This window comes from Erigeron canadensis, chromosome 3 (genome assembly GCF_010389155.1).
Source record: "Erigeron canadensis isolate Cc75 chromosome 3, C_canadensis_v1, whole genome shotgun sequence".
NCBI lineage: Eukaryota > Viridiplantae > Streptophyta > Magnoliopsida > Asterales > Asteraceae > Erigeron > Erigeron canadensis.
The window spans coordinates 22,427,383-22,498,794 of NC_057763.1; the positions used below are offsets into that span (position 1 = coordinate 22,427,383).

Consider the following 71,412-nt stretch of genomic DNA (forward strand, 5'->3'; position numbering starts at 1 on the left):
TATCCATCCAATGACTTTTTCCTGTTAGCTAATCGACATCAATTTTGTGCTTAAGGCCATGTACTGTACTGCAATATCTCCCTTATAATGTGATGTATCTATTCCAGAACTGAAACTGCTATGTATCAAAACAAAACCTTTTTAGGATGCCAACCAGTGACAATCGCTAAATGGTGGTTGCACATTTGAGCCATGAAAGTCTAAAAAATTTAGATGACTCATCCTGTTTACTTCAATGGATTGATTATTTAGCCAAGTTAAACAACCTTTTCCCCCAAATATATTTTTTTTTTTTTAAAAAGACGGCTACCAGTTAATTTTATTCACATCCTTACAATTTTGCAAGTCAATTGTTATATTTCATAAAACTTCAAAAACAATTAAGTATTACTGTATAAACTGTAATATAGGAGTACCACCAGAAACACATACAATGGTGATGTGAAATCTTACAAGCACAGACATGGTGATAAAATGTATCAACCTTTCTTGGGCATCGCTGCAAGCTTGGTATACATCTTAGCCATAGACTGAAATCCTCGAACATCACCGGATCGAAGAAGATTCCCTGCAACCAATTTTAACCAGAAGAGCGTAAGACACAAGCCAGGAGATGCATAAAAAAAGACAACCTCGAAGCAGGTACTTGGAATTGGTTATTATGATTTGTAGTCGCGACAATCAATTTTGTGTTACTCTCATTTCATGATTATTTTAGGGTCAAAATAACCAGATTTGGATGCATGGGCAGAAAGATCAAAGACAACAAAGTATTTAGATGTAAAAACTATCCCTAGCTTTTCGCGAACCATCTCTTTACTTGTTTCCGGATCTCATTCTTCAGTTGTATATTTAAAAAGTCTTTCAAAACTTGCACCGTTTCCGAACTATTTAAAATGTGTGAGTCTGCCTATATGAACTAAAGAGAATATGATATCCTATAAAACAAACTGAAAGACATAAAAAGATTCGATATTGAAGAGCATAATTGGGAGTATAAAATAAAATGAATTATACCTGAATCGCAATTTAACGGACTGTCTGGTTCTGGATGTGCCATTAAGGCAATTATAGCCCTACAAACAGACTGCAATGTCCAAGCCGGACTCCAAGCATTCTTCAGGATATCTAGGCAAATTTCTCCCGTCTGTCCAAACAGAAAATAACTCAGGATAAAGTAACTCATGGTGAAGGTTCAAATATGTCCTTACTATGTTATGCAAGTATACTGACAGTTATAAAAAGCATCCTACCAAAGTTTTTCCCAATAAATTATAATGAAGCCGTAAAATTCATAAAAATGAGTTTTGATAAAAGAAACATCGTGATATTCACATAGCATGTCAAATGAAAGGTAGAATACATCAAACACTATGAAGTAAACATCATAATCATAGTTTGGGTTTTTACGTTTATCATTCTTACTTTTAGTAGTAATAATCAGTTTTAAACACTTGGGGCAAACTAATAATGCTTCTAACTACATGTTAATAAATCCTAACTTAGTGGTCAAATGATTTTATCTTTAATGGCAACTGCAACAAACTGATCATCAACAGGTAAAACAAGATTACCTAACTTGGGAAACTCCCATCTCCCTAGATGTATATCCTTGTTTCACACTAGTCTTCTTTTTCATCATTTACTTACTAATTTCTTAGAATATCATAATTAGCCAAAGAAAATTTTAACTAATTATCTAGTTAGTACAGCTTAAAGCACATTCAAACACTATCTCAAATGATACAGCTGATACCAGATTCTAGTTGCTCAATATCATCTAACTACTTTCTAAACGCACATCCAAACACCCCTTACAAATGTATGTAGAAACTAATCGAATTTCAGCTACTAAAAGGAGCACCCCAATTCACTTTCCCTCAAAAAAGAGAAGAAATGAAAAAGATGCATCCTGATGAAAAAACAATGATCAGAAGTAATCTTCATGCACTGATGACCACATGCTTCATGATATGTGAACAATATTAGAAGCCAAAAAGAGTACCTTGAAACTAAGAAATATAACCTAACTAACTAAGTACTTGGCTAGCAAAGGCACTTGATCAGAGTTCAAAAATGCAGGATATTATTAACTCCTTAATCTTCCTGGAGCACACCCATGGGTCCAAAGGCCTAAGGTTGACTGTTTAATGGTGTCAAAGACCACCAAAAAAGGCAGAAGTTATAAGATCTAATAAGGCAAGATCTACGTATGCAAGGTAGCGGTATCAGTGTATCATCAGATAAGAAGTCCATCTTTATTAACTTCTTGGTAAATATAGATCTTTTAGAAGAGAATGTTGCAAGAGAAAAGTTTCAATCAACTTCTTCCATGCCAGTTACATATGTTCATCATTATCAACGCATTTATATACCGAAAAATGAGATGTTCGAGGCTAAACTTTGTCTAACAGGTCAAATGGGTTTAAGCTAAACTAGAACAGGTTCTGAAGTCATGGTCACATGGATTTAAAACCACCCACAATTTTCGTTATGCAAATGGCCGTACAGGATCGTAGCATGATTGTGATCTGACAGGTACGCGACTTGGTACAGAAAAAAACAGCATTCTCAATCAAGTTTATGAATCGTTCCAAGCGTCTCAGGTAAGCGATTTGGTTCCATATAATCAAGTTTCGAAGATGTTTGGTTAAACGTAATGATGTGGAAAATCAGTGTTAATTGGGTTATAGTCACCAAAAGCTCCAGAAACTTCGAAGATAATATATATCTACCAGATTATTTGTATAAAGATTTGCAATTCTTGCACCCTAAAACATTTGATGTAATGATTAATTAGATTCTTTGAATAAACATAAGACTGTGAATTAATTAAATTGTTTAGTTTGAAAAAAAATTTAGGAAACTAATTCATTATTTTTGGGTACAATAGTACATTGTACCAAATAATATGGTGCATCGTCCGAAGCGATCCAGATTCCAAAATGAGCCTACCCCCGGCCATACTAGGACATAGCGATCCGCATACCTGTACCGGAGTGATCCCAGTTCAACATGAACAAAATTGCATAAAACATCCAAGATTCGATTCATTTTTGGAAAGGTTTATTTACTTACTAAAAAGTAAAAACCATCTAGTCTCTGTGATCATATTTACGCAGCAATTTACTATAAGAGCTACATAGAAGTTAGTGAAGAAAGTGCTTGTCAGTGGATCCAACCCGCCTGACCCATCCAAGTTGCCACCTCTAATACCAACCACTAAGTTCACTAACTATAGGTAAATAACGGCAACAAGGAGGCAAATAAGAAAATCCGTACCTTAAAATGTACATTTGGATGAAATATTTTGGTTAAAAATCGCACTTGAGGAGGCTGCAAAGGATATTGATCTGGAACAGAAAACGCAAGCTGAAAGACTCCACCTTCGTAAGGAGTTTCTGATGGTCCCTGTAAAAACTAATCTGTCAAGCAAACAACATAAACATGTGCATGTGTGTGTGTATCTAAGTCGATCACACCTTGATAAGTGCGGTCCATTTAAAGATATTGGAATCATCACAAACAAGCTGTATATCTGGATCCGCTACTTTCTCCCTTTGCACCTCCTTGTATTCCTTAAATAGTCTTGCCCGTGATGCCTACAGTCCAAGCTCATTAATAACCAAATTATAGAACTAAAATCTTCCAAAGATAAATAATTCAAGAGGTGTTCTAAATATGCGTTTTGAAAATAATTAATTAAAGATTGTGCAGTATTCAATAATCACAATGATAACACAGCACAACACTAATTCGTAGCATACGAAATAGTTTTGAATACGTTGGTTGAATTTGCAATAATCTAACGATCACCTTACTATCCAAACAATGTTTAGACTTAAAAATAAGAATTTTTTGTTTGGGCTCTCATGATACGTAATCTATGTTGTCATTGACGTTAGCACCGATCAGACGACTAAAAATATAATGGGCTAATAAGAACACAATAAAAAATACCAAACATACAATAAGAACATACAAATGCACAAAAATGTATTAAACTCATCACGTTTTGCAATTTTATGCAGTCAATTCTCAGAACCTTTAGCATACGTATCAAACTTTCAGTTTTTTCTTAACACGACTCAGACGACACATCAGTGCCACATCATTTTTTTTCATTCCACGGCAGACACACTGATTTTACCCCGACTCGTCTCGATCCTATACACGCTTAAGCACGCGTCTAATCGGTATCGGTATCGCTAACCGTAAACAACTGTACTGAATAAAAGTCTGTCTAGCAATAATAAGTGTAGAAACTTGCAGATCTTATTAGGGCTTTTGATTAACGATATAAATTTGGGGAATAAAATACACACTAATCATTACAGTTTATCAATAAAACATAAATCAGAAGAAAAAAAATACATAGAGATTAAAAAAAATTAATATTAATAAATAAATTACCTGCATTTTCTAAAACTTTATAATGATGATAATATTTCTTCAAAGCTGTACTGCAAATACAGTAACTTTATATCAATTGTAAGAAATATTAAAACAAAATCATACCCTATAATAATAATGATGATGATAATAATAATAATAATAATAATAATCATACGGAGTAATAAATAAGAATAAAACCCTTTTTTTTGGGTGTGTGTATTTACCTGATAAAAGAAATGGAGTCAAAAGAAGCCAATTGCTTCGATCTTTTATTTGTATTATAAATAAAATTTAACTTACTTTTGATCTGGACCATTGAAATTAATTTTATAAATTAATCTGAGCTCTTGAAATTAAAAATCTAGATATGGTGAAATTAAAAATCTATATATGGTAACTAATTAATTATATTAAATGTGTAGTTTATATATATATGGTAACATGTTTAAAATTTATTTCGTCTTTTTCCTATCTCTCATTTGCCAACGTTTTAGTGATTTTTTTTTTTCATTTTTAACCCATTTTCAAACATGTCGTTTTTTATAATAATAAAAAATTAGCTTAATATTCGATCAATGACCCGGTTAAACGAATAATTATGTAACTTACAATTCACGAAACTTGCATTAGGGTTAGTTTATTATTATGAATTAGAAAACAAAATTTTAAAAATTAAATTCAACAAAAAAATAAAAATATTTTTAAAATGGTTGGAATAAAAATATCGTTATTTCCAACCATTTTTTAAAACGGGTTGTCAATGTTATTACACAATCATTCATTTCTATTCAATTTTCACCTACTCTTTATTTTCATTCATTCACTCTCAACCACATGATGGTTGTTCTCGACGGGAAGATCTAGCCGGAGATGGTGGCTGACGGGATGTAAAGGTCGATGTAGATCTTGATAATTAGACAAAGATGAGAATACCACATCTCAGCTATAAAATACCATCACAGGCATAATGACATCAAAAGTGTATATGTTTGTTTGTTTAGGTGAAAAGGAAGAAGAGGGTGAATCTAGCTATGATTAGTGGTAATATCTTGTTATTCAAATGGAAGAGGTGAAATATATATATGTAATACAAATTATTTAAGAGTTTATATTTGAACAACAAGAAAAACTAAAAAATGATTTTTAAATTAATTAAAAATCATAAACTGATTTATTTTAGGGGGAAAAAGGAAAAATATATTATTACTTTAATTTTTAATTAATGTATTTAATACGTTTTTTTTAAGAAAATTGAACAAGATAGTCGTGATACCTAAATTTTAAAAGATTTTTAAAGGTTTTCATGATAACTCACCCTACGAGTCTAATCCAAAATTTTACATCCATTACTTTTGTTAGATTTATATTATTCTGAATATTCATATATTATTTTATTAATTCAATCATATTTACCGTCATATAGTTTTACAACATATAGTTATTAAGATATTTGATTTTAAATTTTATAGATATATAATAATGTTTTAAATTATGTGGCCTATATATATATTTTTTATATAGATAAAGTACAATATAATGTTTAAAAATATGCTTAACATGATGTTTTAGTTATCTAAAATGTACTTTAAAAGTTTATAGCAAGTTATCATATAATTTAAAATTTTTTATGAAAGAATAAATAACTTTATATAGAACAACAATTAAAATAAATATAAGTATAATTATCTCAGGTTCGAGTTAATGATTTCGAAATGCCGGTATATAATTATAATTTAAATTTAAATTTCTCAACCAAAACCTGTCACTCTGTCAGTTCGTCAACACAAACCCAAGCACCAACCAACAAAACTAAAGTTTACGAGTTAAATGGTTTGGTGGGTTAATTTCAGGTGATACGGTTGGTGGTTGGCGGATTGATTTCAAGTAAATGGGTTGTGAGTTGTCTGATCAAATGAGTTGATGGTTCGATTTATTATAGTTTTTTATATAAATTTAAAATATTTTTGGGTTGACGGTTTGATCTATTAATCCAAAAGATCAACCCGACCATGACCCAAAAAATCAAGTTGGGGTCGAGATTTCATAACCCTAACCTAATTTTTCCAGGTTAGTTTCAAGTCGAATTTCATGTAAGGTCGAGTATATATAAAACCGACTTCATATATGTTATACCAAAAAAAGTACAAGATTTGTTATCTTAACATATGTCCGATTTCATAATAAACTTTATTATAATATACTATAAGACGTAAATTTTTCGCAATGTGTGATACATTGCTGTATAAGTTTAGTTGATAACCTGGTCACCGACCGGGTATTAATCTAGTTTTTATTGTTATTTAAACTCTTTTTTTGTCTGCTAGTATGTATTAGTGACTTTTGAAAATAAGGTCCCTTTGTTTTGCCATTGGATGCATGGAATTATGGAAACCCTGCTCTTTCCAAAAAAAATTTTCTAAAATGCGTGAATTATTTGCTCTCCACGATAGATTTAGCTTATGTTGTTTTAATAAAAACTGCGTTAAAGAGTCTCATCACCGTCAATTCTTGTAGGAAGGAATAACATTTAACTAAATCATCTGAATGCACGACATTTAATTTGAATATAACCTATGTCCCTCTGCAAGACTCAACCATGCTTTACTGAAATATTTTATTTATGAAATTCCTTTAAAATGTATTTAACATGTCTCAAACTCGACATCTCCAGCATGTAAAGCTAGTGCTCAGCCACTAATGTTGTTTCCAAAATATAAATTTAGTTCTTTTTATGTTTAAACACATTATTATCTTGAATAATATACAAGAAAATCTATAAATTTATATTATATTAGAGTTTTACAAATATAGATAAATAATGTTGAAAAATAATGATGTGTCATTTCTACAATCTTTTATTTTAATTATTTAGGCACCATATACATATCTATAATATCTTTTATTTAAATATCAGAAGATAATAATGTAAAACTAATTACTTATAATCAATAGATATAAAAAGCCTATATAAAATCATAATTTGATAACAATGTATATTATAAAAGAAAAAAGTTATAAAAAAATTCAAAAAAACAATCTTAACAAATAGAATAAAATCTGATTTAGTTCACAATAGTTTAAATCAAAGGGCTAACATGCCTAGTTGGATTGGTTACGATTTGACTATTAGGTATGTAATTCGTTTGTATCCGGTGTCAGAACTATATAGTGGTCAAAGGTGTTCATAACAATCCCACAACTTTTATAAAATTTAATAATTTATAGTATTTTTATGGATTTATTAAGTTTTGTTATAACTTTTGTAACATTTTTACCATCAACTTATATTATATTATAGAAATGCTACATGTTTTGAATTTTTTTAGAATAGACTGTTTGTTATTTTTTAACATTTTAGTCTTTTTATTAACCTGTGTACCATTTTTATTTTTCTGTTATAGATATATCGTTTTGAAAACTTTTGATACTTTTCCTTCAACTTTTTCTTTTGTTTTATAACATAAATGTTTTTCTTACATTACTTACAAATCTTCCGGTTTCACATATATTATTTTTGTTTTATATTTTTTCTTGTGATATCTTACCTTTAATATATGTTAACTGTAACATTTTTTTTTAACTTTTTAACATATATATTTTTGGACATTTATTTTTGTAACATTTTATTTTCTTTTAATACATTTTTCTATTTTTTTGGTTACTTGTTTTCGTTTTTTTACACTTCGATATATATTTTTAATTTTTTCGTAAAGTTTTATTTTACATTTATCTTATGCGTTTTGTTTTATTTAGTTTTGTCGCATTTCTTATGTCCCTTTGACTTATGGGTTTTCATGATGTAGTGGTTGTGATATTGCCTTTAAATAAAAAACGAATAACAGCGACAACGCGCACAAAAAAGAATAGTATATGAGACGTGATAACTTTATTAGTTGTTTTATTTTGAACTTAATAAATACAAATATTATTTTGAAAAAGTTTGTAGTTCTTTTTTTCCCCGTTGACAAACATGGATACCTTCAAAAAACCAATGTTGTCAATCGGGATGACTTGAATCACCTAGTTAACCTATAAAGCTTTTGAACATTCTCTTCTAAAACTAGTACCATATCTCAAGTATTTTTTAATGATTTATTATTCTTCCTATAGAAATCCTCTAAAGATGTTTTCAACTTTATTGGAAAGTTAAAGTCATTTTAATTATTGGATTAAAATCAAATATTAAGAATAAAAAATTATATTTAAATTTTAGCCTTTCATTTTAATTTCAAAGGTCAAAATCATCAACTTAACAACTTATGGGATCTCAATCGTATTATATTATATTAGATTATTAACCCGCATAATACGCGGGGTGAACATATATTACTAATGACATTTTGATGTTTGACAATACTATACATGCATAAATATAAATAAAAGATAATAATAAATCAATCTAAAAACTTTTTTTAAAATCAACGCAACAATAAGATGATTACAATTTGAAGAGTACACAATATTGGTTTTTTTTGTAAAAGGGAATTTAAACCCCAGTAAGCTTTTATACTTCACCCAAAAAACAGTTAATATAAGTAGTATGACAGAGTATCACGCTAAATCATACATACGACAACCTTGTACGTAAAGAATCATCCAAAAATAAGGTTGTAGTAACAATATCAAATGATTAATACTTTAGAATGTAAACAATTTTAACAAAAATTATTTGATTTCCATTTTTTTGTACACCCTTAATGAAATTCACGTATCAAAAGTTTTAGATTTCAGATTGATTTTTAGGTTAATGAATTAGAATTGATTTATTATTTTTCATAGATAAATGATAATAATAAATCAACCTAAAAAGTAATCAAAAAAACAACTTAATCATAAAATAATTACATTTAAAAGAATTAAGGGATATAAATAAGGAAAAAAAACTAAATAGAATCCACATATCAAGTATTTATATGATTATTAATGAGTTAATAACTCTTTACATAAAATACTAAAAGTTTAAGTGTATTAAATTTAATGAAGAATATTGTAAAAAATAGATAATCATATATTACTCATTCTTGTATTGAAAGCGATTGTGGAATGTATAAACTAAGTGAAATAAAAACCATTATGAAAAATACATTCGGTGAACACACTATAGTTAAAAAGATAATAATATATGCAAGAAGTTTTAATACATCTCCTAGAAAAGAAAGGGGTAGATCAATCCGAAAATTTGTTAAATATCTAATGAAATGCAAGAGATAGTATCGAAATACATGGTCTATAAAAATATATTTGAATTCATAAATTTATATTAAAAAAAGATTGTTTTAACAATTTATTAACCAATTAAAAACTTAATTCATCCAATTCAAACATTGTTTATGTCAAATATAAGTATTTAAAATTTAAATTTAAGAATACTTGTGTTTAATATACGGCATCTTTAACTATATATAAAGGAGCTACCTCCTCTCAATCTATTCAAATTACATGTCTAATATAACTAAAATGTGTCTCATCATTCAACACCTACCACTTAACATATATGGTTTATCAAAAAAAATTTAAATAAAATAATTTACAACATCAACTCTTAAAATAAGTACATTGCCTTTTTTTTACACCAATTACCTTTGCATCAATAACTTACATCATTCTTTGACGTCACCAATTGTCACCGTTGCCACTATCATCGTCGCATTGCGTGTTCTTAAACATTCAGTTCTCGTGAATTGCACGGGCACACTTCTAATAACTTTCTTAAAGTTTAAAATATAGGAAATTATTAAAATAAACATAGTGATCTATTTATGTGTATATATCAAATTCTAAGATTAGATAAATATATAAAAAAGGCATAAGCTAAAATCGTATAAAAATCATACAAATTAAACAGTATTTAAAAAATAAAATTTTTAAAGGTATTCAAATTGTTTAAAAGTATATCTCGACGTAAAACTTGAGCTAATCTAATTCATAATTGTTAAAAGTTCTTAACTTTATATGATCGGTAACGATTAGGTGTGTTTTTTTTTAACATGAATTACTTAAATATTTAATATTTAGTAATAGTTTAGTATTTAGTAATTTAGTTTTTTGTAATTTAGGGAACAAATTTAAATAAGGTAAATGATGCAAGCAAAGTGATCCAAAGGCTAAAAATCAACCTTACTTTTTATCCAAGGGCTATCATTTTTTTAAAAATGAATTTAGGAGGTTGTTTTATTATTAGAAGATATACACTAAAATCTTATGTAAATGTACAAGTTTTTATTGCGTACAATGTACAAACTTTTATAACACATAATAAATTATTTCAATTTTTATTTTAACCCCTTAAAGTATCTATTTTTTAACTTTTATTCCGTATCAAAGTTTTATTTATCATTTTTTATTCTAAACTTCGAGTTTTCATTTTTCAATATATATACTAAAACTATGTAAATGTAAAAGTTTTTTATGCGTATAATATACAAGCTCTTATAACACATAATAAATTATTTCAATTTTTATTTTAACCCCTTAAGGTATCTATTTTTTAACTTTTATTCCGTATCAAAGTTTTATTTATCATTTTTTATTCTAAACTTCGAGTTTTCATTTTTCAATATATATACTAAAACTATGTAAATGTAAAAGTTTTTTATGCGTATAATATACAAGCTCTTATAACACATAATAAATTTTCAATTTTTATTTTAACCCCCTAAAGTTTTTATTTTTTAATTTTTGTCCGGTATCAAAGTTTTATTTTTCATTTTTTTACTCTAAACTTATGAGTTCTCATTTTTTTCATCAAACAATTTTCACACGGTTACAGTTTACTTTTAAACATTTGGTTTTGATTATTCTCATCCGTCTTTTGATATAGAACGTTTTTAATATATAATAATTTTTATTATTATTACGTCTTACGCTCATGTAATATTTAAGGCATATACTAAAAACCTATACAAATTTATAAGGTCTTTATGCATGAAATGTACAAGTTCTTATAGAACATAATAACTGTTACCAACTTTTATCTTAACCCCATAAAATTTCTTAACTTTTGCCCCACATTTAAATTTCCGTTTTATTTTTATGGTACTCAAATTTGGGCTCTTATGTTTCATCAAACAACTTTTACACATTTACTTTTTAATGCATTAATATAGTTGTTGTTTATGGTTTTACATCTTATTATTCTTTTGCATTTTATTTACATTGCTACACTTTTAGTTGTTTATTTAAAAAAATTGGGTTTTGAATATTTGACATAAATTTAGGTATAAAAATTTGTCGTCTAAAAAGTGTGAACGCACGGGTCCAATATCTAATTCAATTCTATATATCAAAACTATTCTCAAGACATTCTAGGGAGTTCAAAAACTATAGAATATCTGGGAATTAATTTTTTCATAAATACTTATAATATACATCTATTTTCTAAGGTGGTGTTTGTTATTGTCTTAATAGAATAAGTTGTGACTTAATTGAAAATATATAATTCATTAAGTAATCAAAAATGTTTGTTTTTATGACTTAATAAAAAAAAAAACTATATTGACTTAATCCGTAAAAAAATTTTTTATTCATGCAATCACTTAATTGATTCAGTTATTTAATTGTTAAAGATATAGACAACCCCTAAGGCTACAAATTAAAATTTGTAAGCATAACATACAACCTTTAAAACATGTATTTTTCCTAGACTTTCCAGTTTCGCGCTTACTTTGACAGTCATGCTTTGAACACCCACCTAATTAATAGAGTACTTCCTTTCAAAAAATAAAAACAAAAATAAATAAGGTACTGCAGCCTTTTTTTCCTTTCTTCTTTTTTAATATCTAATTATTATTTTTAATCAAAATAATTTGAGGGTTTTTATTGTAATTGAGATTGTGGTAAATGGGTGTTGATCAAATTTTACAAAAATTTGAACGGATATGTAAGTTTCTTGCATGGAATTTTACTTAAAATGGTAAAAAGATGTTACCTTTGTTTTGCATTTCTTAGATTAGCATGTTTTTTTGGAAGTTTGGATCATATACTGAACAATGCTATAATCTTTGATTGTTTATTTTGGTTGGATTTTATGTTTTGTTTTGTGGGTTTGTCTTCTGATCATGTAATAATTAAGTTTTGTTAGTTTGTATATAATATGTGAATTTAAATTATGCTGTTAATATTTTATATATAAATTTTTTTGAATGGCAAAATTATGCTGTTAATACTTAGGGTTTCATTCTTGTTATGTACAAGTAATATTGTTTGAGGTTAAGTTAAGTGCATTATAACAAGAAAGATGTTCTTTAGAGTATTGGTAAATATATAACTAGTATTAAATAAACTGGTGCATTTCCGCCCTAAAAACTCTCGGTTGACTTGGTCAAGGAGAACATTTGTGAAAATAGGTCAGGGGTTCGATCCTTAGCTAGACTCCTTGATTCATGGTGCTGAGACAGGGCGAACATTGTCTGGGGCTGATTTTGGCGGAGGGTCATTTGGGTTCAAAGGACAACGGGGCAGGGTTTCCCAAATGTGATAACTTTTTTGTGGAAATTAGCATATGGTGTTCATATTTGTGATGTTTAGCGTCTTTTCTTTTTTGTTTTTGTAATTTGCGTGTTTCTTTATTGGGTTTATATTGTAAAAAGTGTGTTTCTTATTGTTTTCTTTTATGTATATCGGGAATGTATTCATAGATTCGTGATGGGTTCTGATCATGGTCCATCAAGCATTCGAGGTTTAGGGAAGAGTCAACTGGGTGGTGTGATTTTCGGTACCAATAAGATGACTATCAATGAATGTCTTCACAAGCAACTCTTTGGTCAGTTCTACAATTTGACTTAAAATCAGCTTTCCAACGTTATCTGATTCTTACCGGTAATATACATCACAAATCGTTGCAGGTTTACCAAAGCCGCATATGGTATATGTGAAAAGAATCGAACCTGGTCTGCCTTTATTTCTGTTCAATTATACTGATAGAACACTACTTGGCATTTTCGAGGCTGCAAGCTCTGGTCAAGAGAATCTAGACCCGTATGCGTGGACTTGTGCGGGTTCACAAAAAACACCATTTCCTGCTCAGGTACACCACAAGTCTCTTGTGACATGTTATACCTTTGCATTGTGTTTGACTTGTATGGTGTAGCCAGGGTTAATATTTAGGTTTTTGTCTTTACAATGCATAACCTGGTTGAAATCTTGAAACCGCCGACCGCCGTCACTTTGACTTTAGGGGTTGTTTCGAGCTATATTTACTACTTTATAGTTGTTACTCTGCTTCTGGATATCGCATTGCTGTAGTCTAATGTCATTTGGAACAAAATTGATTATCTTGTATAATTATATTATAAAAGTACTTTGTTTAACATAGCTTGAGAGGCTTGATTTGCCGTTTCAAAAAATGTCATTTTGATCATGTTTTATACTTCTATATATAATAAACATTCAGAATTGATTAAATTATGCAAACAAGTAACCAAACACTGTTATGGCCCGTTTACTAGAATGAGTATCTTATTTAATTGTACTTCATCATATGATCACTTAGAGAACACAAATCCAAACACACTCATACATCTATAATGGTGCTTATATTTGTGAAACTTATTTTGTGAATTAGGTTCAAATCTGCGAAAAGCTGAAATGCAAAGCATTAACTGAGAATCAGTTTAAGCCCATAATTGCCGATAATTACCATACCCTAAGTCATTTCTGGTTTGAGTTGGACCATGCTCAAACAAACAGGCTGTTATCTCTATTGTCGTCTCAAGTGCTTTCTGGTCCACGTGCAACGGTTGCTCCACATAGTACAATCAAGAAGACGACCTTATTGCCTTTGGCGAAGGAACGCATGTACCAAAACCCTACGGAAGTTGTTGGCAATCATTTAAGTGGTGCCAAGAGTTTGCCTAGCAACATCAGAGATGTCAAGACTTCTAATGCACTGAACGAGAAGGATATTGTGAAAATGCAGCTAATGGAACTTGCTCTAAAGCGTAAATTAGTGTCCCCAAGCACACCTTCTGATAAACTCGTGGGTCCACATTGTGCTGACCATAAAGTTGAGTCTGCTATTGTGAACAACAAGACTGTTGAGAACAACAAAGACGATCCTGCTAATCCAACCAAAGATCATTTTGTCATAGCTCAGGTTCTATAAATATGAGTGTTTATACTATGTAATATGCACTGTTGTTGGCAAATAAATGGCTTGATGTGTTTTTTCTGTGCACTTAGTTAATTGAAAAAGTTGAAGATTTGACGGCAGCTACAGTCAAGCAGAATGACAAGATTAAGCATTTGGAACAGCTTGTTGCTTCTTTGGAGAAGAATCTGGTATTGTTTTCTATTTCTAATGAACTTTGAAGTCAAGTTTTTTTTTTCTTTATGATTTTTGTCAACCCTAATCTCCTTGACTCATATTTATATAAAGCAAAGATGCTTGAATTTGTGTAACATTATTAACTTTTTGTAGTATGTCGGCCTTATGACGTCTTGTTTTCTACAATCATTATCACGTGTTATGTTGTTGAATTTCTAGAATTTCTCTATATTTGGATAGCTCTTGATCAATAGATTGACCTAATTAAGAGGGTCAGTGATTGGTTCGTTCAATCTTAATCCGTGTAGAGCAATTTATATAGTAATATATATAACAGTTTATTTTCATTAATTCTTAACCAGTCCTTCCATTTATGAAGGCATTAAATTAACTACCATCGACGGACATTTTAGAAGTGACCTTGTTCAATATCTGTAAGTAAAAGTATAAATGGTTTGATCAGCTCTGATGAATCTACTAAAATTAGTTGATTCTTGGGTCAGACCCAAATCCAAACCATTGACTAACCTATAAACACGCTGATTTGTGCTCGATTCTTAGAAGCAATCTTTTTGCTTCATACATTAAAGTTCTTTATGTGAGTATATCATTTTCTAAGTGATTTCTGATAGTTTTCCTGACTTTTCAGGCTGAAGCAAAAAACGAAATTAAGAACTTAAAGGGCGTCTGCAATGCTCCGGAATTACAAACTTCTGTGGGCACTCAGAAAGTTGATGACATAGAGGAAAAAGATATATTTCCAGATGGTTTACCTGATGACGCGATACTTTTAGTAGGCGGATATGATGGTGCATCTTGGTTGTCGACATTGGATTGCTACTCACCATTACAGAATCTTAATAAATCTCTTAATCCCATGAATAATGAAAGGTCGCATGCAGCAGTTTCTAAATTAGATGGTGAACTTTACGTGTTTGGTGGTGGAACCCGTGGTCAGTGGTTTGACACAGGTATTTACTTGTGTGGCTCATGTTTATAGGTGGCAATTTTAACCCGTTTACTTCTAAAGTAGGTCAGGTCTGGCTATTTGTCTTTAATGAGTCAAAGTACCAAACATTTTAGCTAAAACAGAAACTATTCAAATAGGTCAAAGTGTAAAACAGGTTGAAAGTTGCCACAAGTGGTCTTTTTAATCCTTAAAAGCCTCTTAATCACTTTATTAAAAATAAGATTTACTATTTAAATAAAATATGTGTGTATTCATATCGAAAAAAAGAAAAAGTTGAACAAAAGCGTTTATTGTACCTGAATCGTTTTCACTAAACAAGAAATCGCCAGTTGTGACTTGACCCAGTTTTTGCCACTTCTATTCGTTCTCTGACACTCTTTTAGCATTGTGCATTGTCATGTGGGTATCGCTTTGTATTCATTTATTTTTTGTTTATGTGAAGTTGAATCATATAATCCAGTAGCGAATCAGTGGACAACTTGTCCTCCTCTTAATCAGAAAAAAGGAAGTCTTGCTGGTGCCACTGTGAATGATAAAATATATGCATTCGGTGGAGGGATTGATACAGACTGTTATGCAACAGTAGAGATGTTGGATTTTGATATTGGAGCCTGGATTCCAGCACGTTCAATGCTTGAAAAGGTTACATTTATGTTATTAATTAATTTTTAATTAACTTTAATTTCTAAGAAGATTCCTAGTTTATATTTTGTCTCAAGTAACTAGGACCTGTAGTCTTCACATGAGAAAGTGGGGCTGCAAAACGACAATGTTAATAACTGTTTAAAGATGTCTTGAACAGTTGAACTCCTTAGTTTATGCTCTTTTTCCCATAAATGCTATGCAATTGCCTTTACACATTGTAACATCAGTGCTTTACTAAATTGTCAAAATACCATTTAGTATCTACTAAGTAATAAATAGTTAAAACTTAAAGGCTATCTACATTCAGATTTTGTCATAAATGGTCATGTTTTAAACATCTTAAAACAGAATTTTTGTTTCAACCATTCTCAGATGGAGGAAGGAGTATGGCTGTATGATAAAGAAAATATTCAGAGAAACCTGTTTTTCTTTCTTGCAGAGGTTTTCCTTAGCTGCAGCTGAGCTTAACGGGGCAATTTATGCAGTTGGTGGCTATGACGGGAAAAACTACCTGAGGTACTTAAACTTAGTCTGCATTAAATTTATAATTAACACTGATCATAATATAAAACTGCTTTGTGATATGGACCTCCCTTATCATCACAGGACTGCAGAAAGATTTGATCCCAGAGAGCATTCTTGGAAAAAAATCGAGAGCATGAATACATTGAGGGGATGCCCATCTATGGCCGTTTTAGACGAAAAACTGTACGATTAATCTTTGAACTGATAACAAACCGGCAAATTGGAAAAGTTGGAATACCCACCAACTGAACCTATTTAGTCTGGACTGAACCTATTCAGTCAACCAGTCATAGCTCCACTTTACCGGTTATTCAATTTGACTTGTGCACGTCCCCAACGAAAACTAAGGTTATCCAATGGTAGATTAAAGTTAAATTCTTGTTGACTGGTTGATCTTCAGGTTCATTTTAGGAGGTTATGATGGTAGCGAATTGGTTTCAACTGTGGAAATCTATGATCCTAGACGTGGATCATGGATGATTGGAGAGCCAATGAACATACCTCGGGGATTTTCGGCTGCAGCTGTCACTAAAGATTGTATCTATGTTTTTGGTGGGCTCAAAAATGGTGAAGAAATTAATGATACTGTAAGTGCTTCAAGTTTATTCTTTTATTCTCGCTCTGTACTCTAAAAAGATCGTTTTAACCCCATTTTCATCGCTAGGAGCTAAGTGTCTCGGTATTGAGAGGTGCGGTATTACTCATTTACTTGTGAATAATTCTTATTGGATTATGTTATATCTCAAATGGGTAAACTAAAAAATAGCTAGGAAGGGAATGTATTAAATCATTTGGGCAGGTTGAAAATTGCTCAAAGCTCATTCATATTGCATACATGATACTACCTTTGAGATAGTTTGAATTTTGAATTTCAGAATTTTATTGTGCTTATATAGTTTTAGCAATCATATTAATTCATTTATCGTTGCAACATATATATTATTTAGATAGGTATACCCAAAGTGACTGTGGGTCAACCGAACACGACCCCTCTACTTAATTACCCATTTCTATCCAAACCAGTTTGTCTTCTTACCCTACTGACTTGGCCCACCCATTTTGCCACTTCTAATATGATCTTTAGTTCTAATGCTAAGCTTTCAATTTGATATGTTATACCTTTTACCTTCACTTTGCACAAGTGAACGGTTTTTTTTGAAGTTAGACTTACAGTTGTGAATTTCCAACACTTTTTTTTTCTCTTAATGGCAGGTTGAATTTTACAAGGAAGGTCAAGGTTGGAAAATGGTCCAAACCAATAATGCTTGTCGAAGGTGCTTTTTCTCAGCTGTTGCTCTATGAATATTGTAACTAAAGACGGTTTGTTAATGTTATGAAATGTTGTTAGTACAAGACTTAATGACCAAATCTTGGGGATCTATAATTAAGCTATGCTCCAGTATGGCTAACTACTTTTTAAAATACTACTCGGGAACTTGATGGTTTTGGGTTAAAGAGTATTTTAGTATATTTCTTTCCGTGAAATAACTGATTAACAATGACTTTATTTAATATATAGATTGTCAAAATCCAATACTTATCGTTTACATGTGCACGCGCGCGCGCGTGTTCATCTGGTTTAGATCTCCACAACATATGTAGTTGTGTACTGTCTCCTTTGTTGAAACTTCCATCTAAGATCAAACGAATATAAAAAATATCATTCACTCTTCTTTGTTTTGTCTTTGAGGCAAACCACTCTTGCGTTACTTTCATCTTTGTGAATGTGGTAATTTTTCATGTGGAAATCTCCGAGAGCCTTGGACATTGCAAGTCCTGCGCAATCTTGATCGGGAATCTATACCTTGAAGATTCTTGGTTCTTGTTCCATTGCTTGTACTCTCACACCACGCCTCTTTGGTCTTTCGTATTCACATATGTATATATAATTATACGTTGCACGCGGTTATAATATTATGTTGCACGCGGTTATTACAATCAAGGACAAAGGGACTTTGGATGCTCGGTTTCAAGTCAGCTGGGAGTTTGGATTGGAACACCCATTGCCGTCCATGAGAATTTATGGAGCTCGGCCGAGGAAAAAACAAGGGTCTGGATGATAGGTGTAACAATTATAATTGTATAAAATAAGATATAAAAACGATGATAAATGTTATAACAAATTGGTACGTGAGTTTTTTTTTGTTTGTTAAGTACTATTATTTAATTTTTGGATTGTTAAAATTTGTAACGGGCTTAGTTAATAACATATAATATTTTATATATATTAAAAAAAATATAAAAAATCGGGCCTAATAAAAAATCGGACCTTAGCCGGTCGTGCATTTCGTTCTATGCCTAAGCCCCCTCTGGGAGCACCAGTTCTTGTGCATACGGATACCTGTCTAAAAAAACCCTACAAAATTTGCGCACCTTTTTATTAGAACCGTGATTATGATTTTAAGTAGTTTTGCCACCAATTATGATTTCTAAAAACCATTTGAGTACGGTGATGGTGACAACAGATGGTGATGCTTGTGGTCGCAACGGTTGGTAGCAACATCAAATGATGTTTGTAATTAATGTAAAGAAATAGTGTAAGTTTTTGTTAAAAAAATTGATTATAGATATATATGATGTCAAAATGTAAGAGACTTAGTATGGGTATTTCACATGTTTGGTTTTTCTAACTTTATCTTATGTAATGAGAATTTATTTAGTAAAAAAATTTTAGACCGCCTGGTGTATCCTGATTCAAATTTTTGGTATCTCGACCATATCGCTCCAAAATAGTGTGGGTCTCCCTGTTTGTAATGACAAATCTGGTAGAGTAAAAGCGTGCCCCCTGTTATTAATAGTCTGGTCGGGTTATCAAAAATATGGTCAAGATACCAGACGCTTTTAAACGCGACAAATTAGATATGTGGACCCATTAAAACAAATTTGGATCATTATGGGTTAATAATGGGCATAAGAAAAACAAAGAGATAAGATTACGGCCTTACGGGTGATATCGGGCGGAAAAGAAATATTGGTCGGAAAAATAGATTCAAAAACTGGTTGCTCTCATATCCTAACTTGATTCACTGATCCTCCATGTAGCCACGCCTTCAAATCATCTCTTCCTAGTTCTCTGAAGTCTAGAATTTGCCAGCTCCACACAATATATATATATATATATATATATAACGTGTATACATATATCAGCAACTCTAAGGGGGATTGAGCGATCAGGTAAATTTTCGCAAATTTTTAATTCATTCAATCGCTAGCTCCTAGAAACCTAATTTGGTTATCCAATCACAATATTTATAAGTTGGTGCAAACAATATAAACCGCCTGGTAACTACTTTATTTCACTTTTACCTCAATTCATTTTTATTATTATTAAACCAGTGATTGAATGATATATATATATATACACACACACGTAACAGGATATATGGATATTGAGTAGTGACTGGTTTTAGGTAATTTATTGTTTTTAATCATATATGGAAAACTGTTGGTTTTGACCCGAAATTATATGAGCCGATACTTGCCATGCCCATGGAAGAGAGTGGCCCTTCGTATTGATTCATTATTCGATGAAACTGTAGTTGGATTTATATGGACAAGTAGAAAAGAAATATTAAAGTTGACATTTTAATTTAAACTTGTGAATTTTATTAACAGTGTAATTGTGTAAAATAGGTATTTGAGTAAGAAAGAAGGTATTAAAGCTTCTATTAAGGAAAGTAGGTATTAAAGCTTCTATTAGTGAAAGTAGGTATTAAAGCTTCTATTAGGGAAAGTAGGTATTAAAGCTTCTATTAGGGAAAGTAGGTATTGGAGCTTCTATTAGGAAAGTAGGTATTGGAGAGAATGTAGGTATTAGAACAATGAATAATTAATTGGTCAAAAGGTTTTTATTTTTTTTCATTACATGTGGGGGGTTTATATAGTCATATAAATTGCACTTAAACCCCCTTCATAATTACAAGCAAGTACATAGTGAATTACATGATAAACCCTTCATCTAAACAAGCTAAATAACAAGGACATTACTAATCTATATTTACAAAACACGTACTAACAAATATAAAAGCTAACAATCTCCCCCTTTAGTACTGTTTTGTAAATGATCATTGTTGAGCTCTTTTATTCTTTCTTTGTCGTCTGTTTCGCTTCTTTGTTGATGATTCGGGTTTGTCATGAAGAAATGTTTGGTCTTTAAAGGCTCTCTTTTTGTACTGGCTCTTCTTTCCCTTCCAATACTTCTTTGGGACAAAATGGTACTTTGGATCTGCTGGTCGGTCTGGTGGTTCAATTATGTTGAGAATCTTTGATGTGGAAAAGACTTTGAAGATTTCTCTTTATTTTCATTGTCTTCATGCAACTTTGACTGTTGGATTCTTAAACATTTTGTGAAGGCGGAGACTTAGGCTTCTTGCGAAATGCGGAAGCTTGGTATAAAGTGCGGAAGCTTGGCTTGGTGTAAATTTGGTGTGAAAAATGATTTGTCATTTTAGCTCCCCCTCAAATTGAGCAAATTCTTCGGAGCAATAAATCATCTTCAAAGCTTTCATTGTGCTCCCCCTTAAATGGGCAATCTATTGTGCTCCTCCTCACAAAGACAATCAATATCAACCTTTAACACATTTCTCCCCCTCATGATGAACATGTTTAATATGTTCATCATGTAATAGTGATTGATTGCCCAAAAGGTGAATGAAAAGGTACAATTATGAAGTAGCGTCTCAATTAAACATGTTCTGAACGGGTTGTACACTGAAATGTGTACAAGCCAAATCACAACCACCTACTTGAATCCAGAAGTTGGGACCCATGTGAGGGTGGGTCCAACTGGATATTTGAAGAGAGAAGTAGGAGGTTGTGCATAGTCAAGCACTTTTTGCACACGAGGGTGAATGATTCATGGTGCAAACTTAAATAACTGAGAGAGAGAGTACTTGATGGGAGTGCTTTTAGGTTTTGGGTTGGGTTTACTATGAGAAAACCAGCCATATCGATCTTTATAGCGAATGATTCCAGTGGTGGAATCCTTGTATCTCTGGCAATGGCTATTTATATGCTTGAGGGGAGATCCGGTCTTGCGAGGTGTGTAATATGGGTTCATTTGTTTGAAAGTAGAATGGGGTTTAGTTGGAATGGTTTTTGTTTTGATGAGATGAGGTTCTTTTGAGTAGTTGGGAGTTGTATGAGCTGGTTTGGAAGATGGTTGTGGGTGTTTAGTGTTTTGGTGAGATGTTTTGGTATTATAAGAATTTGTTTTGGTTTTGGAGGAAGGGTTTTTCTTGGTATTGTTTGATAATTTTGGGTGTGTGTGGTTTGATTGGGTATTTGAAGGAGTGGATTTTATTTTAGTTGGAGATGAAGTGGTTTGGTTTAGAAGATGTGATTCTGGAGCACAGGTTGAAGTATGATTCATTGGATATGACTTTGTTGCAAGTTGAGTTTCCAATGATAAGGAATGAGCTTGAAGTTGTTGGATTAACTTCAAACTTGTTTGCTCGTTATTCCTCGAAGAAATGGATTTGTTTTGCAATTCACGATTGAGCTTCGAAAATTGTTGTTGCAAAACAAGTTCTTTAACTTGGGTTTCGAGTTTAGTTTCAATGAGCTCTTTGTGAGAAATATCCAACTCATTGGTTAAATTGAGAATCTTTGACTGCAAATGATCATTGTCTTTTCGAAGACTTTCCATGTTTGACAAAATGAGATCATTAGCAGATTTGAGCTCTTTGTTCTTAGATTTGATTCGGTCAACTTCAGATTGAAGACTTTTCATTGCAGACAAATGGAGATTATTAACAGATTTGAGCTCTTTGTTCTCAGATTTGAGTTGGTCACGTGTAGATTTACGACTTTTATCATATGTGTGAAGAAGGTTTCTCATTTTCTTGGTCATCTCTAAGAGTTGTTCTCCCTGTTGAGAGTTTACAAGATCACAAATTGAACTGTCTTTTTGAAAACATGAACAGCTTTGATTTTTATGTAGTGAATATGACTCTATGTTTGGTTTAAACTCGAACTCTTCGGTTGACATTTTGAAAATGAAACTTGATGACAACTTAGTGAAAGAACAACCACACAGCAATACTCAACAGAAACTGGTTTTGAGGAATGGATTCACTGATACTGGTATTTGAATGGAAGTACAAATATTGGTTTTCGCAAACACAATCGGACAGAGTTTTTGTTAACAAAATGATTAATGTAAGAACAAATACCGGTTTTGGAGTATACCAGGTATTAACACATTCAAAACAACCTCACACAACAATGCTTTAGTAATACCGGTATTCAGTGATTAATGCACTAATACCGGTTTTCGGGGAAAAACTTGAAGATTATAACGGTTTGGAAATTGGAGAATAGAAGAACAAATACCGGTTTTGGAGTAACCTAGCTATTAAAACATTCAAAACAAAATCCCACACAGCAATCCTTTATTAATACCGGTAATCAATGATAAGAGCACTAATACCGGTTTTTGCAGATCAAATTGGACAGAGTTTTGGTCTTCAAAAAGATTTGGTTTTCGTTTAAATACTTTAAGATTATAACGAGTTGGAAATAAGTGATTAGAAGAACAAATACCGGTTTTGGGGTAAACCAGGTATTTATACTTTCAAACACAATCACACACAACAATCCTTGAGTAATACCGGTATTCGGTGAATACCCTACTAATACCGGTTTTCAAGAAAACAAACGGGCAGAGTTTCAACTTGTAAAATGAGAAATAAAAGAACAAATACCGGTTTTGGTGTAAACCAGATATTTTTTTTTATTTCTTTTTTATTTTATTTAAAAGGTCCGGATTCTGCGCCTTGGGCTCTGGTACCAATTGTAAAATAGGTATTTGAGTAAGAAAGAAGGTATTAAAGCTTCTATTAAGGAAAGTAGGTATTAAAGCTTCTGTTAGGGAAAGTAGTTATTAGAGCTTCTATTAGGGAAAGTAGGTATTAAAGCTTCTATTAGTGAAAGTAGGTATTAAAGCTTCTATTAGGAAAAGTAGGTATTAAAGCTTCTATTAGGGAAAATAGGTATTGGAGCTTCTATTAGGGAAAGTAGGTATTAGAACAATGAATAATTAATTGGTCAAAAGGTTTTTATTTTTTTTCATTACATGTGGGGGGTTTATATAGTCATATAAATTGCACTTAAACCCCCTTCATAATTACAAGCAAGTTTATAGTGAATTACATGATAAACCCTTCATCTAAACAAGCTAAATAACAAGGACATTACTAATCTATATTTACAAAACACGTACTAACAAATATAAAAGCTAACAAACAGATCAGAATATGTACATAACATCAAAGAAACTTGGATAGCCCCAAGTCTCATACAGACCAACAAACAATACAAACAACCTGACCAACCTAAAAAACATACCCACTTTAAACATACCAATGAATACACTCAGGAGACACAAACTCACAAGGAACAAACTTAAAGTATGCTAGAAAAAGACCAAGTAGTTTCATCTTTCACAGCTCACTATTCTAATTCGCACGCATACTTCAAGTTTGTTAGACCAAACAGATTCAAACCATTAACTAGCCACCAGACTGAAATTCTCCCACTTCAACTTCCATTGATCACTTATTTTGATCACATTTTTAGTCTTCCTTACTCTAATGGAAATGAGTTAATTTCTAACACTCTCCTTAATGATATTACTTATAGCCTCCTTATTCCTTTCTTTATCTTGAAAAATTCTATGATTTCTTTCCTGCCAAATATAATAAATAGCAACAGCAAGAATAAGCTTGTTCACTACAACTCCAAGGTTATTCTGACCTCTAGACACTTTGATTTCCTGTACAATATCCTGCAGATCAGTATGATCCTTCATATTCCATCTCAGGCTCCTCAACCTATTCCAAATCTCCTCAGTGAATTTGCATTTGAAAAATAAATGCTTATGACTCTCAATACCATTTCTACATAAGCTACATTGCATAGAAATTTGTTTCCATCTTGCAATTCTGTCTTGAGTCATTAATTTCTCCTGTAAAGCAAGCCACAACATAAATGCATACCTGGGAACAAGTTGCTTAAACCACACTACATCCTTCCATTCAACTGTAGGCCAATTACATCTCAAATCTTGCCATGCCTGAGCAGTAGAAAACTCCACCTGCTGCATATTTCTATTTACCCAAACAACTTTATCCTTTTTATCCAATTGCAGAACAGGAACACTAATTTCCTTTAAAATATCAAAATTATCCTCCCAACCTTCTGGCCACATCCATTTATCATCATTTATCATTGAGACAACTTTGGTACCAACATCTAATCTTGCATCATAAAGCACCCTCTTAGTAATGAAATTACCCAGTGGTCCTTGAGGACACCAATTGTCATACCACATAGAGATAAAGTTGCCATTTCCTATCTTATATCTAACATTCTGCTTCACCATATCCCTTATGTATAGCATGGTTTTCCAGCCCCAACTATCATTACTATCTTCTTCCACCTCCCAAATACTTACATTCTTTAACTTTACAATATTAACCCAATTGGCCCACAGTGAGTTTGTATTCTCCAAAATTTTCCAAAATTGTCTCACAAGCAAGACCTCATTCCATTTTTTCAAATCTTTGATACCTAAGCCACCCTGCTCCTTGGGTCTACAAACAATTTTCCAAGCTACTCTAGCTTTCCCCACACTAGAACCACCAGAATTCCATAAGAAACCTTTCAACAACTTCTCAATCTCCTTAATAACACTAGTAGGCAACATGTATACAAAAGCCCAGTAGAGTTGCATGGAAGATAGCACAGAAGCGATCAATTGGATTCTCCCAACATAAGAAAGCATCTTGTGTTTCCAACAATCAATTTTGGATTTAATTTTATCAATAAGCACCTTACAATCTGCAATCCCCAGCTTCTTAGTAAGCAAAGGAACTCCTAAATACCTAACAGGCAGTTTGCCACATTTAAAAGGCAAAACCTGCAGTAAATCACTTTTATCTTGTTCCTTAACACTGCCAAAAAATATAACACTCTTCCCTAGATTAGGAGAGAGGCCAGAAATCTTAGCAAACTCTTCCAATGTATTCTTAACCACTTTAAGAGACCCCACATTTCCTTTGCAAAAGACCAGCAAATCTTCAGCAAAGCATATATGAGAAAGCTTAAGTTCTTTGCAACCAAAATGATATCCATACTCTCTTGACTCTTGAATATTCTTACACATAATAAGGTTAAAAACCTCCATTACTAAAGTAAAAAGGTAAGGTGAAATGGGATCTCCTTGTCTAATCCCCCTCCCTCTTTTAAAATACCCATGTAATTCACCATTTAAGCATAAAGTTGACATTTTGATATGAGTTAAACGCGTAGTTATGGATTGAAACGTAATGGGTTGAGCTAGTAAGTTTGGTATGAGTCGTACTAGAAGATCTCATCGAATCTAAATGTGTTGATAGGTGATCTCGGAAAAGAAGTTGATATAGAGTTTATAGTCCAAATTGTCAACAAGCCAAGGTGAGTACTATACTAAGTGTTTATTGTCATTTGTGCTATAATATGTGATTTGATGTTGAATTGCTATATGAGCTATTGTGTTTGCATTTTATTAATATGTTGATATGTGAAATTGCCACTTGGGGCTATTGCCATGAGGGCTATGTTTTGCCAAATGGGTCATTTTTGTACGGGCTATTCCCATACGGGCTATGTTGTGCCGAAAGAAGGAAGTCATGATCATTCTTATTGTTATCATTATTAGTGAAGTTTGCTGAAAAGATTAGAGATGGGAAATATATCTGATCTTAATCAAGGAAATATATATATATATAATAAATAAGAGTGGAGTATGCGTACTTAGTCATGTATTGTCTGGCATAATCCCTTTTAAGCCACATATGGAGATTTTATAGTATTTTTAGTCCCCTAATTGCTATGGTATCAACTGTCCACTATCCCCAAAATTCTATTTCTATCTTATATAAACTATAATACAATCCAATTAAGAATTTTATGGAACTATATAAACTGCCACCCACCCTGACCCGGACCATGCATTTTGCCACCTATATTAATATTTTTTTTTTTAACAGCATCCTTGATTCCTATATCAATATTATTATCAATTGAAAATACTTCTACTCCTATGTATTATGTAATAATAATCAAATAATAATAGGATGCGAGGTTCATCATCATCATCATCATCATATTGGTCTGAGTTTTGTTCATCAGCACTGAGAGCCAAACCCATTGGAAAACCATCTGACGTTATCTCCAGCCACGGTCTCGTTCGCCGTCTTGGACCGTTTGACTTGATTCTCTTGGGCATTGGCGCTTCTATTGGTGCTGGTATCTTTGTCGTTACGGGCACCGTTGCACGCGATGCTGGTCCAGGTATGTATACATATTACAAATCTTTTTCTATTTTTATTTATTTATCATTGATAATATTTAAATTCAAGTCCAAAGTCTACCTCTGTATATCTGATTTTCAAATATTGCTATTTATGTATTTTTTTTTCCACATTATATGTGATTCATATAAGATGGTGAAACTCGCAAGGTTGGATGAAGTGGTTAACACCAATGCCTCTAGAGACAGAGGTCAAGGGTTCTATTCTCATCCTTGGAAGGCCGGAGGTCCTTTTCTAAAATAACAATATTCAAAAGTATCCCTTAGTTTTAATACAATTTAGTTAGTCTCATCACTAAAATGACATGTCATTAGAGTCGATCTTGTCTGTCTATTTAACTGCCAAATTGGTTCCATGGGTTTTAAGTATTTTAAGGGCCTTAGATGAACTATTCCATTTTTTTAAATAATGCTTTTGTGATTTTGAGTTCATTGAGAATGATAGGGATTAGAATATAATTATTTCCTCTGTTTGGAGGAAAGTGGTACACATGACTAATAGTAATATGTAAGTCAGATTGTGTCCATAAAGTGTAATTCTTTTGTTTTTGTTTAATTCCGTGTTTAAATGGATGTATTAGCGCCAACGGGCTATTGTCAGGTGACCGTTAATCAATTATCAATATGTAGTGGACTCTAGTCCAATGCTGGACAAGTTGTAAATATGTGTGGATGTGTGTGAGATATATTTGCTTTCTAAAAAAATAAATCTAGTGTTTGCAGTCCAAAGTTCAAAAGAACCTGGTCTCATTGAGCTCATGTCTTCTATGTTATTGATTTAATCCTTTTTATTTATTGTAATCGCACTTTTCTTGCAGGAGTTACAATTAGCTTCCTACTCGCGGGAGCATCATGTGTCCTGAATGCTCTATGTTACGCTGAGCTGGCATCTCGTTTTCCTGCCGTCGTTGGGGGAGCATACTTGTATACATATACAGCTTTTAATGAGCTCACTGCTTTTCTTGTGTTTACGCAAATGATGCTTGACTATCATATTGGTGCAGCTAGCATAGCCCGAAGCTTGGCCAGCTACATTATTAATATATTAGAGCTTATACCCTCTGTCAAAGATAATATTCCAAATTGGGTAGGACATGGCGGCGATGATATTTTTGGGTTTATATCTCTCAACGTATTGGCTCCTATTGTTCTAGTATTTCTGACCATAATTCTATGTCGTGGTGTTGGAGAATCCTCGCTAGTAAATACCATCATGACAATTACCAAGGTGATCCATTTACAATGTTTTTTTGAAATCGAATTAAGTGCATTTTTATAATATCTTTTTGTGCATATATATGAATATTCTTCTTTCCGAGGGGTCTCATGACAGGTAATTATTGTACTTGTGGTCATAGTTATTGGTGCTTTTGAGGTTGATGATTCAAACTGGTCACCTTTTGCTCCAAACGGTTTCAAATCCATACTAACAGGAGCCACTGTAGCTTTCTTTGCATATGTTGGATTTGATGCAGTGGCTAATTCAGCCGAAGAATCTAAAAGACCACAGGTAGCACAAAAGTGAATTCTTTTTTGTGTTTTTATCCCATTGGATAATTTCAATATGTTATAATACTTATATGTACGCAATGTTCTTAGCGGGATCTACCAATAGGCATCATTGGGAGCCTTCTTGTTTGTATTGTATTATACATTGGTGTTTGCTTAGTGATTACGGGGATGGTGCCTTACAAGTTACTTGGTGAAGATGCTCCATTAGCCGAGGCATTCAAATCCAAAGGGTTAAACTCTGTATCATTTTTGATTAGCGTTGGTGCAATTGCAGGGCTTACAACAACTCTACTGGTTGGCCTTTATGTTCAGGTGAGCATTTCTGACCTTTTCATTTGTTTTATACTTATGTTATTAATAGCTCATTAACTTGAAAGTTTCATGGTAAGCAGTCTCGCTTGTATCTTGGGCTTGGAAGGGATGGTTTGCTACCTGCCATATTTGCTAAGGTTCATCCAATACGACATACTCCTATCCACTCTCAGATCTGGGTTGGAATTGTTGCTTGTGTTTTGGCTGGGCTGTTAAATGTGACTCTGCTATCACATATTCTCTCAGTTGGATCTCTGGTATCCGTTTTTGTTTATCTATCTATTTTATACATAAAAGCTTGTTGATCAGCTTTGCAGTACATATTTAATTGACATTAATTTCAGATAATGACACCATACTAGTTTTGGATGTAGGCTGGCTATTCGGTTGTTGCAGCATGTGTGATGACTCTTCGATGGGATGATAATGTTGATACTCAAGTCTCAACCATCTCAATGTCAAAGAGGACGGAAGGCATCACTTGCATCACTGTGATTGCTTGTTGTGGTTTTGCTGCTGGAATCCTCTACCGTTATGGTGTTTCCACTTTTGCTTATGTATTTCTTATTGTACCGGTACTTATTGCAATACTTGCTGCTGCAAATCTTCAATTTAGGCTGGTAAGTGGAGTCAATTTTATTAGATATGTATTTGACAAATTGGCAAAATACATGAGTTTGATCATTTAATTGGTGTCTTCACTAAGTTTTGATTGTATTTTTTGTTCTTTGTACTCTGTAATCAAGCTTTTTCTTATTTCATGCAGGTCTATAAAGATCCACCTGGTTTTTCTTGCCCAGGTGTTCCAATAGTGCCTGCTGTTTGCATCTTCTTTAACATATTTCTTTTCGCTCAGGTATACTTTCTTTAACATATATCTTTTCGCTCGGGTATACTTTTGTTAGTCTTTCAGTTAATTTATTCATCAAAAGTATCCCACGTTAATGTGAGGTAGCAATAATCTGTAACAAACGTTTTTTTAATAGAAAGTAGATACCAATTGCTTAACAAACTGTTTATTGCATGTTATAACAAATTGCCCCTTTCGTACATCATTTGTCATATTCGGGACATTTTATACAATTCATTATTTACAGCACATTTAATAGACCATGCTTAAACTGATTTTAATTTCCATATGCAGCTTCACTACGAAGCATGGGTCAGATTTGTTGTCCTCAGTATCGTAGCTGTGTTTGTATACGCATTTTATGGGCAGTATAATGCAAATTATGCAAGCAATGATAACATTTATCTCCAGATAGCACCAGAAGCCGATGAAGCTCAATAACTGGTTTGTACATAGCAAAAATGAGCATTTGATGATACAAATTGTTGTAGTCGTATTTGATCCCCACAAGCGGGTGGTGTTGTATTAAGAGAATGTCCATGTGGACCACATCTATGTATTAGTTTTTTAAACAGTTAAATTATGTAATGTAAATTTGTAGCATTTCTTGTTGTAACATTCATCTACATTCATCTACATGGGATTATTTCAATTTTCAAATACTATTTTCCTGGTTGTCATCAAATGGTTATGTGTAATAGCAAATGTTTCAATAATGCAACTTATATATCTCACCAAGTTTTAATGAAAATGGACGAGGTTTGTATTTTGTTTCCGAGAAGCTTACCCGTTTCTATATAATACACCTTTACCTCAAAAGAATGCTATGGATGGTCACTCTTGTTAGAACATGGATTGACAGTATCTTAAGTTGAAACAAATGAGGAAACGAAACACAAAAGAGTGCATATGTGTTGTTGCAATTAGGTTTCGCCATTACTTGTGGCTTCATTGTAATCTTTGTAAAAATTTGATACCTTTAGCTCATTTAAATCTATTAAACCTTTTGTTTTTGTAGACACTGAATCAAACATCTAAATATTTTTACATATTTCAATCCATGTTGCCTAATATGTACAAGTGCAATGTTAATCTAACGTAAATATGTCAAAACTTTAAAAAACCAACTAATAATCTCTTTTATATACAATTAATTTTGAAAATGTCTTTTTGTTAGGAAAGAGGGGAGGGCACACTTGTTGACATGCGTGGGCTTCAAGTTTAATATAATCTTATAATCTTATATATACTAACATTATTTTTATACGCATGCATACGGATATATCAATCAATCTATACATCTATCGACTTGAATAATAAAAAAGGCATTGGAGTTAGTTCGTGAGGGAAATTGGCAGAGAGTTATTTCCGTGGGTGAGAGCAGGGACGGAGCTAGATATTTTTTTATGAGGGAGCAAATTAATTTTTTTTCTTTCATATTTATAAAAGTCATATCTGAGAATGTTAAAAAAAATGAGTCCCTAAAAGAATTTTGGGTCCTGGCTCGAGAATAGAAAATGGTCCCTAAAAGAATTTTGTTTCATAACACCGGGTGTAAATCCTAAATTTTTAATACTAGATTTTTTTTCTTCTTTTTTTTAATAAATAAAGACAACACGTGATAGACAACATCTTATTAAATGAAAAAAATACTTAATCATAACCTGAGTTGACTAATAAATGTTTCAAATGATATTACCAGCTAATCTCACAAACATTAATGCAAGAAATCCAAAATAAATATCTTTTTTTGTAAGAGTTGTTTGTATAAATTTTTACTACATGAATATTATAATTATTATTTTTACATGTTTTTGACACATATAATAATGATTTGAAAACAAAATAACATTTTACATTATTAATGTATATCAATGCAGTGATGCACTACACATTTACACACTTAACTATACAAAGAAAATAGTTATCTTTAACATTTCTTCCTTTTTTCGGTTACTCAAGCTTTTTAGTCTCTTGATGGGGAGATCCATCTCAAAACTAATGTTTTGAATACTAATGACTTCTAAAGAATAAGTTTATGACAACGAAGGTAACATTTGTATGTATTTTCTATAAATACATATTACAAATATACCATTTAAATTGGAAAAAAATTATAAATATACTATTTAAATTGAAAAAAAATTACATTGTACCAAAATTAGAGTGGGGGCAACTGCCCCCATTTTCCCCATTGTGGCGCCGTCTCTGGGTGAGAGGAGCCGCAAGAGGCAAAACAATTAAAGCTGCTGCTTGTTATTTCCGTGCTTGTTCGTCGACTACGAGCAACCGCAAAAGCCAACCATCTCATTTTGTTCGATCTTTTAATCCTATTTATTATTAATACTACTTTTTTATTATTAGTAGTATATACTATGCAATTATCATTATATTTATTTGATTACTGTTAGTTTTATTTATATTGTTAGGAGAATCATAGATTACTTAATTTTGTACTTAATATAAAAATTTCATCATTGAATTCTTTTGTTGTACTATTATATAAGATTTGATATAATGATCTTATTTTGTTTTACAATATACATTCTTACATAATAATCAATGTTGAGTTCTTTATTATTATAATAGTTTTATTCAATGCTATATCTAAAAAATTAACCATATTTAATAACAATTTTTACGACAATAGTAGTATCGTAGCAGTAGTACCACTATTTCTATCTATATTTATATCTATATTATCATATAAAGCATTTTGTTTTTTTTTTAAATCTCAAAATATGATTTGAACTACCTAAATTACCCTTCTTCTTTATTCGTTAATTTAAATATCTTTACCTAATATACCTATAATACCCTTAAATCTCAACCACTTATTTTTTTCTCTCTCCTCAAATCTCAACCACTCATTTTTTTTTCTCTTCTTCATAAATCATTTTATTCCTCTAATTTATTCAAAATATTTTATCTCAAAAACCGTATATCGATAAATTATAAAAGTTGTATGGGTGTTCTTAAAATTTCATGCTCTTTCATTAGAGATGTCATTCGATATACTTTAGATGAATTTTTAAATCCGAGTACGGAGCCCGTACGACTAAGTTATTTGGCTATCGTACTTTATGACTTATCACCTCTATGACCTATCACCCTCACCATCTTACCGCCGCATTGGTAGCGGATGTACCAATCTCATTTGATATGTCACGACCCGCCGAAACAAACTTTAAGGGGCATTATTGTATAAACTGAAAATAATAAGGGGATGTTGTGTAACTTAGTAAATAGAGAATATTTTAGGGTTCGTGGATACATATGAGTAACTCCTCTCCATAATATTTGACAGCTTTCGATTCCGGCGGTTGACCAACGAGAATTCCGGCGGCCGTGAGTCTCACTGAAATCCGCTCAATTCTACTTTTCTGCTGACTTCAGTTCAGGTATGTTATTACATAAATATATATTAGTTGTGTGTATATACATACATACATATTATTCTATTTATTGCTGAATTATAATGTATATTATATGAAATTTTTTTTATAAAATGAATTGCAGATAAGTGAGAGATGGCTACGAAAGCTAACAAATCAAATGCTGTTGCTAAATCCAGTAGTAAGTTAAATTTGTTAATATTTGTACTAATTTTTATATTTATTTTTTATTTTATATAATATATATATGTATATATATATATATATATATCAGTTACATGTGGTAAAATATGTATCTATCATTTATTTTCTCTAGATTCATATGTTTTTATGTTTGAATTGTGAATGTGAATATGATAGTGATTAAGCCGAACATTATTTCGTTTAGTGCGTTCGATTATTTTGTATGCGTAATAGAAATTTGAGGTTGTTTTGTAGTTACGGTTAGCGTTATAACTTTAAATTAGGAGCATAAGTTATATATAATGGCAACCTAAGTAGTTTCGAATAGGTCACAATATAGGCAACATGACTATAAGTGCTCGTCTAGTCGTTGAAGTTGTTTATATGTAATTCTCTACTTAAACTATTTTATCACCGAAAATAATTTAGCAATGTATATGTGGAGGTGAGTTGGCATATTTTACTAGCGACTATTTCGGAAATAATTCGAAAGTATAACGAGTATTTTCAATAAAAACGTCTTTGTGTAATAGCTATTTTAGGAACAAATTGTGAGTTAGAAATGCCGCAGCATCCAGTTCTGCCGCTCAACTGGTAAACGGTTACAAAGTCGCGCCATAGGGACTCTTTTGGAACAAAATTTAATAGTTTAATGAGCAGGTTAGTATTTTGTTGTGAACGTTTTCTGTATCAGGACACATTTTCACCACAAGCCTTCTAATGCATGTGTTGTCTGATGTATATACTAAAATCTGTTAGTATGTGTGTGAAATTATATGGTACAGATTGATGACTGTCATTTCATTCTTACACATTATTCATTTACACAAAGTGTGTGTCCGGTTCTTAGTATAATTTCAGCATTATTAGATGCATACAATAAGTCAGTTGGCCTTGTTTGAGTATATGTATAAATCTATTAATTGAAGATTAATGCAAACTGGATGCTGTCTCTTAGTTTAATATATCTTCGAAAGTTGAAGCTAAGTCATCAATATGTTGTCAAGAGACAGCTGATAGATACACATCAGTACATTACTACTATAGACACTGTTGTAAAACTCGGTCTACTAGGCTGAGTACCTGGGATTACTTGCCACTCGGTTAGTGGGTGAGGCAAGTTGAGCATACTTGTCCTAAATAATTGGTTTTGTCCAAAATTTGGTCGACACTTGGATTGCTTGGCTGATGACTCTGTTAAAACTCAGTCAAACATGGTCAAAAATTGGTTTTGAGTATTTGAACAATTGTGTTAAATGTTTCTAAACATATTTCTAGGGTCCTTTGATCAGTTATGCTTATGCATAAACATATAATCTAAAACCACTTGTCTTTCATTCTTTCTAAACATATACTAAGGACGCTTATTATTTGTATATAATTTTACAATCCGAGTATGCGCTTCAAGGTCCTCGACTGGTCGATTACTGATTAGTGATCATTACAGCCTTGAGTATAGTATATCTCACTATTCGTTTGTACGAGTAATAGTATCTAGATCTGTTATTTATTTATGATGGAGTGTAATTGATCTAAAACTCACTTTTAGCTGTGTTTCTCTAGTAAGGATGTAACCATGCTGAAACAATACCAAGCCTGAGATTGACCTTCAAGCTGCAGCTCAATATAACTTTCATTGTCAAGCTCACTGCCCTATAGGGCTTGCATGATTCTTGATATCTGTATACACACTACAAAGAATAATAACGTGAAATGAGAGGCTAGTTATGGCTTTGAGCTTTACTTGAATAGAGTTATTGTTGAATAGTTTTTGAGTTGGGCCATAGGAGTTCGTAATGTGGTTTGACATGATTGCAGCCTACACACAATGATGTTTGAATGTTATATATAAGCGTATATGCGTATATTTGATTTCTATAAAAGATCTGTAAATAAAACTGTGACTGCAGAGGGAAGGAAGAAGGAGACTGGTCTGGGTCTTACTAATACTAAAGACGGAAATTTTGGGGAGTGGTATTCTGAGGTAATGGCGTGTCTATTTCTTCTTTCCACCTTTACCATTATTTCATATGCTGAGTTTTGTACTATGTTACATTGTTATTATAAAAAATTTGGAGGGTTGTATGTTTCAAGGTTGCATGCTAAAGATTTTGTTAATGTATCAACAATTTATGTACCAAACAAGTTTATTTATAAATTTAAGAGCTTAAGATGATTAATTTTTTTTGCTTTGTTGATGTAAAGAAATTACAGTTGGCCGACCTTTTCAATGATTACACACTTTCTAAACTTTCTAGAAATGAAGTCAGCTCTTGTCATATCATTCTCTAAATTATTATGTTTCTCTTCTATAGGTTGTTATAAATGGTGAAATGATTGAATACTATGAAATATCTGGCTGTTACATCCTTCGACCATGGACAATGGCCATTTGGGAGATAATGCAGGTAAGCTTGTCATTCTTACCTTAATCAAATGTTTGTTTTGATGCTTTTCTTGCCCTTTTTTTCCTCATTGTGTCACCTGGGTAAATATATTTCATTTTTTTTGCAGAACTACTTCGATCCGGAAATAAAGAAAATGAAGATTAAACCTTGCTACTTCCCCCTTTTTGTATCCAATAATGTTCTACAAAAGGAGAAGGATCATGTGGAGGGTTTTGCTCCTGAGGTATTAATTACATGTGGTTGTCATAGCTTTTGTCTGTCTGATATGTGCTGCTCTTTGTTATGTCGTATACTTATTAAACTTTTTGGAAAGTTCAGGTAGCTTGGGTCACAAGATCCGGTGACTCTGATTTGGAAGTTCCTATTGCCATCCGCCCAACTAGCGAAACTGTCATGTATCCATATTTTTCTAAGTGGATCAGGGGACATCGTGACTTGCCCTTAAAACTTAATCAATGGTGCAATGTTGTTCGATGGGAGTTCAGTAACCCTACTCCATTTATCAGGTGCTTTTTGGTGCATGGTCATCTATCTAGTTATTTTGCATGCCTAGTTGTAGCATCATATGATGTTTATTTCGTCAAATTGCTCATGCATTATGATCTAAATTTGAATTCGGTGCCATCAATGCTCTGTTTTCCACTATTTTAGGAGTCGCGAGTTTCTTTGGCAAGAAGGGCACACTGCTCATGCAACAAAGGAGGAGGCAGACATTGAGGTTGTAAACACTACTAATTTATTAATACATGTGAAAAGGTTGAACTAATGAACTATTAGTCTGATTGTGGCTAATGATGTGTTTTAGGTTCTTGAAATTCTAGAACTTTATAGGCGACTGTATGAGGAGTACCTGGCTGTACCTGTTGTGAAAGGAAAGAAGAGTGAACTTGAGAAATTTGCTGGTGGTCTGTATACAACCAGTGTTGAGGTACTTAATAAATACTACGAGTATCAGTTATGACTTATGAAATGTAATTTTTTTAGTAGAGACTCATTTCTTGACGAATGGGGTGATTTGGATTTTGTATATGTCATCCCTATAAAGTTAGAAAACAAGAAAATTGGGCCAAAATGGCTGAAAGTCTGCCCAAAGAGTTTAGGTTTAGTGCATGCAAGTTCTTAAAGTAGTTAATTTAAAAGATTTTGACTGTACTCCGTTATTGGCCACTGCAATCTGTTATGATTCGTTTTAACTCGTACTAGAAAAGGCTAGTATTGTTTATACTAGTAACTGTCATTTTGCCCCGACGTTAGTTAATGCTACAACATTTGTCACTATGAGTGCTTCCATGCTTGCAGGCCTTCATTCCAAATACAGGTCGTGGTGTACAGGGTGCAACATCCCATTGCTTAGGCCAGAATTTTGCTAAGATGTTTGAGATAAATTTCGAGGATGAAAAGGGAGAGAAGGCTATGGTCTGGCAGAATTCTTGGGCATACAGTACTAGAACGGTAACTGATTGGTTTTCATTAACCTTTGCTAATGCTGTTTAATTATATCTAAGTAGCTCTTATTAGAAACTGTATTTGTCTGCAGCTTGGGGTGATGGTAATGGTGCACGGTGATGATAAAGGCTTGGTCCTGCCTCCAAAAGTTTCAGCAGTACAAGTTATTGTGATTCACGTGCCTTTCAAAGATGCAGACGTCAAAGAAATAATGAACGCCTGTTCAGAGACTGTAAAAACTCTATGTGACATGGGTATACGTGCGGAAGCAGATCTCAGAGAGAATTATTCTCCTGGGTGGAAGTATTCTCACTGGGAAATGAAAGGTGTCCCCTTGAGGATTGAAATAGGACCTAAAGATCTTGCTAATAAACAGGTAAACAATGTGCATTCTTTAGAACTGCAAGTGTTTTATATAACACCTGACGTGTGTTTCTTTTTAGGTGCGCACTGTTCGTCGGGACAATGGAGCAAAGGTTGATGTTCCTATGGCGGAATTGGCTGATAAAGTGAAGGTTCTTTTGGAAGATATTCAGCAAAACATGTTCACCGTTGCTAAGCAAAAACGGGATGCATGTATTCAAGTTACAAAAACCTGGGACGAATTTATTGTAGCTTTGGGCCAAAAGAAGTTGATCTTGGCTCCATGGTGTGATGAAGAGGTAATACTTTGTACTATGTAATGGGTGATTTGGGTATTGTGTTGGAATGGGTTGTGGTCAAACCAGTGTTTTTAGTTTGGATTGGGCTAGAAACACTTTTTTATCCAAATAATGTATTTTCTGCCTCTTCACAATTAACCAGCATGTTTAATAAATTGACAACAGATGTATTATTTAATGTTGATCTTAATTAAATGGGATATTTAGTAGGTTTTATGAATCTAAAACACCAGAGTGAGTCTGTGATATGACTTGGATTCTTTGGGATCAAGGTTAATTTGGGGGGGGGGGGGGGGGGGGGGGGGGGGGGGGGGGGAGGGGAAGGTATGTTATATGATGAATACACACAGGGCGTCAGGGATGCAATCATGCTATGTTTGACTTGATTTGTGTGTTCCTGAAAATTTTCATCTCTGTGATATTCAATCTTCTTTTTTCATATGTTTTTTTATCGGTTTGTTTTATTCTACTGCCGATTCAGGTCGTACTAGCGAGTGAATTTCAACCTACTTTCTTTGAAGCTATGTTTTTCTGTTTCACCAACTAGAGCTACAACATAATCCTATTGACCCATTCATTAGTAAATGGGTCAAATTTTTTTCTCTATAAGTCTGCGTTCGTTATATACCCTACTATAGTTCGTTCATTTGTGCTTTTGGTTAAGATATGATTATTAATTTCTATGGGAATTTAATGATACTTCAGGAAGTTGAGAAGCAAGTGAAAGCCAAGACAAAAGAAGAGTCGGGAGCTTGTAAGACGCTTTGCTCTCCGTTTGATCAGCCTGAAATGCCTGAAGGTATTCTTAGAGGCTAACTATAGAAAAGACATACCATACTAGTTATTCCTTTAGGCATATGTTCATTTTGTAACTGATTTGAAATCAATCTGTTTCTCTTTGTGACAGGCACATTATGCTTTGCGTCAGGAAAACCTGCTAAGAAATGGACTTACTGGGGACGAAGTTATTAAGATCATCGATCATGTTATATTCATGTCTTTTATAACCATATCTAACATTTGAGAGATTTTATTTTCTGGCTCAACCCTTCACATTACAGTTGGTGTTATGTGTTTGAAAAATTGAAACATTAGCTGCTCATACTCTTTGGGGTTTTGAACCTCTTAAATGGAAAATACTTGTTTGGTACTGTTACACTTATCATCTCCGCCTTTCAAATTGTTGTTTATGTTGGGGTTAAAAGTGTACATCTTTTGGCTAGAAAATTAGAGTGGTAGCGCAGTGATGATGAAACATGATGATTGTGAAAATGGTCGTATTTCTTTTACTTTCATATATTGTTTTGTGCCATTCTTTTTCATTGTTAAGCATCTAATGTTTTACATGAATTAACATCACAAGGTCATTTTCAAATTTCAGGCCTCATAAATCATAATGAAACGGTAAGGAGAATTCATCATTCCTCTTTAATTAATTGGCAACTGGCATGTTTAAAAAAAGGTTACATCATCATCCTTAAAAACGTACATACTTTCTTAGAATCGAAAAGTATATATAATATTAACCAAAGAAACAACAAAGCATATGATAAACAGAAACAAAACACTAGAACCGTATTTAAAGTGATGCGTTTAATTTAATTTTAATATTATTGTCATTCTATTGGTTACCTAACAATGTAATAGACTAATAGTTACCCGAATTAGTTTATATACTCGTATTGAATACTATCGAGGAAAAAACAAAGGAATCCAAAAAATCCAAATTGAGTAGTATATACCTTTAAATGAGTATTTGTCAACTACCATAAGAAAAGATAAAATCAAACTATATAAAGACATAAAATATTACAACCATCTTTTAAATGAGTTGTCAAAAGGAACAATTTTCCCTTCTGTCCCATTGGATCCATCTCCAAAATTCCATTGATTTCTTCACATTTTATGTCCATCCATTCATTCAAACATCAAACCCACAAAATTCGTACTACTAAAAAACACACACTTTCTTAATTACATCCAGAATAATTCCTAACTACATTCCATGTCATCTTTTTCTTCATCACCACCACCAGCCAAATTACCAACACCAACAGCCCCATCAGGCACGTCCGATATCGAAAATGACAATACTAATAATCCGCCACAAACGCCTTTGCCCCCACCTCCAGGATTCGGGGTCACCGGTATCCTTAGAAGATGGAGACATGAAGACATGTTTATTAGAGTCTCTCTTGGTTTGAGAACTTTTGGTTTTGTTTTTTCGTTACTTGCCTTTATTATTATGGCAAGTAATAAACATGGTCGTGGTAGAAATTTTGACGAATACGAAGAATACAGGTGTGTTTTTTTTATTCATAGTATTTTATTATACGACAAATATTCATTCAGACTTACTTGTTGTCACGCTGAGACCTGAACTCACAACATTTTAATTAGTTATCGATGGGACATTTGGTAGTCCTATTTATCAAGGTACTTACATCCGTTTAATTTTTGTATTTTTGATACATGAATAGATATGTATTAGCGATAGCGATTTTGGCAACATTATATACCGGATTGCAGTCGTGGAGGCAGATACATGAGATGTCTACCGGAAAACAAGTAATGTCTCGCAAGAATATGGCGTTAATTGATTTCTTCGGCGATCAGGTTTGTTTTGATTTTGCTAATCATATATAGTCTTTAAATTTATAGATAACACTTTATAAATATTGTTTAGATGTATAGTTAACACGTTATAAGTATTGCAAATGACGGTTGATCAAAATCAATTAGGAACGTCAAGTCAACAGAGAGACTCTTTTTCCGATTAGTACATCTGTTACTTCCAATTCATTCCGAGTTACGTATAAATTATTTTTAGTGGAAAAGTTATTTTTAAAGTCGTAATGGAATTCTTTTTTGTGGTCCATTTTGTTATCGACAAATGTGACGTATGATGATATAACATAAACTACGAATATCCAACTAGATTAATTTGTTTCAGTCGTTAGATGTTAGGAACTTAAGGGACAAGGTGTAGTCAGCAAGTTTTATCAGCAAAAAACATCAGCAAATATCAGCTATTTGACGAGTCTATAGTATGTGAATCGGCTAGTATCGGTCAGTCGGCAAGTGCCACATGCACCCTAAAAATTAATTATTAATTAGTATTGAACCGATATGCCGAATTTTCTATTGCACCCTACCAATTTATTAAATTTTAGCAAGTTTTGACAAATTTTTGGAATGCCACATGACGTGCTCTTATTGGTTAAAAATTAAACCAAAAAATGTCAATTGGTCAAAATCGGTAATATTGGGTTGTTACTGAAAACTGTTTTCCGGATAAGGCCGGCTTTGTGATTCAAATGTTATTATATTATACCATTAACGACAATATATCATTTTCCTATATTATTATTATATTGTATTATTAATTATATTTATATGGAAAATGTTATATTAGTATTCAAAGTTCAAACATGTATAAACACACGATCATTGTATGATATCAGTTTATTTAGAGTTATTGAGTGGTTAATTGGTATTATTCAACTTAATTTTTACGTGAAAAACACTCTGTGATACTAATACATATCAATATGAGATTTCGTGAGGATGAGATTTTTATATCCTGATTTAATACATTTTTATGATTAATTGGGTTAGTTTTATATACATGTTAATAATACCATATAATGATTATTTACAAAATTATTTTGATGTTTTTATAGAATAACATAAGACAGTTGGGTCTCCTAGTCTTTATTGCTGTCAAAGTTTACTTTGAAGCTTCCACTGATTGTGACATATGAACGAACGACGTTACAAATAAATTGTTTTTATAAAAGACACCAGTTTAACTCAGTTGGTTTAACATATTGTTATTTTTAGTACTTGTATTCCGAGTCGATTCTGAAACTTGATACATATTTATGCAAGAAGATGTAAGATTTTATTTTCTTTATTTTTGTCAAAATAAACATATACCAATTTATTCCTACTATTAGATCGACTCCCCAAAACATTTTTATATGACCTGTATCACGGATTGAAATTGAGTCTGTCTCAAGCAGGATAACCTGACATTGACAAAATATTAAGGTTTAATCAATAAATAATATATTTAACTTATAACGTGTTAGATTTTAAGAATGATTATTCCACCATAAATGCATAGGCAGAATTATATTGTAGATAGGGGTAGCCCAGACGGCCGCTAAATCGAAGGAGTGTAATTATTTTTAAAAAATGATTTATTCTTTATTAGTGTTACGAGTTAAAATAACATGTGATACTGGTCAATTAATTTAACTAACTCTAATTTTTTAAAATGGTTTTATGATAATAAAACTTACACATAACTACTTATGCAGCTAAATGAGAAATTGAAACGACCAAAATGTAAAAAAATAATAAAAATTTACATACTGCTCAACCTAGTAAAAAAATCTTTAAAATGTTAAAACTGTAATAATTTAGTTGTTATCATCACTTTACGTGCGAAAAAAAAAGCATTTTTCGCCCCCGCTTAAATACCTAGATTACATGAATATTAGTTTGATATACTTCAATTTCAAGGTGGAATGTTTTAGATTTAGCAACTTGCCCACTTATCAAAGAATTATTAATATATTGTATCTATATATCTCTTATTTCATGTATTTATAAGTATTTTTTATTATACTAAATTACAGTTGCTCTAATAACTTATCGACCAATCATAGCTCTCGATTTTTTAATGTTGACTTTTGTTTTCAATTTTGACTTTAATTTACACTTTTTTGTTTTTTCCATAACAAATTTACACTTTTTACCCAATAATTTGAATATAATAAATAAATAATAATAATAGCTAATATATATCTGATAGAATAATAGCTAATACTTATCCAATAAAAAATAATAACTAATATATACCAATAATACGTTATATCATATATATATATATATTAACAATAAATTAAATTTAATGTAAATATATCAAGATTTTAATAGTAATTGTACTATTAAAATATTAATAAAGAAAGTTGAACTTATGACTTATTAACTAATTATATCGATCGATTTTATCAAATTGATTCTCGATGATGTCACCATTTAATTTTTACATAATTTTATATAATTAATAAAAAACAAATAACTAAAATAATTATTTTTACAATGTTATTAAAATTGGTTTCTATCTACAAAGTCCGGCTTTCACACAAGAACAATTGTACATCGCACTATCTCGAGTTAAGTCGAGAAGGGGCTTTAAAGTGTTAATATGTGACAAAGATGGGAAGACAAAAGATATTACAACAAATTTCGTCTGTATAAAAAGTCTTTCAATTGATGAAACAGGGTATATGCTTCCAATGTTTTTTTTATTACATTAGTTTCTTTCTATTAACTTAACATTCTTGGCATTTGAATTAAACACATAATATCTACATATATTTTCAATTTTGAACTTATAAGCTTTTATGAGTTACATCTATTAATATCTAATATTAATAATGTCGTAAGTCTCGTGTCCAGTGTTAGACACGGGTCTAAAATCTAGTATTGTATCTATTTATACGGTACTTATTGGAAGTGAACTACTCGTTAAAGATGTTCGTCAGTGTTAAAGGTATATTGCTTAATTAGACAATATGGTTATATGGGACATTAAATCCAAGTTCAAAAGCGCATAATATTGGATAGGCAGTACATTACAATTTAGATATATCAAAAATTTTCATATTAATGGCATATGTGATCATTTTACAATTAAAGTAATTTCGTATTGGGATAATACGTATTCTTGGTTTATTCCAAACTGTCCCAACGACAGTTTATAACGTTATCACAAATTAATTTGATAAATATTTATGGTTAATTACATATTTCAATCTCATATATGTTGTAGATTATAGCCTACTTGTTAATATCATCAGCATCCGCAGCCGTGCCAATGACAAACCGAATGAGAGAAGGAGCCGATAACAGCTTTACAGACGCTACAGCCGCATGCATTAGCATGGAGTTTCTAGCGTTCTTCATTCTCGGCTTGTCATCCATGTTCTCCGGGTACAAACTAGTAAAACAGTCATATATCTAATCGATTCGAAGCTCATTTTACTTTTTTGTCTTTGTGCTTTTGTGTTTTCTTTCTTGTAAATTAGTACACATTCTTTTTAAATCTTTGTATCATTCATTTCTAATGTAGCATAGACCCTCACATCACATGTATAGTATACAAATTGAAAATAGAACCATTTTTTGGTTTTAACAGGTATAAGTTGTAATAACATTACTTCTTTGCATTTTATAACGTGATTGTAACAAATCATATCATACTTTTATCACGAATGTCAACAATGTCAAGATAGAAACATATCTATAGATAAATACAATCATTCATATCTAAAGAAAAAAGGGATCAAGAAAAATTCATAATCTTATAATTTATAGAAGTGTAAAACCAAAAACTTGAATTCATACTAGTCAAAAGCTTTAGTAGCACTTAACTATATAAGAATAAAAATGGATTGCTTGCCAAACAAAAAAAGAAAGAAAGAAAAGAGAACCACTGAAGAGTGGGAAAAAAAAAAAAAAAAAGAAAAAAAAGAAGAAGAAGAGTTGTATACTTTTTATTTGATTTTTAAAAAAGAATATTTTCAAGGAAAGTTATGTTTTATTATGTATATGATACAACAAATACAAATTACCCTCACTTGGCAAACACCTAAAAATTTCCTACCAAATTAGTGCCAAAAACTAATTGATCTTTGATCACCTTTGTTAATCTTCTCTTGATTTATCCTAAAAAGGAGTTGTAAAACAAATCATCTTCGGGTTCTGCCTTGGCACTCGATAATGACATGTCTTTCGCCCGACTTTGATTCATGTACGAGTTCTCCTGGAGCCCGTAATTTCCAGAGCTCTGCAACATTTGCAGAGTGTATGGGGGTTGACCCCCATTATTGTTGACCATCCCTGTTGTGTTTGGAATGTTACTTGAGTAGTTTGCTGATGGCCTAGTAGCCATGTGGGCATAATTGTTGTTGGGATTACCATTGTTGGTTGTTGGTGGTCTATTAATGGTGTAACTCCCACTACCGCGGGGTGCAGGCACATCATGGTTGTGTTTCCCTTCATAAGTTGTGATCACGGCTCGTAAGTCATGTGAAGCTCGTTCTACGTGTTTCCTTACAGGACACCCGACGAATGTGCACTTGTAGTAACTCCTGTAATAGTAACAAAGAGTCCATGTTAAGCAAAAAAAGATCCAAGTCATGAAGCATGTAAAATGACTGATTAATACAAGATTTGAGTGATTGTTGCTGAAAATTGTAAATTGTCATTATGCAAAGATAACCAAAAACCATTTTAAAGTTTCATCAGCATTAAAAAAATTTTAAGTGACTTTTATTAACTCAAAAGTACAAATGTACCTTGGATTTGGATTCCCTTTAACTACTTTTTGTCCATATTTCCTCCATCTATAACCATCATCAAGAATGTCAATATCACTCGTCGTCTGAACCACGATTCTTGGTTCTCTGACCGCTCGACTACCAGGCCCCGATATGGCTTCACTCTCAGTCTCACCCTTCCTACAAAAAAAAAAAATTCAATAGTTCATTAAAAAAATGCTATTAGCATTTAGCCACTTTTAGTCACACTTGAACAGAAACTCCACTTACCATCTCTTAGCTTCAGGCTCATTGTCATGATCATCTCCCGATTTACTCATGGATGAGACTTGGTCAAACTCGTCCTCCCCAAACGACACAGAGGAATCAACATGATTGCTGTCAGTTGGGGCTTCAAAAAAATTGTTTGAAGACGATTTCTTGGCATTTTGAGGCTTTGAGTGACTATGACTTCCTTTGTAAACGATTTCGGTGACATGTCCTTCTAAGTTTCTCTCAACTTTCCTTTTTGTAGGACAATTAGGATATGTACATTTGTAATAACTTCGAGGATTTTCGCTACCTTTTACTTGTTTTTGCCCATACTTTCTCCAATTGTAACCATCTTCTAACTTTGTTTGGTCTCTAGTGGCTTGAGATTGATCAGAAACATAGTGGGTAGTTGCTTGTGTTGATTCTGATTTGGGTTTGTTTATTTCTGTCACAAAATCAGTTTGTTTGGTCAAATTCCAATCTTGTGGTTGTGTTTTCACTTGTTCTTCCTGTTTCATACATAAAAGTTCAATGAATCACATTACAACTAGAACTATTTATTTAATAATGCAACTTACATTTTAGTAAAATGAAAGTCTTCACATTTTATCATTTATTCAATGTTTCTTGATCTCTATCATACTACTGTAAATACTATGGGAAAGTAATCATTTATATCAAACAATTATTTAGTTTCATAACTTGACAATAATATAGTTTCATATATCGGAAGGTAGTCATTATTCATATTAATTTTTGAAAGGTATATTATTTATCTTTGTACAAACTAAAATGGTAGGACAGACAAACAATAAGTTTGAGACAGAGGAAATAGTATCTTAGTTACAAAGCAAAACGTAAAAATTGTTTGTTTTTTTATTGTCCAATAATTTTCAAAGGCACCCCATATGTCCGCGAACAACAGACAACTTTGGGCAGTCAAAGCCCAAACTAGCCACCAATTCTGATCAATTGTCTGCTAACCAATTGATGCATTTGGATATCGTTACAAGAAACCAATTTTGACATATGAATATCTGAAAATCATGATAAAATGTTGTAAAGTCTAAGAAAGAACAAAAAACCAAAGATTATCTTGATAAAAAAGATGAATATTTTCTTGATTAAATAAAGTAAATAGAAAACCATTAGTTGGGAAAGAAAAACACACTAGAAAACAGAGGAGACTGCATACCATCTTATTAGTAGAAACAGAAGAAATAGGCCTAATTGGTTGTTGTTGTTGTTGTTGTTGAAATGAGAAATTTGAATACTTTCTATCTTCATCCTTAAAATCCAAACTTGGAAAACTTCCAGTAGTTGGAGATGGAACAATCTGCACAAAACAAAAAACACCCATTAATCTAAATTCAAAACCCATCAATAAAAATAAAAACTTTATCTATAAAAAACACTTACTAACCCAAAACAAAAAACACCCATTAGCTCAAATTCAAAACCCATGTATAAAAACCAAAACTTTATATATTTATTGGTTGAGAACCATAACTTTGTATATGTTGTATATAATCTATAACTGTGATGTATAATGTTTTACTGCTAAAAAAAAAAACGTAACCATTAGCTAAAATTCAAAACCCTTGAATAAAAATCAAAACTTTATAAGAAAAAGCTTACACTTGAACCAAAAGGAAAGAAAGGTGAGTCCAAGAACTGATTTTGGTTCAAACCAGTTGGTGTAGAAAGAAAAGAAGATGGTGAAAAAGGTGTTGCAGGTGGTTTTGGACTATCAACAATTCCATTATTCATGTTTCCATTAAAGAAACCCCAGTTTGTATCTTCATTATTGTTAGTACCATTATTAGATGAAATAAGATCACTAAAAGATGATGAAAAAGAAAATGATGGATATTGTGAAGTTGTAGTGGAAGTATTCAAGCTGCCACCAGAAGAAGCCATGATGAGAATATACTATGTTTGTAATTTTTATATGTATATGTGTATGTATAGGCTTGTAACAAATTCTAGTTTGAATCAATAATAGTTGATGTGGGTATTTATTTTTTTTATGGAATGAAATGGGATATACTTATGGAGTTATGGAGATGAATTGGTGTCATGTTCTAGGAAACTAGTAATATAGGAGAAGAAGTAGAAGAAAGAAAATTTTGAAGTTTGACCGTGGAATATATTTTGTGGTCAAAGCTTGTGGGTTTGACTTGGACATGGCGGCTCAAGTGGAATGAGTAAAATAGAAGAAATTAACCCCTCATGTTTTGGATTGTCTCTGATTTTGGGGTTTGTTCTTTTTAAGGATGAGCCAATTGAAGTCTATGAGTTTTGTTGCATGCATTTTGGTAGTATGATTGATTGTGGAAGAGCAAAATAAGTAATTTTGGATATGCTTATAAAAATACTGTATCGGTTTATAGTTTTGATTTGTCGTGTATCATCACCAGATTTTTAGATATGTTTGTAACTTTAATGAATTAATTATAATTTATACTTTTCTAGCAAAATAGATGGATAATTCTTAAAGTGTAATGGGTGAAAACTATTTCATCTCATATACCGTTTTAGTACTCAGAATGCATACCGCATAAAATTTATGTGTGATAACTTGTCATCTTCTCACATATATCACATTATAGTTTCTCGACTTGTTTTTCACAAACTTTAAACCTGTGACCTCTAGCCTGTAAGCATGTGTGGTCACATGATGACGATACAATTGGGGTTTACCCATTGGTACAATGTTATTTTTGTCGTATATGATTTTGGTTTTAATAATTATTTGATTACTGGATAAAAGATTTTAGACTCTTGGAAGGGCAAAAATCAGCAAGTGTTTATTCACGAAGGTCTTTTTTAAACATGCGATGTTTTTACAATTGCTAGTACACTCGTATAAATTTTTGCCATCAAATGCTCCTACACCAAACATCGTCACGTGGTACCATTGTGTAGCGGAATTGAGGTTTCGACGACTTTTGTCCCCACTTTAAAGATTATAATCGACTCTTAAGTCTTAACTCCTGTATGTGCTTTCTATAGTATGGCCTTAATTAGTGCTTATGCGTTTGGCAAGGACAAATGTAAGGGAGTTCACCTTTGGATCATAGAATCATGCATTATTTTCAATTGTTTAGAGTTTACCCAACGCCCTCGTCCTGGGTTCGTCCGCCTTCGAGGGACGAGTCCGGGTCCACACCATTGGGTGGGACTCGTCCCTGGTTCATCCGTGAGTCTTGTCCGAGTGATTCGTTCCTTGAGGGACGAGTAGCGCACATCCTTATATTTTTTTTAAATTGCAACGGCTACATTTGAGGTAGAAGACAAACAATTGCAAGTTTAAAAAGTTGGCAAAACAGGCCCTTTAACATCCATTTTGACCAAAACAGGTTCCAAAACGTGTCCCTTTTAATCCTTAATGGCTATTTTTTTTAGCAATCAAACAAATTTTATTATAAAAGCACATTACAATAAAAAAGAAAACACATAATTAAAAAAGATATTAACATAATTAAAACACGAAATACATAATAACGATTCAATTACTCGTCATCATCTTTTATTGACATTTTCTCTAAGCCACGGTAAGCGCTTTCGTCCAGCCACCACTTATGTTGTTGCGGGCATTTGACTTCCCAAATGATTTTGTCTTCTCCGCAATTGTCGTGGTACGATTCGACCCAAGTGAATTGGTCACCCAACGTTTGGTCGGCCTTAAAAACATCATCGACCACCTTCTTGATCTCATCCTGCAGAAACAAAGAATATGTCTCTTCGTGCTTCGAGACCTTGCGGCCTGATACTTATATTGCCTCAACCTTTTGCTCGCATTGTCGTCTTTTCTCCCATAGGTAACCCATGACTCAGAGATGTCAGTTTGAAGGAGGGTATCTTCTTTGATATCAGCCATGATTTGTGTTTTCATCTCATCTTCGGTCAGACGAGGTCGATGAACATTCTTGTTTGATGATGAGGACCTCATTTGCCATTTGGTTACAAATAGTGGGTGAGTTTGTAGAATAATGAAAATAGGAATGGTGATGAAACTGAATTGTGCTTTGGGTTGGTATTTATAAAGTGGCAATCCGACTAGCCGTTTAGGGACTGAAAGCGTAAATGTTTTTGAATTTTGGCCGTTGAGGGACTAAAAGTGTAAATATTTTGAATTTAAACGTTGGAGGGACTTAATTGTGTAAATATTTTGAATTTTGAACGTTGGAGGAGCGTCTTTTTTGTTCACCTATAAATACTGACTCCTTTTACCAGATATTTCTTTTTAAAACTCAAACAATAATGGCTTCTTCATCAAATGTCTCTAACCAAAAACCACCAATGACTGTCGATCAAGTAGATGACAGTATCATGGCTGATATCCTTGACCACCAATTGTTCAAAGAGTAACATGTTGCAGTTATGCGTAAACTAAGTGCGAAGAAGCAATGGTGTCGAGAACAAATCAGTTATATACAAACCGGGTATTATACTGAACTAGAGTGTCAATACTTTACTTATTTGCAGGGGAAGATCGACAAGGTCCAAGTTGCTCTGAAGCAACTTGAATGTGCGGTTACCACCTTGGAGCATTTCATTATAACTGCTAAAGCATTTTATGAGATGAAAAAATAAGTTTATAATATGTTGTAAGAACTATTATGTTGTAATGTTACTACCTTGTAATGGTTTTTTTTTTTTGTGTGCGCGCTTTTTTCTTAAATAAATTGTGTAATGTTTTATTTTTAATGAAATGTTTTTTATTTGTGTATATTTTAGTTTGTTATAATTTTGAAGGGTTAAAAGTGTAAAGTTTAGATAAAATGGTAGAATTAAATAATTGGTGGATCCAAGACTAGTCTTTGAGGGATAAGTGTATTGGGTGTGTTTTGTGGGGATTAGTCGTTGGAGTGTTTTTTGCTGATGTAGCGCTGACAAGGACTAGTCCTTGAGGGGTAAGTCTCTGGCATTGAGTAGCCTCTTAGGGTCGTAGTCTTGAAAGTTTTAAAATTGTGAACGTACTTGCTTGCGTTGCAACTCGCAAGTGTAAAGTTAGTTTGGTGGAAGTTTCATACTCACATATTGAGTATGTTTGGCAAAACTAGTTGGTAGCTGCAAGCTGTAATGGGTAGTTGTAGCTGGTAACTGTAGCTGAAAACTGGTGACTAAAATTTTTTAAATATATTTAAATGTTTGGCAAAGTAGCTGTAATTTTTTAAAAATTATATAAAATTACATAAATAGAAATAAATAAAAAAAATATGTAATACTAAACATAGTGATATATTATTAATATAAATAAATTTTTTATATATAAATACTAAGTTGAGTCATAATAGAAATCTCACATATGTGAAATTACTTGAAACTTCATCAATGTTAAATAGATTAAAGAATAAATAAAAACTTATTCTTAAAATTTTAAAATTTGCTAGCACATCAAAGCATGAAAAGAAAACCAAAAGTTGTTTTAATAGTTTAATGGTGATATATTTATGTTACCCCACAACACAAATGCTCTATACATACATATCTACTTGCTAATAATTGTAGGAAGGAGAACGGTTTGGTCGACTATTGTAGGGCATATACGTAATTTATAAATGAAAAACTTGTAGTTTTTCCTCAAACGCTAGGAGTAAGAGTAGGTTTAGTGTTTCATCAAAGAGCTTTTCAAATCATTTAAAAGCTTATAGATCTTTCTGCCAAACAAGACGTTTTATTGACTAGAAGCATTTTCTTAAAAGTTTGAAACTTGAAGCTCCTAAAAGCTCCATATCAAACATCCCCAATACTGTCGTTGATATCCCCAATAGCAAACATAACACTAAAGATTATAACTTGATAACTTATAGGTTTTACTTTAGTCTTTTTACATATAAAGTTTTTTTAAAAATATTCGTTTACCCCAATCATATATAAGAGGTGATTTCTTAGTAATTTATATAAGTATCTGGTTCAATTAAAACAAATTATTAAACTAAATCAAATAAAACAATCATTTCACTTGTGAATGAATTTCTTTACATTTCTATTTACATAAACAAACGTTAATACATAAGGTTTTAAAAAAATCCTACAACGTGATCTTTTATGACGTTCACATGTAAATGAATTTTAAAAGTATGTGAAAATACATACAAATATACAATAGAAGTTTTTGCGATTTAAAAAAAAAGGTGCTAAAAATATGAATAAACTGGTGGGAGTTGTGGTCTCATGTTGTGTTACCCAAAATGCACACCGCATATAACTCGTCCCCACACATTTAAATTTTATATGTCTTTTATTTATCTCTGTCTTTTTGTATTTATATTTATGTAATTAATGTATTAATTTTGTAGGGAAATGACTCGTACACAAAACGTACATAAAAGGACTAGAATCGATAACTGAAAACACGAGAATTTTTTTTTTACAGCAACTCCCCACTGCATCGCAGTGGGTTTGGACAACTCTCACTGCGCCGCAGTGGGATCTTTCTGGTCCAGAACTGGGCAGAAATCACCAACTTAGCACTTTGATAAAACTTCAAACTATAGAATTTCACTTGACCAACTTTCATAAACTCAATTCCAGAAATTCCAACTATTTAGACACATTTTAAAGCTTAATTACAACATCAACTTGTTTAAAATCTCGTAAACACCATCAATGGGTCATTTACCCATTTTGACACCATTTTCATCCAATATGCAACTATCCAAACTTCCAAAAGCTTTACACTTGATCGTTACAGAAATTTACAAAAGTACGACCTTCAAAACTAAATGTACCAAGAGCCACGAAGGGAGGGATTTCTAAGCCTCTAACCAAAAGATTGTCATTCATCCACGAATGACCTAAATACCTCCAAGTCTTGCAAAAACCTTTACTTCTAACACTTCAAGCTTTAAATCAACAACCAATTCCTTCTTCCGGAACTACCTATAAAAGATAAACAACTAAAATATAAGCAAAGGCTTAGTGAATATACTTGCATACATTTATGAACACGAAGGAGGGCAAAGTACAAGGATTATTACATGTAACCTATGACACCGTCATGCCACATTTACATACTCACCTTGCACACTAAACGCTATACATGGATCCATATAAGCTAAACAATCATAACAATAACAACTATCGGGATTCTTAGGTACCGGAGGTTCTTAGGCCTCATAACAAATCAACTATCGGGATTCTTAGGCCCCGGAGGTTCTTAGGCCTCATAAACACTATGCCCCAAAATGGGCCTACGCCAAATCAATTACCACACATGGATAAACAAGCTTCAACATAATGTGGTCAATTGGCCCAATGTATACATAAAGGTATGCAAATATACTCACCTCCTCCGTAACTTAAACAAAAACGCTAAAACGATAATGCACAAACAAGCTTCAACCTATGATCATAACATATAAGTGCATAAGTTTACATTCACAACTTGACTAGCTCAACCTAGTCATACTTAATCACTAGCCTTTCTAAATTCAAACCCAACACATTTGTCATCGAATTACTTTCATTCTCAACAATAACACTAGGTAGTTCAACCTACCATTTTCATCAACATTTCAATAACTAGTAAAAACTCATCTTTTCTCATAAACTAAAATTATCACATGAACTTATCAATTTCATAATCAAACTCAACACATAACTCAATGACAAACTAAGTTATCTAAGGAATTGGGGAAAATTAACCATAACTTATATTCTAGCAAAAACTCCCAAGTTGGTTCACTCCATGAACCCTAATTCAAAAGAAAGATGAAAAACTCAATTAACGGAAATCAATACCTCTACAATGGAAGATAATAGATTAGGGTTTTTAATTCACAATTCATTCCCTTTTTCCCTTATATTTTCGGCCACCACCACAAACCCTCAAACCCTAACTTTTCAATTTTGCTTGATGAGGATTATTGGTGATGATTATTATTATAACTTCTATCTTGAATTTGAAGGAAATTAGATTTGATTTGGAAGAATTAAGAAGAAGTTGCATGAAAAATGGTGAAGAGCAAAATGGAAGTGTGAGTCATAGGAGAAGAATTTGGCTGGCACTTCATGGGCTTGCCACGCCCCTTTCTCATATTTGTGGGTATTTTATCCGTTATCCGCTAAAGTTCCAATTAAATTAACCACATATTTAAAAATAAAATACTAGGAAATTAATTAAATGTCTAAAATTATAAAAAATGGTTAATTTCTTTACCTTAAAAATTTTAAGGTGTTACTGTATAAATAAGTACTTATAACTGTATCATGCATAAATCTTTTAGTCTGAGTTTGCTCTTGCTCTGCTTGCTCCAACCTAACTTCTTGCCACTATAGTGATCTAAATATATAAGGATCATCTTCCTCCTAGTTGAAAAAAAAAAACTAAAAATTTAAAGATAGTCTTAGTGAACACTTATTGACTTTTTGTAACACAAACACAAACACATAAACGAAGTTAAACAAAAGAAAATGGAGAAAAAAAACCTTGTTGGGATAATTGATTATTGAAAATGGATATCTAATTCTAATTTTATTATATTTTAAATTTTCGAATTAATATTTTAAATTGGGTTATTGGGTTTCTTAATCATAAACTTTGCTGTTTATAAGGAAAACAATGGGTTCGTAATTTATAAAGAGAGTAGATGTAGAAGTCCAACCAATGACATGATTTTTGGCCAAGTTTAGTGGTTTACTAACAACTAGTAATTTCTTTTCATAATTTATTAGATTTTCTAGTTCAATTGGAGGCTGAATAGCATATGACAGAATTCTTTTTGCTGACTTTGCTCTCTCAAATGCACCTTTCAATCTTCGCGTAGCCTTTTCATTTCCAGTCATATCCTTCTTTGATTTCTTCTCTAGTCTTCCCCACAATGATTAACCATAATAGTGTTCCATGATTAACCATAATAGTGTTCCATGATTAACCATAATTGACTATTAATAGTGTTCCAAGGAGAGGTGATAGGCTTTACTTCTCTAAAAATCTCGGGTTCAAATCTTGACGTTTAATTATGAACTTGGAAAAAACTAATGACTAACAAATAGCACGTTAAAAAAAATTAATTTCATCTTGATAAAATGCTAATTACTAAATATTAACCACTAACTCACTGTTAAAAAAAAAAGTGGATAATTTTTCTTCAAATGGTTTTCTTTACATGTAACCACAACTTATGGCATTTCAATGGAATCATTGATGACCTTAAAAGGCCATAACTTCACCTTATTTTGTACTTTAATTAGGATCATTATATCCTGCCAATCAACCTCTTTGCATCTAAAAATCTAAAAGTTAATCAAAAAATTTTTTTTTTGGAAAAGTGTGAATCATTTGCTCATAACAAGGGATCTAGCTTACGTTGTTTTAACCGAGTCTACACTAGAGAGCTCCCTCACCCCTCAATACCTCGTAGAAGGAAAATCTCCCAATTAAACTGCCTAAAGACACAACATTTAGTTGGAATACAACTCTGCATCCTCGGCAAGACTCGAACCTGGATCTTGCATCGGTGAGATACATTTGTATCTTTGAGCTATTTGCTCATTGGTTAGAAGTTAATCAATCAAGTGAGGCAAGGTAGCAATATGTGAAAAACATGAAAGATAAAATCATGAAAAATATGAACTGACCAAAAGTAGCATTTGAACGGTTTATGGCGATATGATTCTTGGCACCATCACTAATGAGACGCTCGGTATCAGTGAAAGCAACACAATAGGTGTTCTTAGATTACCTTAGGCATTAGTTATGATATCGATTAGATTATGTTTCTACACTGCAACACCTGACTACGTGGTTCCAAGGTCAATGCCGATTGTGGTTCCCAACCTCCCTTGGTAATCCATAACTTAATTTACGAGCTCAAATAGAAAGTATGCAATAGGCACATGAGTCTTTATATATAATCAAGATTCTAAGACCAATGTCTTTTGGGGTGTCCGGAACTCTTGACTTCCATCTAAGCATTCGGGTAGATGGGTAGTTTAAAAGTTAGAGTAAAATAGTTTGTCGTTTTGAAAATAAAAAAACTTCCTGACATTTTAGTCTACATTCACAAGTATAATTATTTTAAAGGAAAAACAAATATGTTTCTAGCAGCATCATGCTTCTTTTATTTTATTTTTATCAAAATGGATAATTAGCTAGAAATGATATGCAAGAATTGAAGTACATTGTTTATTTTTTAGTTAAATAACCTTTTGCATAATGTTTTCAACATAAGGACTTTAAAAACAGAATATAAATTGATTTAAAAGTAGACTTGCAAATATTTGTTACAGTATTTCTAATTCTTTTTATATTTTTAGAAATATATAATGTAATTAATAATTATATGTTGAATATTTCTTATGTTTCATTCATTTCATATTATGGTCATGACTCATGAGATCATTGAAAACAAGGACATCCCAACAGTTACTTTCAACTCATTTGAGAACCCAAAAAACATTCTGTCTAAAAATCCTAAATGCAACACATTGATTTTCAAAGCAAAATATAGAGAATAATTGAAACTAGTCATACATGTTCTGAAGTTACAAAACTCTTGCCATTTACCATATATGCATCAGCAGTAATGGTGCTGCATCATAATGTATGGTTGATCGAGTTTTGGGTGATGGCACGATACAAGTTGTCCTTTTAAGGTCATTGAAGAACCAAATGGCTATCAAAATATTGTGATTACTTTTAAGGGTCACTGATGGAAGTTGCGGCGAAATATATTTGTGAAACTGTAATAGATATTGTCATGACCATCCCAGCTTCCCTTAACGATTTCAACGTCAAGCAAAGAAAGATGCGGCCACCATAAACATTGCTGGCCTAAATGTAGTGTGTATGATCAATGAGTCAACAGAAGCTGTGATTGCTTATGGTGTTTGCAAAATTGTTGAAAAGTAGTGTTAAAGAGTTTATTCTTGTTGATGGGTCGACTAGAATATCAAAGATACAAGATTTATTGCAAGAATTCTTTGAAGAAAATGAGCTATGCAAGAGCATCAACCCTGGTAAGGCTGTCCATATAGGGCAGTAATTATGGCTGCAAAAGTTGTGTGGTTAAACTATGAAGATGTTAGGATTTAGTGATTTTAGACATTGCTCCCCTGTCACTTGGTACCCAGATACGCGGAGAAATCATGAGCGTAATGATCCTATGAAGTACTCCTACATGGAGAAATCTTGAGAGTTGTGATCCCACGAAGCACTCCTATACTTACAAAGAAGACCACGACTTTTTCTGAATAGTGTGTGAAGGCGACCAATCCTATATGAAGACGCACAACAAGATGCATCATTCTATATCCAGGTACTGAAAAATTGGCTCAACCTCAAATTTTCTTTCCCTGTGGTAGGTATTTAGGAGGACATGAGCAAAGAATTGAGATATGACTTTTGCCTAGAAGATTTGATGATAATCGGGTTGATTTAGTACATTAGTGTATGAAAACTTGTAATAATTTTTGTAGGATTTGTACATAATGCTTTGTTATACTACTATTATTCATTTGAGTTTGATCTTTACACTTCATCTTAATCTATTCTTTGAAATTGAAGTTTGAATCTAACTTTGATAGATCATCTTTGCTCTTCAGAAAATTAATTGGAAGTTGAAACGTCGCAGCTTAAGTCTAGTACGTTGTCTACTTTGTTTCGGTCTGGTGCAGTTCTGTTTGACTATTGAGTATCGCTTAATTGACTTCAGATGTAAAACTGTTGGTGTTTTAAAAACCCAAATTTTAAAGACCTCCCTGTGCTTAAAATGGACCAGTAGGAGCAAATTACACACCCGCAAAAGTCAACTAGAAGTCAGACCCAAATAGGAGGGATCAATAATGATACTTCACACTCACTCTAGGGTTGTCACATAGAGAGACTGGAATGTAGGAGATCGTAATCTGTAATCCTCTTTTAGTTTATGTGATGTTTAGATTTTCTATGTCTGTGTTTCATGACAATATATGAATTGACAAGTCTGCGATGTGTATGCACTTGCTACCCCCTATCCCAGTTTTCTTATACCGCATATCACCCGGGGCTGTAAATGAGTCGAGTTCAAGCTCGAATGTGCTCACGAATTTCAAGATTTTAACAAGTCAACCTCGAGTATCTCATGAATAGTCTGGCTCATTTAAACCCTGCATACCACCCTTTCAAAATAGACAGCAGCTTTTGATGAAGGAAACACAAACCACCAAAAGGCATTTTATTTGATAGGGACTTCTGTGAACAATGCACTTCATTAAACAAAGTAACTGTAAGAACACTAAACACTACATGTTTGTCAAATATGTACAAGTATTGAGTTGTCGTCATGGAAAAGTTCCAAGATTTCGAGCATCAGAAAGGCGACAACATAACAAAGGAAAACAAACATGGTCTAGAAATCCTTACTGTTGATCACACCGTGCTTTATTCTAATAATATGGTACAGGAGGCCACACTAACTAATAGTTCACTGCGTGTTAGATCATAAACACAGTGGGAGTGATCGTAGTGATCACGCCTTGAAGGGTTTTAGGAATCTCAAGAAACTTCTTTGAAGTATTGAGCGAAGATGGAAGCCATAAAATGAAAACTACACCTATTCAACATCTTCAGCTTGTAGCTTCCAACATTTTGGATCTAATTCAGCCTGAAATACTTTATCTCTCCATTGGAAAACACAACCACGAGCTTCTAAGTGCTCAAGAACTAATCTTGGTAACAAGGTTCTAAACAACGATTGGAGCTTCACTTTTGTCAGTCCTCCACATCCCAACAATGTAGCTGAAAGTCCACTTGGGGTTATACCCTCCATGTGAAGAATTGTCATACTTTGCAAACAGCCTAGGCTAGCAAGGTATAACAACCCAACATCCGTCACGGAGGTATATGACAGATTAATCTGTAAAGAACAACAATAAGAATTGGAATCAACAATTAATATATTAAGTTGATTACACAACTATATAAACAATTATTATCTAGTTTTTTAATAAAAATTTCATTAAAAATGTTTTATGCATTTAATTACAGTTAGGTTGACTTTCATCATAGTTGACCCTTTTATTTTAGTAAAACCTGAATTTAGCAAAATCCTTTGATAAATGAACAATTCTATATAAATGAGTAAACAAGCGCAGAAGTTGTTTACCTGTCTGAGGTTTTGTGAAAAATGAGCAAGTGGAATCATTCCCGAGTCATTTACATTTTTGCATTTCTTAATGTCTAGCTTTGTGAGTTGCTTGCATCTAATGGCAATGGCTTTTAGCCCTAAAGATGTAATACGAAGGCATCCTCGGCTTTCAAGAGTGTTCAACTTTGAACAATTTGACACCGAGAATAAAGAGCTATCGGTGATGTTTTCACAGTAAGAAACGTTGATCATTTCAAGGGTACTGCAACCATGAGCAACTGCAGAAATGCCCTTATCTGTAATTCCAATTGATCTAAACAACCAAAACACATTCATAAATTAGCTATAGATGGCCACACAAAGTTCACATAAGAATAAAGTTCTAATTTTTAATGGTCACTCATCAATTTACGTCATTTTGGGCCACTTCTAATATAATAATGACCATCAAGAGTAAACTTATTCATTTTTTTTTTCTTTTTTATGTGAACTTTTTCATTGCTAACCTGTATAAATCGAGCTCTTTAAGTTTTGGGCATCCTTTTCCGATAAAAATAAGACCTTCATCAGTTATATTCAGACATATCCCAAGCTTCAGAACAGAGAGTTCAGAACATCTTGAAATTGATTTTAGCCCTGCATATAAATGCATTGTAAACAATTAGCATTCCACAGGTGCAATGAAAAATTGCACATTGTCGTCATGACAGATACTGAGGTAAAGATTATTTTATGTTGTAATTATTCAAGGGTAATCCAGACATTTTCTGATAATGAGCATACCTTCGTCGTCGATGTCATTGTCGGTAACATCAAGCTCCTCAAGTAGAAGACACTGTTGCCCAATCAAAACAAAAGCTTCGGAAGGAACCAGGGTGCATGACTCCATCTTGAGAGAAACAAGAGACGCACATGATTTTGTGATGCAAGCAATTGAAGCTTGAGTTATCCTTCGGCAACATGTGATGTCTAGCCTTTTCAAGTCCGTGTGTTTCGTGACAATAGATGACAAACCATCATCAGTCACGCCCAAGCACTTACTTAAGCTCAGCTCCTTGAGCAAAACACAGGAGCTTCCAATCCCCTTAAGTCCCGAACACGTAACCTGGGAACCATCTAACCGGATTGACTGCAACTGTGAAAGCTTCTGAAGACTTTCAGAAATGGCAAGAGTTACCTGAATCAGTCCACAGGTTCATATTAGTAAAACGACCAAAATATCCCTCAGTATGATAAATGAAGGAATAATGTGGACACGAACTAATGTGATCTGTATTTTGTATGTTGTCAATGGAAGAAAACTCTTTTCTTTGATTTTAGGACGATGGAGTAACCAGTTAGGTGCATCATGCATGGTTTAAAAGCAAAGCTATACGACAAAATGAGTTTAAAAAAACACCATCTTTTCAACTACTTGAAAAGTTGGTTCTTTATATCACTACTGATAGATATCTTGCACCATGACTATATCAAACTTTCAGATAAAAACCTTAAAAGTCGAAACCTTTTTGATCCATCGTTACACGATCAGTGGGCATACAACAATAAGGTAAAACGGGTATGTGACTTACTAGTGGTCCGTATGCTAGGTTAAGGTTCTGAAGACAACTGGTACTGCTTGTTACCGAAGACAATCCCACATGAGTAACATACTCACAATATGACATATTCAAAGTCTGTCATATAAGTACGAACTTGTTAGTTTCTTGTAAGACTTACGAAACAAAATACCATTTGGGTTTGTTTTTCAAGAGCATATACCTTCAGTGACCTCCACCCTTGTTTGAGGGATACAAGACTTTCATCGTTGATTCCACAACATCCTTCTAAAACCAATTCTTCGAGATATTGCAACTTCAGAAGTGAAGGCAAGCATTTTTCCGTGATCTGTATGATTATATAAACAAGAAAAAATGAGAATTCAGTATTGTAGTGAAAAGACCCGAAATCACTAAATTTCTAGTTTCCACCGAAAAAGCGGGACCCACTGACATATTTTTAAAAAACGTATTTTTGTTTAATCCGTATATTAGGTGACCTATATACAAAAATCTGCAACAGCGAATGATAAACATACAAAGGAATAGCGACATCAACAACATGACCGACAAAGATGAAAGATACACATACATCAGTTTCAAACTTTCAATCATTAATCGTGACGTTAAAATGAAATCACCACGTTTAAATAAGTTATCTTTATCAAAGCCAAAATATTAAACCTTAACAAGTTAAAACTCCTGATTTTTGCCACAACCGGAACAACTTACTACTACCTTAATCCGAAAATATTGGCTCGAAGAAACTCAAACTTAAATCTTCCGATTTCAAGCTTGACACACATTTATTACATTTTCTAATATACAACACCTTTCTATTATTATTCTCTTTATCACTTTCAAATAGTTTCATCAATTTAAAGTTACAAATTACAATACAATTCATTTAACTACAAAAACCACTAGCTAAACAACTTGCAAATAGTATGCACAATATAGAAAAAAGACAACAAACACATCATGCAATGAAGCATGTGATAACTTATAATCCAATAAAACTTAACAAATAATAAGTCAGTAAATCAGTATTACCAAAAATAGAAAGACACGACAACAACGATACTCAATCCCATTAGACAGTCATACCCTTACCCAAGAGTAGAGAGACTGCTTCATAAAAGACCCAATTAAAACTTTCCAAAAATAGAAAGAAAAACAAATATATAAGGGAAGTATAGTATACCAGCAAATGAGAAAGATCCAAGCTTTTAATCTGCTTACACTTAACACCAATCAAAGCAACACCTAAATCACTAACACCCAAACACCATTTTAAATTCAAAACCTTTAAATTCAAACATCCAACTGCAATACATCCAATTCCAATATCACTTAACCCTTTACACCTAGCCAAACACAATCTTTCCAAATTTGAGCAATTTGCAACTGCAGCTGCAGCATTATCAGTCAAATGTACACCATTTGACAAATCAATCTCAACCAAATTCACACAATTTGATACCAAACTTGATAATCCTAAATGGGTATAGAACTTAGACCTAGAAAGATCAATAAAGTTCAAAACTTGACCACAAGAAGCCGATAAAATCGACAAATATTCATCGGTTATTCGAGGACATAAAGACAGATCTATATGTGTTACAAATGGGTATCTTTTTAGAATCTTTTTGAATTGTTGTTTGTTATGTTGATGATCATTGTTTGTGGTTCTTGGAAATGGTTTGAGTGTTTTTCTATGGCGTGATTCAATTGTGTAAAATGATTTTGATACTAAAGAAAATGATTTTTGATCATTTGGGTTTGGTTTTAAGTAATCCAAGATTGTGAAAATTATTTCTTCTGACAATAATTCAAAAGGATTCATCTTGGTTTGTGTTTGGATACATTTTTGTTTCTTCATTATTATTATTTGTATATATAAAGATTTGATTGAATGGTTTCAAGATTTTGTATAAATTATGTAATGAAGAAATGGGGATTATAAAGAGGAAGATTTTGAAGTAACCGTTTAACAAGAAAAAAAAAGATGGTTTGGTTATTTGGGCAGTTGATAACTGAGTGAAGGTTGTGAGAGAATGATGGAAGAAATATAATGAATGTATTGTGTAAATTACAACTTTGCCCTTTTTCATTTCTTTGTTATACGAGTAATAATTAGAAGATTTTTTGTAATGTGATGAGTATATTTTATAGAGGAGATTCTCTTAAGTCATCATAAAATAGGTCATTTTTTTTATCTTTATTTTTAAATATTAGCTTTTAATTTTTAATTTAGGTCAAGATTTCTCTAACTCAACTCAAGTTGGTTAAATAATTTAAAGGAATCATCTTCCATATCTTTACCCTCACAATGCTAGTTTTGTTGAATTAATATTATTTTTGTCTTTATCTCCTGAAATTTTTTATCTACTTCTTTTTAAACAAATTAACAATTTTTTATTTTATAAGTGAGTAATTTACATTCTTATTTTTATAGCAGAAAAAAGTTCTCAAATACTTGATTAAAAAAAACAATTTAATAATTATAATTATTTATGAAGTATAATGAAAGTAATTACAAAAAATGATGTGAAAATAATGTGTAAACAAATATTTAAGTTTAGTTAATCTCCATTGAGCAACATATTAAAGCACTTATAAATATCTATATATAACACTTTGTCGAAGTTTAAAATGATAATGTTTATGATTACTTTATGTAAATTCTTTAAACGGTCAATGGATCAATTAATAAGATGACATATTAATCGGCAATTAGACATCATCCAATTATGTAGTGGTAGTTAGCATGTGTCACTATTTTATAAATAATATTTGTTATTATGTAGAGATATGATAATGAAAAATTATATAAAATTTTTTGAAAATAAAATATAGTTTAAATGAAATGATATTATTAAAAGAAGTAATTAATTAATTTTTATATTTGAACAAACTAAATTTTTTATTTGAATTAAAGAGAAGTGAAATGAATGTTTCTAGATGGTTTGTCACAAGGGTATGAATGTCATTTTCAAAAAGAAAAGAAAGTGCCGTACGCGTAAGGACAGAAAGAGACGGCATCAGTTGACGGGGTTATTTTGGGAAAAGCTAGAAAGTCGCTGTCCAAGCAATAACAAATTTTATTCAGTGGAGTAAATATGTGAGGAAGGTACGTTTTTTTTCTTTTTCTATTTTCCGGATGGTACGAACACTTTGACTAATTGTCACAAATGTTTTCGCTCTTATCTACATCTCAATATTTGCCACCATAAACTTCAACAAACTTCATTGTGTTAAACGAAAGGCAATACTAAAATGTACCCAATTTCAAATGGAACCAACAGAACTGTTTTTGAGAATGTAAAAAGATAAAAATTAAAGTTTAACTCGAAAATAAAAAAGAGATCTTAAAATAATAATAGTAAAATATAAAAAATAAAATACTATAAATCTATAATGATATATGTATTTGACATTCAAAACGAAAATATGAAAAAAAATATATATAATAATATACTTTATAGTTTATAGTTTTACAAAAATCGTTTGATCATTTTTCAATAAACAAACTCAATCATTACGTTTTAAGTTAATTAAATATGTCCAACAAATTTTCTGAATTCTCATTGAAAAGTCTTAAGGTATGTTTGTTTTTTCAAAAAAGCTTTTAGCAACCTCTGACCTCTGATTCCGTCAGAGGTTTGTGAAGTAAGAGGTGTTTGTTTTTTGCTTTTTGCTAAGACATTTTAAAAAATCTTAATAACCTCTAGGTTATCTAGAATTTATGTGACCTCTGACCTTATCTATTTTGCTTCTTCCATCTCCACTTTCCCCCATTACAATTTTTTTCCCTCAACGAGACAATAATAATAAGAATAAAAATCCTTACAAAATCAATCTAAATCTAAATCAAATACAACACTAATCAAAATCTCTATCAGACCGTGATTAATTCCCTCAAATTTTCATCATCATTCCACATATTACACACCTGGAAGTAATATGGAGCTTTTGGTTGGTTGATTTGGATTGGAGTGGGTTTATTAATGCTAAAAAATTTCCACTAAGCTCTTTCAAATAGTAACTAGAAGTTTAGTATCTAGATTATCCTTTGCTTATTTTTTCAATTTCGAAATCCCGACTTTGTTATTATATATATGTGTGTGAAAGAAGATGGTGGGTACTCTTTTTATTATTGTGAGTTTCTTGTTAAATGTATACCAGAAGTTTTATTTATTTATCTACTTTTAATCAATTTGTGTAGTGTGTAATTGTGTACGTATCTTCTATAATTTACTGTGAAATAAAAAAAGATGGAAAAATACATTATTATATTACATGTATCCATGTGAGAAAATGATTATATATATACATATGATATGATTTTTGTATTGTTAAAAAATTATTAATATTAATTCTTGTAGTATTATATCATTAGAAAAGAAAAAATGATACGTATTATTAATTTATAAAGATTTAAAATGGTAAAAAACGATTTTTGTGAGTATTTGTATGTTTAAAAGGTATTAAGATGTTTTTAAAAAATAAAAAGTAAAAATGATTCAGAGTTCAAACATATGAACCACGTCTTAACATTCAGAAGTGGTATTCAGATTCAGACAATAACCTTTTACAGAAAACAAACATGCCCTTATTCTATCATTCTTTTCAAAATTAAACACGTTTCTTCAATAACTTTTTTATAATATACATGTGGATAGTCGTTTTGAACCCTCGTCTCCTATAACAAGAGGTGCTAAGCCAACACACTAGATGTGTATCTGTTTATAACATATGTGTATATACATATATGTGTGTGTGAAAAATGATATGTAGCTGTCATATACTTTAATTATATATTTATGGTTAGGCGTACACTTTCACATATTAAATTTTTTTATAATGAATAAATAATTAAACCTCAAAGGTTTTTTTATGAACTAAAGGAGTTTTATACTTAAGATTATATTAATGATAAATAATATATATATATATATATTATTTAAAATTTTCATCAGCCTTCAAAAGAAATAGGTATATATATTATTTAAAATTTTTTATCATCCTTCAAAAAATAGGTTCAACTCAGACATTCCTTACATACCCTATATTCCAATATTTACTTTCGATGATTTATGAGATTGGTATCGAAAAAAATATTAGTCCTAGAAATTACTGATCAATGTAGTTTAGCATCAATTAATTAACTTCTTTATTAAAATAAAAGGATGTGAACAATAGAATTTTTATCTTTTTTGACTTTTCTTCTACATATATATCATGTTTAGGAAATATAAAACAAAGATGATTTTGGAAGAATTGGTTGAGTTCCTCAACATTGAAGTGAGAGGTGTTCGGCGCAACACTCACCCCAATTCTCTCATATTTTTTTTTTATAAATCTAAGTTTTATAGTTCATAGATAGAACTCACTACCATCTATTTCATGATTATGTTTTTAGTTATCAAGTTTTTAGTTTCTCTTTGGTATTTTTGTAGGTTTTTTTTTTTTTTTGTATTTAAGGTTTTCTTTTGTTATTTTTAAGTTATTTTTTAGTAATTTGGTTTTGTTGTAATATGATAAATGATGTTTAAACTTGCAGCTACATGCTGTCTTACTTCTTAACATGGTTATGATCTTGCACTTAGGTACATGTATATTTTTTTATTTTATTTGTTTGTGTGCTTGATTTATTTTTTTATTTTATGTTACAAACTTTTGCGCGTTCGGTATTACAACTTTTAATATGTATATTATTTTTGGATTTATAAATAACATAACGCAACCACAACAATAACAAGGCGTAAATAGCCCACAATGTGGGGCTTTTAAAACCCCCTAATTTATATTAAACCAAAAGCAATTATATTTTATTTTTTAAGGGTAAAAGTATGAAAATGCAAATGTAAAGGACTTGATATAGAAACGTAGGCTTGATGTAAGGTGTTCCGTGACGCAAATCTCATGGAGGAAAACAGATGAAATGAGGAGAAAAAATAGAATAACATCTAAATTCTAGTGATAAGTTGGGTGGGTGTTAGCCTTTAATTTATTTGGTACTGGAGGTGCTATCTAATATTCAAAGCAAAGCATCCTAAAAGGACATAAAAAAATTAGAAAATAAAATAAAATTGGAAGCTAAATATCTTATATTATTTTATACTTCCAATAAAATTATTTTAGCTTTAGATAGGTACCGAGGATTTTTCATGTGTCGTGCATCAAAATATAGTTTGTGAGTTTCGAACTTTCTATTTTTAGTTATAACTTTTAGATTTCCTAACTAATGTTCCGGCATATGTTACTTGTTAGTACGCATTAAATAAATTCCGGGTTTTTTGAAATAAATCAATTGGATTTTTTAAATTGTGCCTACTAGACATATTGCATTTATTACTTTTTATTTTTTTACAAGTCATAGTTCACCATTAATGAAATTTTATCATTCATATAATTTCATTTCTGTCTTTTTCTTAAATTGATATCCTTTTTAATGATGTATACATCGGAGTTCCAATAACTCTCTTTTCATTTTTATGTAATGCTAGTATTTTATTTAACGATTTTGTATTATTTTTTCAAGTATTTTATATTAACCACATGTAAAATGTAAATTATCTACCAATATATATATAACAAGGTCCTAAATTCTTTTATGAAGAAATAAAGACTATTAGATGAGTTAAAACTTTTATTTATAACGATTAGATCATAATATTTGTATTATTACCAAATTTATTATTAAGTTTACACAACATTAGTCCTTATACTTATATAATTAGTAAATAAAATATGTATCTAATAAAATTAAAATATATTATATTAGATAGATATAAATATGGAAATAGTTTATTTTAAATATGTTTATGAGTGTACGTATAAACACAATTACAAGCACAATTTATGGTCTTTTTATACATCTACACATTCAGATCTACTTTTTATCATTTTTCGAATGAATTTTTATGTTAAGTTAGACTTTTATTAATAATTAAATAGGAATATATAATATTTAGTAAACCTTAAATACCCATTCAAACAATTATTTAATATATAATCTAAGATCTAATAACCTAACATCTAACAATCTAACAAATATATAAACGAGGGTTTTAAATCATCCATAAAAAAGTAAAAATTGTTGGATTAATTTTAATCAATAATTTATAACTTTTAGATCATATTAATTATGTCACATATATTTTTTAAGTTTTTATATTAACTTAGAATTTAATTAGTCATTTATAAATTAGGTAGTAAATATTTTCTAATAAATTATATAAAAACTTCTTATTTATAAAAGGGTTAGTAATATACAACAATAGCGTATTTTAATTAACCTTTATTAAACTATTTAATAAACAAACCATGATAAGGGTATGTCTAGAAGCACATTAGTTTAATAACTTGAGTATGGAGTAAATACATACATTAGTTATATCTTTTAAAATGTAATGGTAGTGAAAAAATGATATATATATATCATTGCAAAAAGAAAATATATATCATTTTGACAATACCATATTGGTATCCTAAGTTCCTTAGTGAAGACTTTGCTTAGGGAGACTTTGATTAAAGCCTAAAAAGACAAAGATCTTAACCCTAATTAGTTGTCGTGCTATTTGGTGGCTATTAGAGGTTTTCCCTTTAATCGTATGTTGGAATTCGTCCTAAAATAAGTGTAGGGACCATTGGAGATGAGCAACTGAGCAAGTTTACCATCAAATGTTCAATAAATTTTTGCAAAAAAAATGTCGACTTAATTGTATTCACCTTATTTTAAATTAATAAGTTAAAGTTATATAAAAGTTTTACATGTGAAATAATTCATATAAATGAGCATTTTCATCGTTTGTTAATTTTGATTTAAAAGGGTATATTTGTTATCATTATATTTCTTTTATGAACTTCGAATTAGCATGTGAACTTTTATTGAAATTCACATGAACTCATACATAGATATTGAGGGGTGAGAGAGCTCTTTAGCGCAAATTTGGTTAAGACAACGTAAACTAGATCCTTTATTGCAATCAAATAATCCACATATTTGAAAAAAGAAAAAAACCATAAACTCATACATAAATATCACGAGACTTATAAAATCATGAGGATTCAAACTCAATTGAATAATATACAATTACATATTTAGAAAATGAAGATTTGAAAAAATATAAAAAATACATTGATTAACTTTAAGCCTTTATAATGGATATACACTAAAATTTTACTACTAAGCATCACTAATACAAACATATAATTATTTTTAGATTAAAAGATATATTCATCCCAAAACTAATGTTACATTTTCATTTTAATTTAGCTAAATAGTGGCCCTAATAGTTTTTCCACACAAATATATATTTTAAATATATTTAGTTTTATATCGTTATTATATAACAAAATAATGAATATATCTCACAAACCATTTACAAATAAAAGAAAACATTTTAAATAACAATATTATCATTTTTCAATAAAAACTATATGTATTTCATTTTATATTATCATTATATAAAGACATATATATATATACGAGTAATATTTCAAAACATTTTTTAAGTATTTATTTTATCATATATCATCGTGTTTTTTCTATTATTAATAACTATGTTATTATAAAAATTATTATATTTATCTCGCGTATTACGCAGAAAAATAATCTAGTTAATTAAAATGAACAAATGGATGAAAAACTAATACAGATTCAACTCAAATTGAATTATCAATAACAAATTAGACTTTAAACTTAAAAGAATAAATAGGATTGTTGTGCTCTGACGTAGGATTTTTTTTTCCCTTGTTTATGCATTTTTTTTCTAATTCAGTAAAATAATCATTTGAACAAAATTATATGAACATGAAGAAGTTGAATATATATATATGTGTGTGTGTGTGAGAGAGAGAGAGAGATCAAATGAGAAAGTGTGTTAAGGAGAGAATGTCCTATTGGCCAATCAGAGTGTGACACGTCGCCTCTAAAAAAAATGCGCGGTGGCATTTTTGTAAATAGTTTGACTTCAAACCTAAGCTGACCCAACCCAAGATAACTCAGCCCAAGCTGACCCACCTTAACTTGACCCAGCCCAAGTTGATTCATCCCAAGCTGACCCAAACGAACCCCAAGCGAACCCCAAGCTGATCCAAACCCGTAATCTACATTTGTGTAGATTAATCTACATTTGTGTAGATTATGTGTAAATTGTGTCAAGCTAACCCAACCCCAAGCTGACCCAAACCTGACCCAAGCTGACCCAACCCTGAACCCAAGCTGACCCAAAACCTATAATCTACATTTGTGTAGATTAATCTACATTTGTGTAGATTATGTGTAAATTGTGTCAAGCTAACCCAATCACAAGCTGACCCAACCTAACCAGACCCCAAGCTGACCCAACTTGACCTAGACCCACAAGCTGACCTAACCCTGACCAAAGATGACCCAGACCCCAAACTGACCCAACCCCAAGCTGACCAACCTAACTAGACCCCAAGCTGACCCAACCTGACCTAGACCCACAAGCTGACCTAACCATGACCAAAGATGACCCAGACCCCAAACTGACCCAACCCCAAGCTGACCTAAGCTTGACCAGACTCAAACTGACCCAGACCAAATTGACCCAAACCCCAAGCTGACCCAACCCACTGAGACCCCAAGCTGACCAAGCTTCACAAAACTTTAATTTATTTACAAAATTGCCACCATGCTTTTTTTTAAAATATATATATATATGTGGGGGAAGTGAGTATGGGGTTGTCCCCCATCTAAGTTTAGATGGGGAACCCCTCACATTCTGTTTTTATAATCATAAAAATCATGGGGGACCATGTATTTATTTAAAAATCAAACAATATTTGTATGTAAGGGATTCCTCATCTAAGCTTAGATGGAGAACAACCACATACTTACTTTTCCCATATGAGGTTGTCTCTCACATAAGTTTATATGAAAATTTCTCATATCTTAATATTTAAATTATTGAAAACGTGAGACTCAAATTATTGATTTATTTTACAACAAAGTATTAAATTATATATAGCATGTTGTTTATATATGAGATAGTAATAGTAATAGGAAAACTCAGAAAAAAGTATTATAAAAAAAAATTATAAAAGAGCATATATACAGTAGAAAATACTACTCCGTATTACATCTTCATATAAGATTTGTCAATTGTTACGGAGTTAATGGATTGGAAATCGAGTATAAGCATCATGAGGTTATCAAAATTAAAGTGGGATATATCAAATTAAAGTAAGATAGAAATAGAATTATAAAATCACATTAATTGTGAACTATGACTTCTAAATACAAAATGGAAAGTAATAAAATATCCTGTGGCTAGTAAGCACACTTTAGAAAATCCCTAAATAAATAAGTATTTGTGATTTATTTATTCTATAAAGATAAGAGTTAACTTGATTTAATAACTATTAAATATAGGGTATTTTCTAAATTCACTATGTGGGTTTCGGAGGTGAGTTTTTCCCAAAGTCTCGGGTTCGAGTTTTGGGTTTCTCATCTCAAGGTATTTTTCATGAGGAGGGGGTTGGAGGTCTAGCAATTTGTTGGTTAAAATTGCCTACAGCACGTTTGAATCGAAACTAACTTTAAAAAAAAAATAAAAATTTACATTGATTTAATAAGGATTAATTACATTCAACTACGTTCTAAAAAAAATTACATTCATTGACTTTTTAAAAAACCGTAATTCATTTAATACGTCTCAACAAATATATCCAGAAAGCATTTGTTAGCAAATCTCAATTTTTAAATATTATAAAATAATTGATTTTATTTAACTAATAACCATATAATTATGGATACTCAATAAAAAACACATTTTATAATCTTATCTTATAGTATATAAATAAAAGAAAAATTGTTATGAGTTAATCATTTAATTTTTTTTTCTTATGTGGTACCACCATGGCTTTCTATAATTCATGCTTTCCATATAAGAATAATATTATTACATCACTTATTTATTTTCTTTTAAAGTTTAATATTTTCTAACTACTTAAAATTTTTTTTTTTCAATTTTTATAAATAATATAATACCATGATGCATGGTTAAAAAAAAAACAAAACAAAAGGCTCTATATATTTTAAGTTTAACAATTCTAATATTTATCTCTTTGCTAGATAAAAAAAAATACTTCAATCATATCGTCTAATTTTATTATATATGAAAAAATTATATAGCTCTATCACAATCAATTTTTATAATCAATCTTACGAAAAAAAGTATTTTGTGATGTCATATTTACATTATCATTTTTAATTCTTAGATAAATATTCA

At 31.7% G+C, this 71,412-nt stretch overlaps 7 protein-coding genes across 9 annotated transcripts; 4 read left to right on the top strand and 3 right to left on the bottom strand.

Annotated features, from left to right (window-relative positions):
• Positions 1–337: 337 nt before the first annotated feature.
• LOC122593007 (protein PEROXIN-4) lies at positions 338–4,661 on the bottom strand. The gene is made up of 6 exons (XM_043765342.1): positions 4,620–4,661; positions 4,414–4,463; positions 3,483–3,602; positions 3,283–3,411; positions 1,018–1,147; positions 338–568 (listed from the first exon to the last, which is right to left on the bottom strand). The coding sequence occupies exons 2-6, from the start codon at positions 4,417–4,419 to the stop codon at positions 480–482; spliced, it is 474 nt and encodes a 157-aa protein (XP_043621277.1). The 5' UTR covers positions 4,420–4,463; positions 4,620–4,661; the 3' UTR covers positions 338–479.
• Positions 4,662–13,035: 8,374 nt separating this feature from the next.
• Positions 13,036–18,221, top strand: LOC122594030 (kelch repeat and BTB domain-containing protein F47D12.7-like). The gene is made up of 10 exons (XM_043766507.1): positions 13,036–13,156; positions 13,239–13,420; positions 13,958–14,488; positions 14,575–14,673; positions 15,309–15,630; positions 16,072–16,271; positions 16,714–16,790; positions 16,881–16,982; positions 17,200–17,386; positions 18,012–18,221. The coding sequence occupies exons 1-10, from the start codon at positions 13,039–13,041 to the stop codon at positions 18,099–18,101; spliced, it is 1,908 nt and encodes a 635-aa protein (XP_043622442.1). The 5' UTR covers positions 13,036–13,038; the 3' UTR covers positions 18,102–18,221.
• Positions 18,222–19,733: 1,512 nt separating this feature from the next.
• On the top strand, positions 19,734–30,512 carry LOC122593555 (cationic amino acid transporter 9, chloroplastic-like). 2 transcript variants are annotated; one of them, XM_043765981.1, is made up of 10 exons: positions 19,734–19,973; positions 26,198–26,255; positions 26,917–27,134; positions 27,972–28,381; positions 28,487–28,663; positions 28,753–28,977; positions 29,058–29,234; positions 29,352–29,597; positions 29,744–29,833; positions 30,122–30,512. In XM_043765981.1, the coding sequence occupies exons 3-10, from the start codon at positions 26,918–26,920 to the stop codon at positions 30,266–30,268; spliced, it is 1,689 nt and encodes a 562-aa protein (XP_043621916.1). In that variant the 5' UTR covers positions 19,734–19,973; positions 26,198–26,255; position 26,917; the 3' UTR covers positions 30,269–30,512. The 2 variants fall into 2 exon arrangements, with proteins under 2 accessions (XP_043621916.1, XP_043621917.1); XM_043765982.1 differs by lacking the exon at positions 26,198–26,255.
• Positions 30,513–33,106: 2,594 nt separating this feature from the next.
• Positions 33,107–39,083, top strand: LOC122592870 (proline--tRNA ligase, cytoplasmic-like). The gene is made up of 13 exons (XM_043765189.1): positions 33,107–33,228; positions 33,347–33,403; positions 35,316–35,389; positions 35,721–35,813; positions 35,920–36,036; positions 36,132–36,319; positions 36,465–36,531; positions 36,619–36,741; positions 37,113–37,265; positions 37,351–37,635; positions 37,703–37,921; positions 38,627–38,720; positions 38,829–39,083. The coding sequence occupies exons 2-13, from the start codon at positions 33,358–33,360 to the stop codon at positions 38,891–38,893; spliced, it is 1,524 nt and encodes a 507-aa protein (XP_043621124.1). The 5' UTR covers positions 33,107–33,228; positions 33,347–33,357; the 3' UTR covers positions 38,894–39,083.
• A 661-nt stretch (positions 39,084–39,744) lies between these two features.
• LOC122591165 (CASP-like protein 4B1) lies at positions 39,745–44,196 on the top strand. Of its 2 annotated transcripts, none has more exons than XM_043763387.1 (3): positions 39,745–40,222; positions 40,402–40,537; positions 41,605–41,685. In XM_043763387.1, the coding sequence occupies exons 1-3, from the start codon at positions 39,927–39,929 to the stop codon at positions 41,683–41,685; spliced, it is 513 nt and encodes a 170-aa protein (XP_043619322.1). In that variant the 5' UTR covers positions 39,745–39,926. The 2 variants fall into 2 exon arrangements, with proteins under 2 accessions (XP_043619322.1, XP_043619321.1); XM_043763386.1 differs by lacking the exon at positions 41,605–41,685 and adding an exon at positions 43,767–44,196 and having other exon boundaries at positions 39,748–40,222.
• A 318-nt stretch (positions 44,197–44,514) lies between these two features.
• LOC122591167 (probable WRKY transcription factor 26) lies at positions 44,515–47,581 on the bottom strand. The gene is made up of 5 exons (XM_043763388.1): positions 47,167–47,581; positions 46,724–46,864; positions 45,547–46,037; positions 45,295–45,456; positions 44,515–45,087 (listed from the first exon to the last, which is right to left on the bottom strand). The coding sequence occupies exons 1-5, from the start codon at positions 47,446–47,448 to the stop codon at positions 44,658–44,660; spliced, it is 1,506 nt and encodes a 501-aa protein (XP_043619323.1). The 5' UTR covers positions 47,449–47,581; the 3' UTR covers positions 44,515–44,657.
• A 10,129-nt stretch (positions 47,582–57,710) lies between these two features.
• LOC122592322 (F-box/LRR-repeat protein 3) lies at positions 57,711–62,073 on the bottom strand. Its single transcript, XM_043764524.1, has 7 exons — positions 61,350–62,073; positions 60,369–60,494; positions 60,179–60,283; positions 59,391–59,784; positions 59,114–59,243; positions 58,626–58,920; positions 57,711–58,376 (listed from the first exon to the last, which is right to left on the bottom strand). The coding sequence occupies exons 1-7, from the start codon at positions 62,025–62,027 to the stop codon at positions 58,074–58,076; spliced, it is 2,031 nt and encodes a 676-aa protein (XP_043620459.1). The 5' UTR covers positions 62,028–62,073; the 3' UTR covers positions 57,711–58,073.
• Positions 62,074–71,412: the final 9,339 nt, after the last annotated feature.

What these genes read in the sequence shown, in the direction of transcription:
- LOC122593007 (XM_043765342.1), bottom strand. An exon ending in AATGGACCGCACTTATCAAG is followed by an intron (nt 3,412 to 3,482) that starts GTGTGATCGACT and finishes TAGTTTTTACAG; the next exon opens with GGACCATCAGAAACTCCTTA. An exon ending in ATCCAAATGTACATTTTAAG is followed by an intron (nt 1,148 to 3,282) that starts GTACGGATTTTC and finishes CTGTTTGGACAG; the next exon opens with ACGGGAGAAATTTGCCTAGA.
- LOC122594030 (XM_043766507.1), top strand. Translation starts at nt 13,039, where the DNA reads ATGGGTTCTGATCATGGTCCATCAAGCATTCGAGGTTTAGGGAAGAGT. An exon ending in CTTCTTTGGAGAAGAATCTG is followed by an intron (nt 14,674 to 15,308) that starts GTATTGTTTTCT and finishes CTGACTTTTCAG; the next exon opens with GCTGAAGCAAAAAACGAAAT. An exon ending in GCCGTTTTAGACGAAAAACT is followed by an intron (nt 16,983 to 17,199) that starts GTACGATTAATC and finishes GTTGATCTTCAG; the next exon opens with GTTCATTTTAGGAGGTTATG.
- LOC122593555 (XM_043765981.1), top strand. Translation starts at nt 26,918, where the DNA reads ATGCGAGGTTCATCATCATCATCATCATCATATTGGTCTGAGTTTTGT. An exon ending in CCATCATGACAATTACCAAG is followed by an intron (nt 28,382 to 28,486) that starts GTGATCCATTTA and finishes GTCTCATGACAG; the next exon opens with GTAATTATTGTACTTGTGGT. An exon ending in ACATATTTCTTTTCGCTCAG is followed by an intron (nt 29,834 to 30,121) that starts GTATACTTTCTT and finishes TTCCATATGCAG; the next exon opens with CTTCACTACGAAGCATGGGT.
- LOC122592870 (XM_043765189.1), top strand. Translation starts at nt 33,358, where the DNA reads ATGGCTACGAAAGCTAACAAATCAAATGCTGTTGCTAAATCCAGTA. An exon ending in TGTATACAACCAGTGTTGAG is followed by an intron (nt 36,742 to 37,112) that starts GTACTTAATAAA and finishes CCATGCTTGCAG; the next exon opens with GCCTTCATTCCAAATACAGG. An exon ending in GGGCATACAGTACTAGAACG is followed by an intron (nt 37,266 to 37,350) that starts GTAACTGATTGG and finishes ATTTGTCTGCAG; the next exon opens with CTTGGGGTGATGGTAATGGT.
- LOC122591165 (XM_043763386.1), top strand. Translation starts at nt 39,927, where the DNA reads ATGTCATCTTTTTCTTCATCACCACCACCAGCCAAATTACCAACACCA. An exon ending in GACGAATACGAAGAATACAG is followed by an intron (nt 40,223 to 40,401) that starts GTGTGTTTTTTT and finishes ATACATGAATAG; the next exon opens with ATATGTATTAGCGATAGCGA. An exon ending in TTGATTTCTTCGGCGATCAG is followed by an intron (nt 40,538 to 43,766) that starts GTTTGTTTTGAT and finishes TATATGTTGTAG; the next exon opens with ATTATAGCCTACTTGTTAAT.
- LOC122591167 (XM_043763388.1), bottom strand. Translation starts at nt 47,448, where the DNA reads ATGGCTTCTTCTGGTGGCAGCTTGAATACTTCCACTACAACTTCACAA. An exon ending in TCTTTCCTTTTGGTTCAAGT is followed by an intron (nt 46,865 to 47,166) that starts GTAAGCTTTTTC and finishes TGTTTTGTGCAG; the next exon opens with ATTGTTCCATCTCCAACTAC. An exon ending in CTGTTTCTACTAATAAGATG is followed by an intron (nt 46,038 to 46,723) that starts GTATGCAGTCTC and finishes TGTATGAAACAG; the next exon opens with GAAGAACAAGTGAAAACACA.
- LOC122592322 (XM_043764524.1), bottom strand. Translation starts at nt 62,027, where the DNA reads ATGAAGAAACAAAAATGTATCCAAACACAAACCAAGATGAATCCTTTT. An exon ending in AAGGGTGGAGGTCACTGAAG is followed by an intron (nt 60,284 to 60,368) that starts GTATATGCTCTT and finishes CTTATATGACAG; the next exon opens with ACTTTGAATATGTCATATTG. An exon ending in ACCTAGCATACGGACCACTA is followed by an intron (nt 59,785 to 60,178) that starts GTAAGTCACATA and finishes GGACTGATTCAG; the next exon opens with GTAACTCTTGCCATTTCTGA.